Source organism: Salvia splendens, chromosome 3 (assembly GCF_004379255.2).
Source record: "Salvia splendens isolate huo1 chromosome 3, SspV2, whole genome shotgun sequence".
In the NCBI taxonomy this organism is placed as follows: domain Eukaryota; kingdom Viridiplantae; phylum Streptophyta; class Magnoliopsida; order Lamiales; family Lamiaceae; genus Salvia; species Salvia splendens.
Window position 1 is genome coordinate 36,376,954 of NC_056034.1, and position 70,374 is coordinate 36,447,327.

General features: G+C 39.3%; 7 protein-coding genes and 1 long non-coding RNA gene across 10 annotated transcripts; 1 reads left to right on the forward strand and 7 right to left on the reverse strand.

Annotated features, from left to right (window-relative positions):
• Positions 1-5,317: 5,317 nt before the first annotated feature.
• Positions 5,318-11,322, reverse strand: LOC121796941 (zinc finger MYM-type protein 1-like). Its single transcript, XM_042195699.1, has 2 exons — positions 9,442-11,322; positions 5,318-5,839 (listed from the first exon to the last, which is right to left on the reverse strand). Exons 1-2 carry the CDS (start codon positions 11,320-11,322, stop codon positions 5,318-5,320), a joined length of 2,403 nt encoding a protein of 800 aa, XP_042051633.1.
• A 4,416-nt stretch (positions 11,323-15,738) lies between these two features.
• LOC121795847 (phosphatidate cytidylyltransferase 4, chloroplastic-like) lies at positions 15,739-21,785 on the reverse strand. 3 transcript variants are annotated; one of them, XM_042194482.1, is made up of 7 exons: positions 21,313-21,785; positions 20,120-20,323; positions 19,341-19,461; positions 18,454-18,578; positions 17,256-17,389; positions 16,959-17,074; positions 15,739-16,176 (listed from the first exon to the last, which is right to left on the reverse strand). In XM_042194482.1, exons 1-7 carry the CDS (start codon positions 21,604-21,606, stop codon positions 16,085-16,087), a joined length of 1,086 nt encoding a protein of 361 aa, XP_042050416.1. In that variant the 5' UTR covers positions 21,607-21,785; the 3' UTR covers positions 15,739-16,084. The 3 variants fall into 3 exon arrangements, with proteins under 3 accessions (XP_042050416.1, XP_042050414.1, XP_042050415.1); XM_042194480.1 differs by having other exon boundaries at positions 19,341-19,531; positions 20,022-20,323; positions 21,313-21,780; XM_042194481.1 differs by lacking the exon at positions 15,739-16,176 and adding an exon at positions 16,184-16,534 and having other exon boundaries at positions 19,341-19,531; positions 20,022-20,323; positions 21,313-21,784.
• Positions 21,786-25,503: 3,718 nt separating this feature from the next.
• LOC121797401 lies at positions 25,504-27,181 on the forward strand. Its single transcript, XR_006049838.1, has 2 exons — positions 25,504-26,837; positions 26,921-27,181. It is a non-coding gene; the product is annotated as an uncharacterized LOC121797401 (long non-coding RNA).
• A 7,302-nt stretch (positions 27,182-34,483) lies between these two features.
• Positions 34,484-38,121, reverse strand: LOC121795848 (vesicle-associated protein 1-1-like). Its single transcript, XM_042194483.1, has 8 exons — positions 37,929-38,121; positions 37,669-37,739; positions 37,511-37,592; positions 37,213-37,328; positions 36,946-37,113; positions 36,812-36,853; positions 36,252-36,329; positions 34,484-34,841 (listed from the first exon to the last, which is right to left on the reverse strand). The coding sequence occupies exons 1-8, from the start codon at positions 37,978-37,980 to the stop codon at positions 34,740-34,742; spliced, it is 711 nt and encodes a 236-aa protein (XP_042050417.1). The 5' UTR covers positions 37,981-38,121; the 3' UTR covers positions 34,484-34,739.
• A 362-nt stretch (positions 38,122-38,483) lies between these two features.
• On the reverse strand, positions 38,484-42,043 carry LOC121797417 (titin homolog). Its single transcript, XM_042196173.1, has 7 exons — positions 41,807-42,043; positions 41,243-41,358; positions 41,013-41,131; positions 40,769-40,931; positions 40,461-40,681; positions 40,054-40,375; positions 38,484-39,966 (listed from the first exon to the last, which is right to left on the reverse strand). The coding sequence occupies exons 1-7, from the start codon at positions 41,963-41,965 to the stop codon at positions 38,667-38,669; spliced, it is 2,400 nt and encodes a 799-aa protein (XP_042052107.1). The 5' UTR covers positions 41,966-42,043; the 3' UTR covers positions 38,484-38,666.
• Positions 42,044-51,277: 9,234 nt separating this feature from the next.
• Positions 51,278-52,491, reverse strand: LOC121796942 (zinc finger protein ZAT9-like). Its single transcript, XM_042195701.1, has 4 exons — positions 51,959-52,491; positions 51,822-51,868; positions 51,571-51,606; positions 51,278-51,288 (listed from the first exon to the last, which is right to left on the reverse strand). The coding sequence occupies exons 1-4, from the start codon at positions 52,489-52,491 to the stop codon at positions 51,278-51,280; spliced, it is 627 nt and encodes a 208-aa protein (XP_042051635.1).
• Positions 52,492-58,433: 5,942 nt separating this feature from the next.
• LOC121796943 (MADS-box transcription factor 23-like) lies at positions 58,434-59,024 on the reverse strand. Its single transcript, XM_042195702.1, has one exon. It carries the CDS (start codon positions 59,022-59,024, stop codon positions 58,434-58,436), a length of 591 nt encoding a protein of 196 aa, XP_042051636.1.
• Positions 59,025-60,481: 1,457 nt separating this feature from the next.
• Positions 60,482-61,757, reverse strand: LOC121796425 (zinc finger protein ZAT4-like). Its single transcript, XM_042195291.1, has one exon. It carries the CDS (start codon positions 61,755-61,757, stop codon positions 60,519-60,521), a length of 1,239 nt encoding a protein of 412 aa, XP_042051225.1. The 3' UTR covers positions 60,482-60,518.
• Between the last annotated feature and the right edge of the window lie 8,617 nt (positions 61,758-70,374).

Here is a 70,374-nt window from a genome sequence, read left to right on the forward strand (position 1 = left end):
GGTAACGTCTCTTGCACTATTGCTGACGCTATCCCTTCCACCATAATCTTGCCATCTTTCTGGGCTCTCCCGGCTATGAAGTCCTTTATGAATTTCCCAAGAGGGGGTAGTTTCACGGCTTGGAGAAATGGTATGGTGACATCCAACTTCCCAAAAATCGACAAATAGTCAACCGGGTTCTCTTTCTTCCTCTTTGTAACAAATCGGAATGGGAATGGTTTCTCCCCTTTTTTCTCATCTACTTGTCCCTTAGCAACCTTCTTGGAGTCTTTCCGGGGTAGTTCCTGAGTCTGGGCTTCCATTCTGGGCTCTTCCTCTCGATGAGGTTCCTTCCTGGTCAGTAGGGTTTCGGGTTCATCTCCTACAATTGGTGTAGCATCCAAGAAGAATGGATCCTGCATCTGAGGCATAGGCCTCCCTAGTTCTTCCGCTGAAACGGTATCGCCTCCTATCTTCGTTCCGTTAGATCCTCCACTAGGTCGTTTGGGTTGAGGTGCGTCATAAGTAGTTCCGGTCCGCAACGTAACCTTACTCACATTTGCCTTGTCGGGCATTTGGACTGTAGATGGGAGTTTACCTGCATTTCCCTTCAAATCCCCCACCGAACTGGCCAGTTGGGCTAACTGCCGATTCATCATATCCATGTTCGCCTTATGTTCTTTCTGGGCATTTTGCATCCCCTGCACGACCTCGTTATGGGATTGCAAGTCTCCTTTGATGCTCTGTTGTGACGCTAGCATTTCACCCATCATGTCCTCAACGGACCTCCTTGGCCTGTTCGGATTTTGGAAATGATTCGGCCCTTGGTGTTGATAGTTCTGGAAGTTTTGCTGGCCTTGATTAGGCGGGTATTGGTTATACTGGGTAGGAGGGACGTACTGATCTTGAGGATATTGATTCTGGTGCTGGGCTTGAAACTGATTTTGGTTCTGATGGTGTTGGGGTGCATGATTTGGCTGATTTTGGAAACTGTGGAAGTTTCTCTGGTGGGGTGGTACATAAACAGGATTCGGGTTCTGGCTTTGTGGGCTTTGATTTTGGGTTTGTTGGTTTCTTCCTGACCAGTTGGGCTGGTAGTCTGGGTTTGCTAGTCCACGGTTAGGGTTTTGGTTTGGATTGGGGTTATACTGGTTCTGTCCTTGGTTCTGATTTTGGCCCCCGTCTCCCCATCGAAAGTTTGGATGATCCCTCCATGGTGCATCCCGTTGTCTACCCTGAATCCAATGCCCACTGGAATTGAAGTACCCCGCAGCATTGACCTGTTCCATATTCACGTAGTCACTAGGCTGTTCATAGTTCGGTCCTTGATTTCCCTGTTCTGCACCTTTGTAATTCCCAGCTGGGGGAGGTGGTGGGGTGCTTTTCTCGATCGCACTCAGAAGTGACTTCTTCAGCTCATCCATCTTCAAGTCCATTTTCTGCTCCAGTTTATTTTCCTGATCAGTAGACGAGACAACAGCAGCCCGCTCTCGGTTGTATCCTTCCCTTGAATGGTCATACTCTTTCTTTGCATTCAGTAGCTTCCTTAGGACTCTCTTCGCTTCGCTGACCCGTAATTGTGTGAAGCTTCCTCCTGACGATGAATTTGCTAGATCCTTGGTTACCGCGTTCATACCTTCGTAGAAAGTATGATGCACTTCAATGTCCGCCATGCGATGGTTGGGACATGATTCCAAAAGACCCATGTATATTGCCCAATAATCGCTCAAGGGTTCATCATACCCTTGCTTCACATTAGTTATTTCCCTTTTCAGCGCGCTTGTCTTTGATGACGGGAAAAACACGCCTAGGAATGCTGACTTGAAATCGGCCCAAGTCTCAATGGAGTTGGGGGGCAGGCTGTAACACCCGGACTTTTTATGGTACCTGGAACAACACCAAGTTACTGCGAGACAAATAAAAGTTTGTCTAAACGAAAGGAGACGAACAAAAAAATTAATTAAGGTTTACGAACTTTAATTAGTGAACAAGAATGCAATATAATAATACACTTGGAATTCTCAAATGATGAATTAGAGTCCAAATGTTTTTTTTTATGGCTTGTGGCCATGACCAACTAAATAATTATACAAATTGGGTTTGCAACTTAATGAGCCCAAATCAAATAAATAAAGTGTTGGAGCCCAATTCTTTTCCAAAAATGTGGGAGCAAGCCCAAGAACCTCCCTTCTTCTTCTTCACCACATAACCGACGCCCCCCCTTCAAGGAGACCCTCCATCTTTCAACCCTTCCACTTTCCATCTCCCACATTCATTTATGCAAATCAAGGGTCACTCAATTAATAGGATTACCTTGTTAAATCATCTCTTCTCCTCCCCATTCACATCAACAAGTTCAAACAAACGTGGGAGAGAGAAAGAGGTTGTACAGGAGCAACTTTTGAATAAGTCAGCACAAGAAATTATGTTTATCAAAGTACATCATCATAAACAGCGAAGGAATGTAGAATAAGCAATCGCAAGTAGTTGCAGAAATTGCAAAGGTGGTATTCGAGCCTCTGGAATTGGAGCAGCGGCTTCGGCATAGCAGGCGACACGCCGAGGGAAAACAGCAACGAACAGCAGCGTCATCACGACGGCGGGACAGCAGCGGCTGTTCGTGATGGAGACAACAATGGCTGCGGTAGATTCAAAAACGGCTACAACTGCTGCTCGAACGGGTTGATTGGTGCAGCCGACGGTGAGCAATACCGAACAGCGAGGCAGTGACAGCAGCGGCGATGCGACGTCGACTGCACCGTGACAGCAGCTCGCGAACAGCAGCAACGGTGCCGGCGTCGAGTGCGAACAGCTCCGTGACCGGCGGACAGCAGCTCGCGTCGGTAAATCAGCGGCCAAGACGAGCAGCGACGGTGCTGTGATGGAGACGGTGAGGAGAACGGTCGGGGCAGCGGCGTGAACCAGCGAAGAGACGATCTCGGCGCTGTGTTTACCACGGAAACGGTGCTGCAAATTCAGTGAAGATTAGGAATTTCACTCCTATTTTGGGATTTCACGAGAGGTGAGAAGTAAAGAAGTTTGGGCCTTTTCTTTATTTAAATGAGTGGGCCATGTGAATTAATTTTAAGTGTTGGGCCTTTTGTTTTAGTAAAGGAAATGAATTGGAGTGCATTAAATCAATGGATGATTTTATGCACGCTTTTCAAGAATGGGATGGGACACAAGTTAAAGCTTCAAACGAACGAGGTGGGCTTTCGAACTAAAGTATTTTTAAGAGCTTTCGATTTGATATATTGGTTTGAGCATCATTTTATGTGACGAAATGCCTTTGATTGCGATTATTACATGATTATGTGATTTATGTGCTTAAAGTGAAAGTGATTGTCAAGTGTTGCGCTGTGTAGCTTTTTAAGTGGTAGTGAAATGCTCGACTTGTTGATGTGATGTGAATTGATGATCGACCTTAACAGAAAAGTGATTTATGTTTCAAATACGTTTTTGAGGAGAATAAAGTTTGTAAAAGGAATATCATGCCATGTTTTGTTTTGAGAAATGCCTATCTGTTTGTTTAGCAAGGGAGTTGTCCCTACTAGACCTATTGAAATCGAATTCGGTCTGACTAGGGAGTGAGTCCCTACTCAGGCTAGTGTACACCAATAGGGATCGTGAGCCGTCTTTTGGGTCGGCCGGTCCAGTGATCGAGTTTGCGGCCACATTCTCGTTCACAGGATGTTGATGTTGATGAGATTGATGTTGATGAGATTGATGATGATGTTGATGATTGCTTAGTGGGGAGTGAGTCCCTACTATGAGTTTAATCGAATTCGGGTCCTAGCAAGGGTGCGTCCCTACTCGGACTAGTGTACACGATGAGGACCGTGAGTCATCGAACGGGTTGGCCGGTTTTCGTGCTCGTGAAAAGTGGCCCCTTACACGGCACCATAAAGAACAGATATGGCAGTTTCTTAAATAAATCAAGAAGAAATGGTTGTGTTTTGAAATGATGAGGAAAAATGATTTGAGGATGAATTGAAAGGTTGTGATTGAGATATTTTAGTGTCTCGGGCCTTTTCAAGTTAAAACCCCGAGGTCACTCAATGGTGGCATGATATAACTGTTTTGGCATTTGTCCACTGAGTGCATCAAGTACTCAGCCCTGCATATGTTTTCCCTATGTGCAGGTTGAGCGTGGACGGGGGACGGAGGATGTTGAGCATTGGACAGAGACAGTATTCAATAAATGATCCGGTTGCTATTGTGTCTTCATACATAATAGTAGCTAACTCTCAAAATGCTTCCGCTACGTCAAGTTTTAAGAATTTCTTTTAATTCCTTTGAATTGTCAAACTATGCCATTCACGTTATGTACCTTCGGGATTTGAAACCTTGGTGATAAATGAAATTTCGTATCGTTGATCGATAAGTTGTATTGTCTTGATCGTTTTCCCCCTTCTTCCCCGCTTCTTAATTCCCCCATTAGTCGCGATTTTCCCGTGCTTCCTATCCTTAGGAAGTGCGGTCGTGACAGAATGGTATCAGAGCAACTTTTCCTTCCGCTCTGGACCGAGAGTCTTTTATTCAATCTAGTCTAGACTCGTTTCGCTAGACTAAAAGAGTATTCATTGAAGGCTCAACATTCCGTCTCGCCGCGCTCAGCGAAAGAGAAGGTAAAATGTTTTGAAATGAGAAATGTTTATGCAATTGATGTCGGACGTGATAATGAATGGAGTATGATTGATAATGGTATGAGATGAGCAAATTTCGGGACGAAATTTCTGTTAAGGTGGATAGAATGTAACACCCGGACTTTTTATGGTACCTGGAACAACACCAAGTTACTGCGAGACAAATAAAAGTTTGTCTAAACGAAAGGAGACGAACAAAAAAATTAATTAAGGTTTACGAACTTTAATTAGTGAACAAGAATGCAATATAATAATACACTTGGAATTCTCAAATGATGAATTAGAGTCCAAATGTTTTTTTTTATGGCTTGTGGCCATGACCAACTAAATAATTATACAAATTGGGTTTGCAACTTAATGAGCCCAAATCAAATAAATAAAGTGTTGGAGCCCAATTATTTTCCAAAAATGTGGGAGCAAGCCCAAGAACCTCCCTTCTTCTTCTTCACCACATAACCAACGCCCCCCCTTCAAGGAGACCCTCCATCTTTCAACCCTTCCACTTTCCATCTCCCACATTCATTTATGCAAATCAAGGGTCACTCAATTAATAGGATTACCTTGTTAAATCATCTCTTCTCCTCCCCATTCACATCAACAAGTTCAAACAAACGTGGGAGAGAGAAAGAGGTTGTACAGGAGCAACTTTTGAATAAGTCAGCACAAGAAATTATGTTTATCAAAGTACATCATCATAAACAGCGAAGGAATGTAGAATAAGCAATCGCAAGTAGTTGCAGAAATTGCAAAGGTGGTATTCGAGCCTCTGGAATTGGAGCAGCGGCTTCGGCATAGCAGGCGACACGCCGAGGGAAAACAGCAACGAACAGCAGCGTCATCACGACGGCGGGACAGCAGCGGCTGTTCGTGATGGAGACAACAATGGCTGCGGCAGATTCAAAAACGGCTACAACTGCTGCTCGAACGGGTTGATTGGTGCAGCCGACGGTGAGCAATACCGAACAGCGAGGCAGTGACAGCAGCGGCGATGCGACGTCGACTGCACCGTGACAGCAGCTCGCGAACAGCAGCAACGGTGCCGGCGTCGAGTGCGAACAGCTCCGTGACCGGCGGACAGCAGCTCGCGTCGGTAAATCAGCGGCCAAGACGAGCAGCGACGGTGCTGTGATGGAGACGGTGAGGAGAACGGTCGGGGCAGCGGCGTGAACCAGCGAAGAGACGATCTCGGCGCTGTGTTTACCACGGAAACGGTGCTGCAAATTCAGTGAAGATTAGGAATTTCACTCCTATTTTGGGATTTCACGAGAGGTGAGAAGTAAAGAAGTTTGGGCCTTTTCTTTATTTAAATGAGTGGGCCATGTGAATTAATTTTAAGTGTTGGGCCTTTTGTTTTAGTAAAGGAAATGAATTGGAGTGCATTAAATCAATGGATGATTTTATGCACGCTTTTCAAGAATGGGATGGGACACAAGTTAAAGCTTCAAACGAACGAGGTGGGCTTTCGAACTAAAGTATTTTTAAGAGCTTTCGATTTGATATATTGGTTTGAGCATCATTTTATGTGACGAAATGCCTTTGATTGCGATTATTACATGATTATGTGATTTATGTGCTTAAAGTGAAAGTGATTGTCAAGTGTTGCGCTGTGTAGCTTTTTAAGTGGTAGTGAAATGCTCGACTTGTTGATGTGATGTGAATTGATGATCGACCTTAACAGAAAAGTGATTTATGTTTCAAATACGTTTTTGAGGAGAATAAAGTTTGTAAAAGGAATATCATGCCATGTTTTGTTTTGAGAAATGCCTATCTGTTTGTTTAGCAAGGGAGTTGTCCCTACTAGACCTATTGAAATCGAATTCGGTCTGACTAGGGAGTGAGTCCCTACTCAGGCTAGTGTACACCAATAGGGATCGTGAGCCGTCTTTTGGGTCGGCCGGTCCAGTGATCGAGTTTGCGGCCACATTCTCGTTCACAGGATGTTGATGTTGATGAGATTGATGTTGATGAGATTGATGATGATGTTGATGATTGCTTAGTGGGGAGTGAGTCCCTACTATGAGTTTAATCGAATTCGGGTCCTAGCAAGGGTGCGTCCCTACTCGGACTAGTGTACACGATGAGGACCGTGAGTCATCGAACGGGTTGGCCGGTTTTCGTGCTCGTGAAAAGTGGCCCCTTACACGGCACCATAAAGAACAGATATGGCAGTTTCTTAAATAAATCAAGAAGAAATGGTTGTGTTTTGAAATGATGAGGAAAAATGATTTGAGGATGAATTGAAAGGTTGTGATTGAGATATTTTAGTGTCTCGGGCCTTTTCAAGTTAAAACCCCGAGGTCACTCAATGGTGGCATGATATAACTGTTTTGGCATTTGTCCACTGAGTGCATCAAGTACTCAGCCCTGCATATGTTTTCCCTATGTGCAGGTTGAGCGTGGACGGGGGACGGAGGATGTTGAGCATTGGACAGAGACAGTATTCAATAAATGATCCGGTTGCTATTGTGTCTTCATACATAATAGTAGCTAACTCTCAAAATGCTTCCGCTACGTCAAGTTTTAAGAATTTCTTTTAATTCCTTTGAATTGTCAAACTATGCCATTCACGTTATGTACCTTCGGGATTTGAAACCTTGGTGATAAATGAAATTTCGTATCGTTGATCGATAAGTTGTATTGTCTTGATCGTTTTCCCCCTTCTTCCCCGCTTCTTAATTCCCCCATTAGTCGCGATTTTCCCGTGCTTCCTATCCTTAGGAAGTGCGGTCGTGACACAGGCGCATGAACCAGGTGTTGGCTTCCCCCTTGAGCACAAATGGCAAGGCCTTCAACCTATAATCATCCTCATTCGCTCCTGCTGGTCTCCTCTGCGCCCTACAAATTTTACAAAACTCATGCAGAAACTCATACGACCCTTCATAGTTCTTCCCACAGTATGTAGGCAGAATCGCGATCACATGAGGCTTCACATCGCAGGCGGTTTGCCCTGGAGTGACGACTATGGCTTGCGATGGTTCTCCCTCGGTATGCGCGTTAAGGGTACCGATCTCTGGATCCTCATCTCCGTTGGCGGCCATCTGAACTGGAATGCCTTCCAACAGTGGTATCTCCTCTGGTATTGGTCCTTCTATGTTGTATTGCTCTTCGTCGCTACTCGAACCTAAGTCAGATAAAGCCGTCGACAACCCGGATCGAGTGGTTACGAGTATCGATCCTCGCTGAAGTATCTTCGGCCTCCACTGGTCAGGAGCCGAACTGCTTCTCATAAACTGAAAAGAAAAGAAAAAAAAAAGAAAGGTTATGCACAATATATACACCGAAGTATCACTCACAGTAATTGCAAATAACGCTATCCATCCCCGGCAACGGCGCCATTTGAAAGGACCTGGGTGCGTAGGTGTCGTTCAAGCAAGGATATATCCCACTGATCAGGATAGAGATCCTAACTAACCTAGACCTTGGTTTCAAAGATTCCTCAACCCACTTCTACTGATCAGTATAGTGGTGGTAAGGGTCGAATCCCACAGAGATGGTGCGTTCTTAAACTACCGCGGTGACAATTGGAAGATTTGGTTAGCTACCACGCTTGGGTTGAGTTTCTACCTAGGCTGGAACTTAAAGGAGGTGTTCTACTGGTCAGACGGTAAGGAAAACATTTGGAATGTAACTGTGTACGTGGAATGGGGAGACAATTTTGTAACAGAAAATATTTGGAAGGTACGGGTTTCTATTTTGGGCTAAACAGAATATTCAGAGTGTAGTGGAAGTTTGATGACTAGGCTGACAGGGCTTAACTAAAAGTGAAGGACAAAAGCAAAAGCATCTCGAAAAGTAAGTGGTCCCCTCCAATTGAAATAGACATCATCTTCTTCAACAAACACTTCCACAATTCAGATAACAATTCCAGATTCAACACGGAAAACTCAGATTAACAACTCACAAACACAGATCCAAAACTAAGAAATCAAATCTGAAATCAAACACTGAAACTGGACTTCTGCATACTGGTCAACATGAAAGAACGATTCAGAAATTAAAACTAAGCTTTGCATGCAACGATCTACTTTCCGATCAAACAGTACTTGTTTATCTATCCTAAAGAAAATTGTTACGTAAACGGAGTTGAGAGATTCAGCACTTTAAACACCGAGAAACTTTAGATCTAAGCTAACTAGGCAATGGAATAAAGAAACACCACAATAAACGAAACGGAAATCAACTTCATAGCATAAACACGTTCGGATCTTCAACAAAGTACTTCAAAAGCAGAAAATATCCAAAGGCAAACAAGATCCAACGTAAAGAAAGCGAGAAATTTAAAACTACGAAAGCAATGTAAAAGTGTTTTGCCACTCCGGGCGATGAGACTCTAAACTACGATCTTGCTGGCTGGAATGAACGATGACTGGAATTCTGGGAACATCTGAATGTCAAGTGATCATGGCTACGGCGAGGCAAGAAGCGGGACACGGCTGAAAGACTGAAACTACCGAGAAAACTTTCTACCTAAAGATGGTGGTGAATGAGTGAATGTCTCTCTCTCTCCAATTTGGCTTCCTTTTATAGGGAGGCTACCCTTGATTTTAGGGTAAATCCTCGTTGCAATTTGACTTCCTTGCCCTTAATTGTGGGTAATCCGTCCCAGCTATCCGTCGTCTCCATCTCAAGCCGTTTTAGCACGAATACTGATCAGTATGAGATCATGCTGGCGCCTCCTTCACCTGAACATTCCGAAACTTCCCTACTGGCTAGAATGCTTAACCTGCACACTTTAAACAACTGTTTTGCAAATATAATCAATTAAGCACATCATACTGACCCGTAACCAAGGCCTAGAATACGACTTATCATGCACATCGAAAATAAAGTTCTCAAGTTGACTTTTAAGCTCGGACAAAGCAACTTCAGAAGGAAAATACCGTGTAAGACGAAGCAGCTTCTCCAAATCAAATGCAGAAAATAAATCCCTAGGATCAAAACATGACATGCATAAAACTAAGTCTGTGTTGACTTCATCAAAACGTTGATTCAACTCTTGAGCTTGCAAGTCAATAACAGAACAAAAGAGCTTAACTCGATAATAGTGGAGATTCTTCATTTTCTCAGCTCTACGTCTTCCTTTTTTTCGAGCTACAAACTCATCTTCCATGTCAAGCACTTCCAGTTCATATTTGCTACAAAACTTAGAAACATCAGCAAGCAATACATCCCAATCTTTTTCCCTCATTATTTGCAGACGTGATTTTGCTACATTGACAAGATTCATCGCATTAACAATGTCTTGATCTTTCTTTTGTAGCACTTGGGAGAGTTCATGTGTGATTCTCAAGATTTGCTTCATAAGATGTAACACAAAGACAAACTCAAAACTATTTATAATTTCTAGCACATCATCAGCTTCAGCCCTTATTGAATCATCATGACCATTCTCCCCAACATACTCAAGAACATCAACAATAGAAGAATATAAATGTATCAAGTTTACAAGAGTACCGTAATGTGAACTCCAACGAGTATCTCCAGGTCGCTTCAATGACATTTCTTGATTTAGTCCTCTTCCTGTGCTTATTTCATCACTTGCAATCTCTTTAATAATATTCTCTCTCTGTTTCTCCCGAAGTATATCTCTGCGCTTACAAGAACCTCCAACAGTATTACACAAACGAGAGATAGAATTATAAAAAGATCCGACAATTTTATGTTTTTTAGCAACAGCAACAATCGTGAGCTGAAGCTGATGAGCAAAGCAATGTACATAATAAGCACTGGAATTTCTCTTGAGTATCAAACTCTTCAACCCATTGAATTCTCCTCTCATGTTGCTTGCGCCATCATATCCTTGACCTCTCAAACTAGATATACTTAAATCATAAGTAGATGACAAATAATCAAGTACTTTCTCAAGTGAGGTTGCAGTTGTATCACTAACATGAACAACACCAAGAAAACGTTCTATAACACATCCATTCTTGTCCACATATCGCACCACAACACCCATTTGCTCTTTGACAGATACATCTCGACACTCATCAACTAATATGGAGAAAAATTCACTTCTCATATCATGTACAATAGCTTTCGTTGTCTCAACAGCAAATGCATTTATAATATCTCTCTGAATATCTGGTGATGTAAGTTTGAGATTGTCTGGAGCATTTTTTAGCACAACACTGGCTATCTCTTCATTGCAAGAAGAAATAACTTTCAAGAACTCAAGAAAATTACCTTGATTTAATGATTCTTTTGACTCATCATGACCGCGGAAAGGCAATCCTTGCATTATAAGATAACGAAGAGAAATAATCGTTGCATTTAATCGCAGGCGGTAGTCAAGCTTAGACTGTGTTGACTGTTTTGCCAAAGAGACCTCAATGTGTTGGGCTTGATTCATCAAATCCTCACATGCTAATCTGCACCTGTTATGAGCACTTTTATGGTTTCCAACATGATCTCTTAATCTTTCTTTCTTGCGCCAGACCGTAAATCCCCCTGATACAAAAGCATCTTGTCCATTTCCTTGGAGTCTTGAAAAAAGATAGCAATATAAACAAAAAGCTGCTTCCTTTGTAACACTATATTCCAACCAATCCTTAAATTCATCAAACCAATGTGAGACAAATTTACGTTTTCGATTTCCATCTACTGTAGGACGAAAATCATGATTACATGGTTGACACGGACCTTTAAGCAAGTAAGCTCTGCGAACTTGTTCTATTAAATTTGGTGGATAACTCATTATATCAGGTCGTTCTCCTGGATCACTTGGAAGATTCTCTAAATCAACCTTACTTTTATCTTCATTCGATAATTCTTGAGGTTGAAGAAGTGAAGGTTCAACTGATGAAGAATCAACAGAAGAAAGTTTCTTGAAATAACGATCCATATACCTATAAAAATAGTCAACACTGATTAAGTTCAAAATATTTGATATTTTCTGTATGCAAAACTATTAACACACACATCAAATAAAGAATTGGAGTTATAAAATTCCCACTACAGAACCACCGTAGTCTGTAGCCATTGAATTACATAAGCTATCTTCTTTCTCCCCCTTTGAATTATTATTGCAGCCAAACAAAAAAACAACCTATGTAGAAAAATTAATTGAATTATATTTGAGTTTTGAATATACCTAGTTCTAGTTTACCAGATTTCAGACTTGGAACGGCAGAATGAATACGCTAAATTCAGACTTGGATTGGAACGGCAGAATGAATACACTAAATTAAGAGGCACGATTCATATATATTTTGCTGAAACCTATCTCTAATATTATATTTATTATAAATTATAATTATTGTGAAATTACTAAAATACCCCTAAGTTTTTTAAGAATTAGTGGGGGGACCATGGGCCCCCTGGCCCCACCCTCCCTCCGCCCCTGATCGTCGACTGTACTTTAGTTTGATATTGTTCGTTTTAAGCCAAGTCCACCTAAATTTATTTTTGGATCACTCTCAAAAGGTCTTAAACTAATTGAGATTGTACAACACTTATATATTGCTTCCAACTTCCCTCATTCTATGGTGCAACATGCATTTTATAATTACATCGATGTTTTTTGATAATCTTATCTGATTATGATATACACATACACATTGCCCAAATATTGATTGTTGTATCTAAAATTTTGACGGCCAATATTAAAAATACACAAGATCTGTATATTGTTCAAAATGAATCAATTTATTTAAATGCAGATAAATAACCAGCTTATATAGATCCATGTTGAACTTTATACTGATCCTTCATTTTCAACAATATACTGATCTGCAAATTGTTATTTTTTCAATGAATACAAATTCATTTTGAACATTATACAAACCCACATTGAACTATGTACACGTTCACGTTGAACAATATACAGATTCTAGTTTGCAGTATATGCAAATTATTTTTCTCAACGAATACACATTTTAAAAAACAAGATACCACGTGTCCATTTCGTGGCATTAGATCTTCCAATCGCACGATCCAGATTAGTTATTAGTTAGCATATAAAATATGGTCATATTTTGATTACAATCTCTAGTATATATTTCACTTATCATACTATAAACCTATATTAGATCCCTAGACTAATTATGTTTTAGACCCCATAATTTGTAAAATAAAATTTAAAACTGATGTTTTGTGCATAACCACTAATACAAATTGCAATTGCAGGCATCAAGCATTATTCTCTCAATTGGCAAGATACTATAACAACTTGTTCTTCTAATTAGCGATGTCTCGAGTTTACTCCCCCACCATTTTGTCTTCAACGTCCTTCGAAAGGACGAGACAAGACGAGACGAGACAGCCGAGTTGGGCGGTAAAAAGGACTTTGGTACATACACAAAACAAGATCAGGATGCCTTTTGTTGCCATAGGAAAGCAATGATTCTAAAGGAACACGATAAAAACTGAGAAAGGTCACCAACCATAAATAACTTAGATGCATAAAATCGCTCACACTTTCTCTTGCAGGTTCTACAGGAAAAAAAAAAAGTGGAAGATATAATAATTGAAAAAGAGGAGAAAAACACACTTTAATGATAAGTATAATGATTTGCAACTTTTCATTTAGGAGTTTGAAGTGGGCACTTTTGTCACTCACAAGCCTCTCCTAGGAGTGAGGGATTTGGGCTTTTTGATATTTATGAAAGAACATTCAGACATCATCACATATTACATTACATTTTCTTTGCCAGCTTTTATGTCCTTCATGCATAAAATAGATAGATCCTATTTATATGCACTTTTTCCATTTTTCTTCCGTCCCACAAAAATATATGCATTCCATTTTTAAAAAGTTATATTAATTTAATAATATAGGTTCCACTATCCACTAACCCTACTTTAACTATCATTCACCACCTCTCTTTTATTTTACTATATCATTCTCCTCCCCTCTTACTTTACCAATTTTTTCTTAATTCCCGTGCCGTCCCAAATGCACGTATATTTTTTTGGGACGGAGAGAATATTACTTAAAAGCCAAAATTTTGTGCTCGCAAAAGTAAATGAGATAACAAAAAAAAGCCCTTTGATTTCATATACTAGCAATATGTGTGAATTATAATTCGTTTGTGACGTGTTGCTTATGAGATCATTTGATTTCTTGGTCATTTCAAATTTTCAATAATTGAGTACTATAATGTTAATCTGCTTTGGTGATTCTTTTATACTGCCATACTATATTTCATGCCGATAATATCCTTGATCTGTTTAATCCAGAATATTAAAAAAATATGACTAGTCAATTCATGCGCCACTAGATATATTTTAATATGATTTGCACACGTTTATGCGAGCAATTCTTTTTAAAATTCCAAACAAGATAAAAGAAACTAGTGATCCATATAATTATTTACATGGTACAAATGTTTAATTTTATGAGAGATGATAAGTCCGGATAATAGTTTGTCAGTTCAAGTTTTGATGAGACATCATTGATGAGTCAACATCGATTTTTATTTTGGCTACAAAATGCGTCCCATCTTAATGTTTTGTCTACTTTATGACTTCATATAATAGTGAAATAAGAGTAGTATATTCTTGAAAGACAAGATCAAATTGAGACAAAAACTTAACCAAACCATGCATGTAATATTGAGTTCATATCTTCTTGTGGTACAGTATAATTTACTTAAGAAAAAAACTTAACAAAATAATAACGATAGAGTAAACAAGATTGTTGAAATCCTATAAAGGGTAAAATGCAACCATGGTTATAAAGTGTTGGTGAAATTCAAATTTGGACATACAAAAAATCAAATATAATAACAAAACCCGATTATTAAAAGTAAAAAAAAAACAAGATCAAGCAGAAGAGAATCCGAGGCAAAGGGGGAAAAGAAAGAAAAGTAAGAAAAGGGTAAAGTGAAAAAGAAAGGAGGATGTGTGTATGTGTGTGTAATATGTGTGCGTGTGCCAAGAAAAAGATAGTGTTTTTTTTTCAAGAAAAAGTTAGGGTTGTCATCAAGCAAAGCTTATCTCTCTCATCAATCTAAAATTAAAGGCAATTTCATGATATGCTTTGGGCACCACATCTCCTCTTTAACTCTTCTCCATCATTTTTACTCTCTCTCTCATCAATCTTTTCCACCATAGTCTGCTTTAAAACAACGCATTCCTTCCTTCCCACACATATATTTTGTTTGGTTATATACCAAAACCAAAAGTAAGCACTCATGTTTGTACAAAAGCAAGTTGAACTTGTGGTAGGCCCCTTGATAACTATCCTACATTTCCATCATCTGTCTTTTTCTCCTTTTTTTCCTCTACCTCTATTTTTCTACACCTTCTTTGCATGGACAACATCCCATTTCTCCTTCCATTTATTTGTATGCTGCTCTTATTTTCCTATATATATATACCTCAATAACTTTTTTTTTGCTCTCTCCCTCATTTTCAGTATGTGTATCATCAAGGTCAAGCCCAAAAATATGCTTTATATTATGTGACAAACATATTATACATAGTGGTTGTTTTCTGCTTTGCCAGTTTCTATCTCCCAACTGAGTAAGGTTGGGTCTTGATTTATCTGTAGGCCCAGAAAATTGGCAAATGTTTCAGCCCAATAATAAGTTTATTGTCTATTGTGATGATGGCATTTTAATCCAACTTGTCTAATTATATAATAATCAACTTACTAGTTGAGGTAACTACGTCATAGGAAATATTATACTTCTACTTTAGCCTTAACATCACTTATTTCCATTTGTTCTTATCCTACTACATTTTTAAATATAAAATCTGTTGGTTTAAAAGTCTAATGACAATCTTGAAAATCACTTGATTGAAAAATGAGCTGCTCAACAGATTAAAATTTAGAGCAAACAATTTGTGGGTAAAATTTAAAGGTTTAGAGTGGTTGAAGAGACAAATTCACATGAAAGTAAGAAAGAGGCAATCTTGGCAAAGTTCATAGTTTGGATATATTTGGGTTAATCTCATTTTTATGGCCTTTTGTTCACTAGATATAGATAACAAGTTGACAAATGTCGCATTTTTTTATTTACTCAAATAGTTGAGAAAAGTTTTCAGACATCAAATATGGCCACTCTCACTGTAGATAGGCATAAGTTGACAAGTTTTTGGCTATACATTAATATCAACTGTAGCAGATAGCAACTAGTAGTAATAATAATTCAAGGACTGAAAATGATTTTAGCAAAACTCAAATTCAGCCCTTAATCTATTAAATACAGCTCAAGATTTTCAGTATACAATGACTAGTTTATTCGAAACTCCAAATGGAATAGTACACTATCTAATTACTGACCAATTATCCTTTTGGAGCAATGCCTTAACTTAACAAGCAAAAGAAACTCTAGTTTTGGGGCATCTATGATTACATTTTATGATGAAATTGAATAATTTGGAAGGAAATTAGAGTTGCATACTGGTCAATTTATCCCATTTCCTGCTTTGATAGCTCCAGAGCTACCGCTATTATGAAGTTGCGCACATTTGACATCTAAAGCTAACCAGGCTGCCAATTGTTCAGTCGATCAAATTCCATAGAGAGGTAGGAATGTTTTCACAAAAGAGTGAGCAAGGGCTCCTGTGAAAATGTAGCTGTCGACTCTATCTAGTATCCCTCCTGCTTACACAAAACAGACTGTTAGATGAAAGTGTACGCACACAGCAACAGGAATGGTGTGCTCTGCTGACAAAATGAAAAGGTGTTCAATGATGTCGATATTGATTTATGACCAAATGCGTGAAAAAGATGCTGAACTGCTGAAGACGTATTTTCTTTAAGAACATTACTAAACCAAACCAGAGCATTTAATTCTCCAAACTAATGGCTTCAATCAGATTGTAGATACATAATGAAGATGGCTGACTAGAACATGCTGAGTAGCTTCAACTTGCAACCAAACCATCTCATAGAAATCATACTAGCAAGCTGAACTGTATCTCAGGCATAACTGGTCGTAATGTATTTACAGAACAACCTAAAGTCATCCAGAGTACAAGAAAATCAAGAAAGGAAACATAAAATCCATAGGAGTTAATGGCATTTATTGCAGCCTAAACTAGAGTATATGTAGTGAATTTTAAATTTTGGTGATCATGCGATTTTCTGGCAACTTTTAAGGCCCTTCTTGGTATGATGGAATGGAATGTGATTCCTACTTCCATTCTATTTATTTGCTTGGTATAATAGAATGAAGGAGATAATGGAATGAAAATGCAAAAAAATTGTCATTTCATTCCTACCTTCATTCCATTCCACCCTCATTATTCCATTCCATCATACCAAGAAGGGCCTAAGTGGTCAAAAGAAGGTCCGCTATGAGCAATATCACAATTTTTTTAAAAGTTGGGCTAGACAGACACTCGCAACAATGAAAAACACACAAAACGTTTGGGCCTTACCATGTCCCGGTATGAGAGATCCTGAATCCTTGACACCTGCATCTCGCTTGATCATGGACTCAGTAAGATCACCAAAGAGGGATCCAAAGAAGTTCAGAAACCCAAAAGCTACAGCACTGAAAATAAAGAAAAGTACCAGTTTATTCCAAGGAAATTTCCAGTGATGATATTCTTTATAAGTTTAGACTCATAAATTTGCTGGATCATACAATGGAGCGGGACTCAAGGGTACTTGAATGGAGGAACAGATATGAAAATCTTGAACTTGACTATAAAAACATAAAACAAACCAAGCACCTCAGGGTGGAAGTAGGCCAACAGAAGACCTTGGCCAATAAAACAGAAGTCGTTATACAACCACCTAATCCAACTAGAGCTCCCTCCCACGTCTTTTTTGGACTGACTGCAGTAAGTGGTGTCCGGCCAAAGGCCTGTACAAAAAATCCTCAAGACCTTAGGCCATGTTTGGTTGGCGGGAAAGTAAAGTTGGTAAGGAAAATGATTCCTGGGAAAATGAATCCCGGGAATATGATTTCTAATCACTTTACTTTCCCGTGTTTGGAAAATATCAAGATTTGAAAGTATATATTTGATTTAAACACTAAACTAAAAATATATTATCATTTTTTATTTATAAAAAATAATAATACATATTATTTAATAAATTATTAATTACAAATGATAATAATTATATTATTTTATTTATTGTTAGGATGGATAGTTTAAATATGGATTATACATCATAATATATAATAATATAATAATAAATAAGATTATTATTATTATTATTATTATTATTATTATTATTATTATATTTACTTAATTTTTAATTGAATAAATTTTATAATTTAAAATTTCACTACAATTTTATTGTTAATTACTAATTTATAAATTAATAATTATTATATTATTATTATAATTATATTTAATTATTAATAAATTATTATTATCATACTAATAAAAATAAAATAAATATTGATAATATAGTTATAATTATGATAATTTGAATTATAGTTATTTATTATCCTGAAATTAAGTATGGTTTATACTTTTAAATTATTTTTAAAACATTGTAATAAATAATAACAATAATGATGATGATGATGATGATGATAATAATAATAATAATAATAATAATGATAATGACAATAATAATAATAATAATAATAATAATAATAATAATAATAATAATAAATTGTATTATATTGCATTAAATATGTAAGAATCTTAAAACTGGGAAAAAGAATACCTAAGAAAAGTTATGATTCAGAATCCTGGAAAGTTGTACTAACTTTCCTTGTTTCAGGATTTTGATTACTTTCCCAGTTTGATTAAAAACGGAAACAAACACAGGAATTTAAAATTTAAGAAATCAGATTACTTTCCCAGACAGAATCCTGGCAACCAAACATGGCCTTAAGACCATATATCTTGCCAAGAAAAACTTTTATGAGAAGATTAGCTGAGAAAACTAGTTTAGAGAAAAAGAGGGTACCTTGCCACCAATAAAAGCAAATGTATCTGCAGCAATAATACTGCTGATTGAGATCAAGGTGGCCATAAGACCTACTGTCCACATAGTGTTTCCACCAAGAAGAAGAGGCCAAGATGTTGCAAATCCTGCCAAGAGCATATGCAGTTCAAAATATTTGTTCTAGCCACTATGTTGACCCAGTACAATCTTGTAGAGTTCTAATAGCATCACAATCATATTTTTCCACATAACATCAGAAATTGTATACACAAAAATGACAATATAAGACTAGAGATCCAAAAAAAAGGAGTAATGTATATTGTAGTACACTATAGGGGAGTGCGGCAATATATTTTAGTAAATCAAATTCTGTCGTCACCTTGATATTCACTTAAGTTTTATAGCCCAAAAACAATACATTAAAGTCTCTAATAGATCCCACTTGACCTCACAACATCCAGAATGAAAAAAAAAGAATCTAAATGCATAAATTGAACAATCTAAGCAGGCTTAGAAAACTGAATTTTTGGTATGTTACTATTGGCAGAAGACGATATAAGTCATATAATACCAACCAAGCCATTATGTTTAATCTCATTTAAGCATTCCCTATCTAGTACCTTACCAAGTCGAAATTCCACTCCCTCCACTGACTCTAGGTTTCTACTACGATAACACTTAATAAAAAATACAGAAGTAACGATAAATGATAAAGTGCAGAACATAATGATTGAGAAAATAACATATATGGCCAACTTCATGCATAGATGCACCAAATTTCTAGCAGAGTACATGGCAACACTTAAATATTAATCATGTTCCTACTCCAAACCCATATATTGATAATTTGCACATGATCAGTGCTCTTATGCTTGTCCAATCAAAAAACAAATAGAAAACTCCCTTACTTGTATTCAGTGTAGGAGCTGCTAAACCACACCGCAGCTTAACCCAGAAACTAGGAAGGTAGCCGCAATAGAAAAGTCCAAACATGGTACTACTAAGTTGAGAAAAACGAGGATTTCCCCTCTGCAGAAGGAGTGCCGTAGCAACAAAGAAGGCCGCAGATGTCACAGATACGTCAATTTGCCCAAAGTATCTATAAGAACACATATTAATAATGTTCAACTAGTAAATCTATCCAAAAATATTGCACCCAATATTCTTCATATACTAGCAAATTTGAGAGGCAAACATTTTTTACATGCAATTACCAGAAGTATCAAATAATCTTTATAAGTATTTTAAACTAAATTCTTCTGATTAAATCATTAATTTCCTTGCCCTCAAGAAGGTAAAATCATTTCAAGACACTTCTCCTTCATGTTAAAGTTGCAATTTTCCGTTGGACGTTTTATAGCTGCAATACCAAATACGTATCCATTAACAGAAGCAGTAGTGACTTATCTACGAATAAAGCTGTCTTTGCAGAAAGTCGTGTTTTTCCGCGACAAATAAAACAGTTACTAACAGGCTAACAGCACATAATCAAAACAAAGTGATTTATTTTCATTTACAAGAAATTGAAAGCATGGATGCATGTGCATAGCCCAAAAAACATAGCAATGAAGTTAGCCAAAAACTCTTACAGTGTGAGCAGAGGCATAACACAACAGATAACAGAACAAGCTCGTGAAACAAATCGAGGAGGAGGAGTCATTCCAGAAGCAATGCCGCGACTTCTTACCAGCTCAAAGTACTCCCTGGAACCAGCAAACACGGCGGCGGAAAGGGCCACTGTGAAAACCCACTGTCCAGCCAATACTACTCCACCAACTAAGACTCCAATGCCCATTCCAAATATAATCCTTTTCCTTAACTGACTTGTTTTTCTCTTGTGTTCCTCATCTATATCTCCCTCCCCCAGTGACTGATTGCCTCTTTGAACTTCCTACAACATTGCAGAGGTCCAGTTGAGATGATACAAACTAGTATCAAAGAGATCATGGTGGTCAAAATTAAATACAAATGTATACTCCTCATTAGGTGTGGTGAATGAAAAAGATATTTTCCATATCTTACTCCTATAGTTAAATATGATCCACGCCCCTTATAAACTGAAAACATTTTCTTTCTTGAGTTCCTCCCAAGTGATGCACTAACAGCAGCAATCAAAGTTTTTCGTAAAGAAAATGTTTGTCCAAGTTACCCGACAACTATCTAGCAAGGTTTTAAAGATAAATCTCTAACTTCAATTATAAACCTAGAACTCAGCCAGTAATTAAGGGAAAAATCAATTTGGGGGAAACTAGTTTTAGGGGCAAAATGCTCACTGAAAATAAGTTTATGGGACAAAGTGCTCACGGGAAAATAGTTGTGAGGACAATTTGGAATCTCCCCCTACTACAATCAGATGGCACAACATAGGTTTCTACTTTTAGTCTATTATGCAATGCATAGATCATTTAAGCTCCTGAACATAGTCACGCACCAATGATCCCTTATACCAACATATGGAATTTTTAAGGTTTAAGCCATGAAATTCAGAGCATTAGAACAGCCACGATATAACAAGAATCAAGTGGAATGGTTAGCATTTTCCCGTGCTCTTCTTTTTCCAAAGTTGAACATTTTCCCTCTCTCCTCCAAAGAGTTTGTATGATCATGCCAAATACGATGTTTTCGTATGTCCATTAATTTCCCTTCCCGTTGAAGAATGATCTGACCAGTCCAGAGGGCACACGAAGCCCAGTTATCCATGATTTCTAAACCGTTACTTCCAAAATATGTAAATTATTTAAAGAACCCTTCCGTTTCAACGAGTTTGGAATTCCTCTTGTCATTGTCGTTTCCAAAACAAGGTCTTTTTGTTAAATATCCCCAATTGCATCCATCTACTATAATTCACCATAATTGTACTTTAAGCTAATAACAGCTTACCTCATTAGCAAATTCACCGCCGCTAATTTGGTCCGGCTGCTCTGCGCTAGCCACTCCCAGAATCACCCGCCGGCGTTGATTGACTAAGAGGCCCCTATGAATTCTGGAAAGCCCTTGCACGCCACTACCGTTTACATCTAAGTTGAACCTAATCTTCTGGAAATTCGATTGGGCGGCAAATCTGGGAGGAGTTGGGCGATAACGAAAGTCAGAGTGAGAGCGGGCGGTGCAGAGGAAGCTGACGGAGAGCGGAATTAATGCAATTCTATCCAACTCTACAATTTGCGAAGCCATTGAGACGCGGCAACTGGCTCAGACGGAGAGAGGTTACATAGGCGCAGGTTGAGAAGGACGGCGACGGAGATTCCGGTGGAGCTGCAGCTTGGGAATGTTAATGAGTAGTAGTTGGGTAGTAGTAGTCAGTGTACTCGATCTCAATCTCAAATGAACCCATTCCACCCAAATCCTTGTCATGACCGCCCCTAGTGCTAGTGAGCGCAACTATATCGTGACTAAATAGTCTCAAAATCAAAGGGATTAACATAAGGAATAAGTCAAACTCAAAATATTAATTGCGAAGGCGAAAATAGTACATGGTCAAAATAAAATCGGAGTATAATAACAGGGTTCATAAACTCCTAGTACAAAGTCCTATTACAGCAGAAGAGATCAAGACAAAGTAGCATGTGTGAAGACACACTACTTTGGGCTACCTATTGCTACTTATTAAAAACCATAATTCAACGCCTTCGCCTCCTCGTTCACGTTCAACCTGCACGTTAGAAAAGAAACATGCAGAGCTGAGTATTTAATATACTCAGGGGACATAGTGACAAAATATAAGTTTCATTAAATTTGTCAGCCACAGTTGAGTGAACACGGGGTTTTATTTAAAAGGCCCAAGTCACTAAATTTCTTTTAATTTCATAAAATTGATTGTGCAATCACATAAACATAGATAACTGTCACGACCGCACTTCCTAAGGATAGAAAGCACGGTGGATCGCGACTAGTGGGGGAATTAAGAAGCGGGGAAGAAAGAGGAAAACAATCAAGGGGTACGATATGCAGATCAAAAGATGAACTTTATTACCAAATTATAGTCTGAAATAACGAAGCAACAAAGTTCAGAAAAGTAGTCCAACAGAATAAAGATAACATCAGAGTTCTAAAACTTGACGTAGCTGAAGCATTTGAGAGTTAGCTACTACTATGTATGAAGACACAATAGCAACCGGAACGTTTATTGAATATGGTCTCGGTCCAATACTCAACATCCACCGTCTCCCGTCCACGCTCAACCTGCACATAGGGAAACATATGCAGGGGCTGAGTACTTGATTCACTCAGTGAACTCATGCCCAAAATACATTTTTTTTCATTAAGGTTATGTCAAGCCATCATTGAGTGAAACTCGGGTTTTACTGTAAAATGCCGAGAAACACTAAAATCATTTCCATAAAAAAGGTGTCTGCGCAGACAAACATCATCATCATCATCCTCCATCATGTACCATATCTGAACCATCATGTGAAACGAGAATGTGGCCACAAACTCGATCACTGGACCGGCCGACCACAAAGGACGGCTCACGATCCCCATCAGTGCACTAGTCTGAGTAGGGACTCACTCCCTAGTCAGACCCGAATTCGTTAACCATCAAAGTCTAGTAGGACATTATCCTAGTAGACAATCAGATAGGCAATTCAAAACATAAAATACGGCATGACATAACACTCAAACCTCCCTTATCTCTCCACAAACATATCATTGCAAATAAAAGAGTATAAGTAATAGAGTCCACCTCAAAAGCTTAGTGATTTCCTTAAACAACTTCTCGATCCGACTTTAACGAGCGTGCGAACCACCTTTTGAGAAAATTAAAGTACACATCAATCTAAGGAAAGAAAACATTTAGAATGCATGCATTCTAATTAAAGTCTTTTATCTCGTTTCTCGGTTTTCGTGCATATTCGATTATTCGGCGGCCGCACAAGGCGTCGCGGCGCCGCCGGTCGACCGCTTACACCTATACTTCCTCCGTTGGCTCCTCGTATTTTTCTCCAAAATTTCGAAATAAATTACCAAAATTTATTCTTGCAGCCCCACGTATTTTAACTTAACTGCAGTCCAAGGATTTAATTTACTTGGCACAACACTAAATTAAAATCCCAGCCCATCGTATTTCTCCCAGTCAAAATTGTGAGGCCCAATTAATTATCACTATCCTTTTTTTTTCAATAGGCCCAATCAAAAAAAAAAAACAAAAGAAGAGGCCCAAAATTCACTCTCCATCTACACGCCTATCTCTTCTTCTCTCCCCATTCCTCTCTTCTCTCTCTTTTCTCTCTCTATTTTCTTACCCAAATCCCGTCGCCTTCCGTCGCCGCTGCTGCCGTCGTGCTCGACGCAGGTCACTGGTGCGGAATCGCAGCAGTTCGCCGGCGGACTCCACCGCTGTTCTGATGCGCCGCCTCTGCACGCCCCTCCGTCGCACGCTGCTGTACCGTCGAAGGTCGCACAGGGCTGTCGCCGTTCGCAGCCCGCCACTGCCATTGTACGTCTGCTGTTCGGACAGCTCCGAAACGACACCGCGGCCCCTCGATTTCAAACGGAACAGCCCTGAAACCATCCCGAACAGCCCCGCTGCTGTCCCAGCAGCCCCGAAACAGCCCCGGAAGATAAGTTTCCTTTACTAAGTTCTTTCGCATATCGATTTAACCGTGGGAGTGTTCAATTGTATTAATTGCTTGAGTTATGCGATTGGTTCGGATGGTGGGATGCTAATGCATAAACTGATGATTGAAACTTGAAATTGGGAAAGGATTTATACCTCAACCGATTGAAATTGTGATGCAACGCTGTGGAGCCGAGAAGGAATTAATCTCCTTGGCTTGGCAGATTCGATTTCTGTGAAAGAATTTGTGTATGTTGAATTGGGAGGAGTTGTGGGAACTGATATACAAACTTGAATGAAATTTACCTTGTGATTGAACAAAAGGAAGTGGCTCCTACTTCTGACTCTCTCTCGTCTCTTTCTCACTATTTGTTTTTGCTTGGAAAAGTGTATGTTGTGATGCGTTAGGGAAGGAGACAACTGAAGAATGTTGATGTATTTAATTTGTGACCTTTGATTGTAGAATTGAATATGGAAGATGGAAGGTGGAAGATCATTTGAAAGATGGAGAGTCTCCATGGTTGGCGTAGGGAAGGAGAGGAAGAAGAAGATTGGGCTTGCAAAAGAAATTCTATAAAGAAATTGGGCTAAAAAATTATTTGTGGAGTTGGGCTAAAAATATAAGGGAATTTGATGGCCCAACACTCTTTTAATTTAATAGGGACATTTGGACTTTGATTTATTTTTATTTGGGTCGGCCCAAGTTCTTATATTTATTTTTGTTCGTTTTCTTTCGTTTAGACAAATTATTATTTGCCTCATAGTAACTTGGTGTTGTTCCAAGTACCATAAATACTATACTTCATAAAAGAAAAACAAGAAGCAAAGCATGACCACATAAATTTTATTTTCACAACTTCACGACATATATTAATTTAGTACTTAAAAAGTACGGGTGTTACAATACCATATCTGAACGTATCTGAAGCGGAAATGTGGCCACATTCCACGACGATCACTGGATCGGCCAACTCGAAAGCTAGCTCACGATTCCCATATGTGTACACTAGTCCAAGTAGGGTTTGCGGCCCTACTGGGACCCGAATTCTATTTAACATGATTGGCATAGCCAAGCAGATAGGTAATCGTAAAAGCAAACATGGCATGACAAACATGTTTAGAAATGATTCACATATTCATATTAAAATCACGTTTTGAAAAGAATGCCCACCTCAAAGCTATTTCCTTAGCTGAAGAGTTTTCTTGATGTGGTCTTAAACGACGTGCGAAACCGCCTCTTTAGGAACATAAAAATAATACTTAATTAGGCTTAAGAAGCCAAATAACTTAACGTGAATGCATCTTAAATGCGTGAACATTTTATTTCTTTTTTTTTTCCTTATTTCATAGGAAAGTCTTTGAGTATTAATTAAATCGTGTGATTTAATTTTATGTGGAGGTCTACCAATTATTCGTTTAACAAAGAGAGCGTAATCTTCTACGCAACTTATTCTAGCACCAAAATAAATCTGAGGTCTATTCATCATTGCGTAATTAATTAGTGTACCATTTCCTACATCAATTATTCGAGCACTAAACTAAAGTCCGGAAATTAAATTCATCATCGCGGGATTAATTAGCGGACCATCAATTATTTGACCGGGCAAAACATTAGGAGGGCCCGTGAATTAATTTGACACAGCAGGCCCAACTTAAAGCAATTAATCCATTCCTTCATTTAATATTTTCAGGCCCAAGCTTCCATTCTAAGTAAAACATTAGCCCAACAAATTATGTCCTTGACCCCAAAGGAGTGGCCCAATTAAAAGAAATTAAGTGGCCCAATTTTACTCATAAACTCCATCGGTCTTCTCCCTCATTTCAACATTCCCAAATTGGGGAAAAATCAAATCCCTAAAAGAAAACCGCCGCTCCCCTCCTCTCCTCCGTCCGGTGCATCACTCCGGGCATGCACGGCGGCGGTCTCTCTGCACTTGGCGTCGCACCGAGGCCACCGTCTCGCAGCTAGAGCAGCAGCTGCCCCGAAGGCAGCTCACAGCTTCTGCCGACGCCATACGCTCCTCCGTCGGCTAGGCTCGGAGCCTCCCGACGCCCCTTCCCTAAGCTAAGTTCCTCATCCTAGAATTTCAGTTCTTGACTCAGCATTTTATTTAGAATTTTGTGTTTTAGGCTTGGTCGAAACTGAGTTAGGAGGGACAAGCACTAACCTAAATCCTTTTATCATTTAGAAATTGAGAGATGTTGCTGTAAGGGTCTAAAGCTTGAGATGGATTAACATTTTGTTCTTCTGTTCCATTTTATATAAGTGCATGCTTGAGCTTGAGTGCTACTGCTCTTCTATCACGTTGTGTTTTTTTTGAAGTGTTGGTGCTTTAACATGCTTGAGGTTTGGTTGCTACATGATGACATGACAATTTAATTGCGTTTGAAAAGTAGGTGGAGGTTACCTTCTTGCAAAGTAGTTGTTGTTTCTTTGAGTTCCCTGTTCCTAGACTCAAGTTCGATCACCTACTTCGGAGTTCCTATGGGGAGTAGGGGCTGCCTGCAATAATCCTGCAGAAACTTTACCGAGCTCCCTCACTCTGAAACTTGCTATTGTGGCTGAATTTTCTAAGTGTGTGGAAGGGAAATTTGATGTGTGTGAAGGGGTTTATATAGGCAAAACTTGGTGTACTTTGGGGAATTAAATGGAACTGTTGTATTACTTTGTTCTCTTTTTGCAGCAAATCCTCTTTTTTTAATCATGCAGCAAACTTTAACTGCAATTTGGCTTGTTTCATGGAATAATTAATGGCCTTGTCTTTCTTATGCAGCTTTCGGTTGTGGGAGTGGTAGTGCAGGAGCATACCTGCCATTTTAGGCAAAACTCCAAGTTTCCTTCAAAAGTGTAGTTGTCCCTTACTCTTACTTAACTTGTTTGCTAGCCTCTGGTACCTCATTTGATTTATTAGCTTTGTTTGTATCTTGTAGGTGGTAGTCATTGGAGGGAGGGTTGTTGGGTGCTATTGGGCTGACTCTTGGGCCAATCTTCGGGCCGATAGCTCTCCGCCAACAGGTCGAACTAACAGGCCTCGAAGAGGGGGTGGCTTGGGATTGTAAGAAAAAGACTCAAAGCATTTCCATTTTGACATTCATATGTATTATTTTTTGTAAGCTAAGCCATAGCTTGGAATGTAACTACATTGTATCTCATTTACTTGAAAGAATAAACGAACGCGCATTCATCCTTAATTCAAACTTTGCTCATTTTTCATTTAGATCGTAAATAATCATTACTCAAGCAAACCAAACACAAAAGTTATAAATTTCTCGGATATTAAGGTAACTAGAAAGCGGCATGCACTCCTTAGTTTGATAAAAATCTTAAAAGCTAAGATAATTAAATAGTGGGTATTACAATCCTAAAACCATCAAATCTGATAATATCAAACGTATAATTTCAATAAATTTTAAGATATTTTTTTTAGAATATCCTAATTAAATTAAGTTTTTTTTAGTTGAAAATAAAATTACAAATATCCTAATTAAATTAAGTTTTTTTAGTTGAAAATAAAATTACAAATATCCTAATTAAATTAAGTTTTTTTTAGTTGAAAATAAAATTACTTGCATTAGGAATGATCCTTCCAAAGGGCCCTCTTTTTTTATTACTCACATCAGTATTTTTTCTCACTTATTCTTAAGAGCATTCACTATGTCCTTTTTTTATTATTTTCACATCAATATTTTATCCCACTTATTCTTAAGGGTCTATCTCCCTACTACGCCTGTCAAAATGGATAGCGGGTATTGGATACCCGATATCCAAACCCGAAAAAGTCGATTAATTGGATATCCAAAATCCAAATATTCGGGTTTCGGATCAGGTATTGAGAATTTTGGATTTTCGAATATCAGATTACCCGATCGGGTATACCTGAATTATCCGATTTTTTTATAAATTAATAAATAGTGTATTAATTCTAATTAGGCCGATTTTTTACAAACCCATTTCCGCTTTATATTCTTAATTGAATTCTAATTTTTAAAAATTTAAGTAATTAAATATTAGGGTTTTTAGTTTTTACTGAGTTACTGCAGCAAACACCAGACATGCCTCCCCCCTCTCCTATTCTCGCCTGCACCTCCCTCCGCCGCCGCCCACCGCCGACGCCGTCTCCTCTCCCAGCACCGGCCGTAACGAGCTTTCCTCTACTGCCCAGTCGCAGCCCGTCTCCTCTCCCAGCGCCGCCGCCCTCTATCTCTGTCAGCTCGTCCAGCAGTGAAGGTAAATATGAGATCATTTTTTTATTGCAGGAATACTTAACAGACTATTATCGTAATTTAGATTATAAGCATTCTTTATACATGTAGCAAATATACTAAAACTTTGTAGTTAATATTTTAAAAAATAAAATTAAATTAAAATTGAAATTGGGACTAGATACCCAATTATTTGGGACTGGATACCCGAAATCAAAATCGGATCGGGTATCAGGTACTAGAATTTGGAAATTTTCGGATCGGGTATCCGCGGATACCCGATTTGACAGGCCTACTCCCTGCATTGGAAGGGCCTATCAAGTGTCTATCTCACTTTCCATTTCATTTCCATATCATCAAAATTTGTGTATTTAAATTTTAATTTTTTCACTCAACTAAAATGCGATAAAATGGTGAATAAGAATAAATTCAAGACAAATAAATTATAGAAAACTTACTTAATTAAGAATAAAAAAAACATACATTTAAAAAAATACAAAAAATAACCAACAAAAAATAGAGTAAGAAGGGGTGAATGTAAACAATGGGGTATGGAGATATTTACAGAGGGTTAAAAATAAATTTTAAAATAATAATAAATAAAAGTTCGATTATATCTCCACAATGGAGGGCCGATCAAAGGCCCTATGGGATCAGCCAAAGCCGATACAACGGCTCTTTGGAGTGATGGTGGAAAGGCCGATGATCGGTCCCTCTTCCACAATAAGGGGTGGATGGGGGAGCCGATCATAGGCTCAATTGATCGGCCCCCATAGTGAATCCTCTAATACTCTTACCTTCGCTTCAGACTGGAGGGCCGAAAAAATCGGTAGAATTTGGTAACAAATGTTGTGGGATTGAGATGGAGCGGTGCAATGGCAGAAAATGGATTGAGAGAGCGCAGTGCAATATTAGAAAGATGGGAAAGGTACAAAGATTAAACCAAAAAAAAAGTGTATCTTGTTAACTAGTACTCCTTCTGTTCGTGAATAAAAGTCTCATTTTTCCATTTCAGCCCGTCCACAAATAAGAGTCCTGGTTCATATTTACTATATATGTCCAACGTTCCACTAACTCATTTCACTCACATTTAATTGAAAACTAACACTCCCTCCGTCCCCAAAGAGTATGAACTATTTCCTTTTTCGTCCGTCCCTAAAGAGTATGAACTTTCTAATTTTTGAAAAATTCAAACAACATACTACCCCTACACATCATTTTATTTACTACTTATACCATTACCATTAACACTTATACCATTATAATAATGTGGACCACACTCTCCACTAACATTATTTTCACTACTTTTTTTTCTCTCTCTCTTATTTTTCCCCTTATTTATTAAAACTCGTGTCGAACCCAAATTTCATACTCTTTGGGGACGGAGGGAGTATAACCAACGGGTTGTAGCGTTAGCGTAGTTGGTAGCGCAGAGCTGTTGCGACATTGAGTTCACAGGTCCGTTCAAACCCCGCCACCCGCTGGGAGACTTTCGGCCTTAATCTGCAAGCCCGATCGAGCAGGATTAGTCGAATTCCGTCAAAGGCAGGTTCGGTATAACTGTGGTTAAACCAAAAATGAGTCTACTAACTTTTTTCACCCACTTAATTAAGCATGCACAAACCGAACCGGCCGGGCGGTTAACCGATGATTCGGAACCGTCGGTTCATGAACCGGAACCGGCTGGCGGTTCGGCGGTTCAAGCGGGCCGGTTCAGGTTCGGGAATATGACGAACCGTAACCGGCTGTTTGCCGGTTTGAACCGGCGGTTCAGCGGTCCCAACGGGCAGATTCCAGCTAGGGCGTAGGGTTGCAGGAGAGGTGTCCAGAAAAACCGGCGGTTTCTGACGAAAACAACCGGTTTTCTACGGTTCCAGTGCTTTTTCAGGTGGCAGAGCGTAGGTGGCAGTGTATAGGCCTGAAAACCGGTCAGAAACCGCCAGTTTTCGGTCAGAAACCGCCGATTTCCGTCATAAACCGTGGACTGAACCGCAGGTTTTGCTCTGAACCGCCGGTTCAGGCGGTAAACCGGCCGAATTTCAAATTTGATTTTTTTTTATTTCTTTCAATTTTACTCCTATAAATACCTCACTTCCCCCATCATTTTTACTCACATCATTCTTGTGTTAATAAGGATTTCCTTCTAAATCTTCATTTCTCTATTCTCTCCTCAGTCTCTCTAATTGCTCAAATTGTTTACTAGTTACTACTTACTACTATATTTATTTTTGTGTTCGTAATTTACCATTTATTCAATACTTCATATTCCTTCCATACTACTTTCATTTATCACTATGTCTTCTTCTCGTGGTGGACCGGGACGTGGTGATCGGGGCAAAGGAATTGCCCAAGATCAAAGTAGTCGTCTCTCTAAATCAAGGCGACCTAGTCGTCGAGAAGTTATGGAAGATGTTTCCCGAGTGGCGGCTGAACGCATGCAAGTAAGTTCTAAATTTTTTTTTTACAATTCATAATTTTATAAGATTGATTTTTTAAATTTTTTGTGTTTCTACTTATAACTTCAACTTGTATAATATTTATAGATAGAAGAAGATCATAGGATGGTCATGCTACTCGCTGAAATGCATCAAGGTGGGGGCGGGGGCGGTGGTTCCCAACAACAAGATGACGAGTACGACGTGTCTATATCGTAGGACTCAGACAACAATGATGATAGATCTCATTCTCGTATTCCGTCTAGCACCGGCGGAAATGAGGAGATGCATCCTCCCCCTCCACCCACCTGTTAGGATCGTCGACTGCAACATTAGTTTGATATTGTCCGCTTTGGGTCAAGCCCGCACGGATTTGTTTTTGGGTCACTCCCAAAATGCCTCAAACTAATTTGGGTTGGACAGGAATTATATACACCTTCCAACTTTCCTCATTCATCCGATGTGGGATGGGTTTGTAACCCAACAAACCTCCCCTCAAACCGAGACCACATCGGGAACGCAGTCGACAAGAACATGGGTTGTTCCAGCCTTCTGGGAGTGACCCAAAAACAAATCCGTGCGGGCTTGACTCAAAGCGGACAATATCAAACTAATGAAGCATTTTCCTTTTAATGTTTATGATGATAAAAAATTTGAGGTTACTATGCAAAGTGGTTTAAACGTAGCTATCAAAAGAGTAGGTCGAATGACCGTTCAACGATCTACCGTTAGACAATGTTTAGAGAAAAAAGTTGAATTATCACGTTATTTACTTAACTTGGGCCACAAAATGAACATTTGCTCAGATGTATGGACTGATTGTTTTAACCGGCATTCATACATGGGCATTACGGTTCACTTTGTGGACAATAGTTGGACTTTGAACAAGCGTTTAATTGGTTTTAGAGAATTTGAGACACCACACACTGCACCCGAAATTGCTTCTTTAATTATTCAAGTTTTGAATGAGTTTCAATTATGCAATAAGATCTTTTCTGTTGGTTTTGATAATGCAACTGCTAACACTGCAAGTATTAGTGATTTGATTGCGGCTTGTGCTCCGGTTATTGGAGGTGAGTATTTTCATCAAAGATGCATATGTCATATTTTAAATTTATGTGTACAAGATGCGCTTGAATTATGGCAAAAGCATGTTAGTCCTATTAGAACTGCAGTTAGATTAATCCATCAAAAGCCAGCTATTGACAAAGCTTAGAAGAAATATTGCCATCAAAAGAATGTAAAATATACGAATTTTACTATGGAGGTGTCTCATAGATGGAATTCGACATATGATTGTCTGAATTCTACTTTGACGCATAAAGATTCTTTATGTGATTTTTTAAGAACCTATCCCGTTCATGATTTATATATTTCGCATAGTTGTTGGGAACATAGCGTGGCTTTATTTAAATTGTTCAAATATTTCAAAAATGCAACTGTTGAATTATCGGGTGTTTATTATTGCATTGTTCGTGTTTTAGAGCATTGCATATATATATATATCACTTGGTTTTAAAACTGCAACGAAAAATGCTTACTCTTCACATGAATTGATGTGTGTTTTATATTATATGATTGAGAAATGGCTTAAGTATTTCAGTGAGATTCCAACGATGTTTTTGATTGCAAAGGTCTTGGATCCAAAATGGAAATTAGCCGGTACCTCCAAGATTTTAGATTTTTATTATAACAATTTGAGTTCTATTGATCTTGGTCCACTTAAAGCATTGCAATCGGATACCAGTGACGAATTCAGAGTAGACCTCTCAGAAACATTTCAAATAAACCTCCCGAACCGGTCAATTATCCAAGAAACCTTCGAGTTTAACTTGCGTGCTCTCTACACCGAATATGAAACCAAGTATAACAGTACCCACCAAGTCAGAAGACCTCCCCCTCCTCAACAACATAACTTTGGCTTCGCATTTCAAGCCGATTATGTGACCCCGACGCGCAATCCCAATTAGCCGACCTATACAGCTACAACACCGGCGGAAGGTCCTCAGGTATGGTAAGTGAGTTAGATTTATATTTCGATTCACTCTTTTCCTTTGGTGATGAAGGTCCTACTCCTCCCGCCCAAATCGACGTCCTCGATTGGTGGGGAACACAGGAGAAAGATTTTCTCATACTTGCATCAATGGCCAAGGAGATTTTTTCTGTTCCGGCTTCCACTGTCGCCGTCGAGTCCGCTTTTAGTGTTGGCTCGCATGTGTTGGATGAATCAAGAAGTAAGCTCTCAGCGAAAAATATGGAAGCCGTGATGTTACTTGATAATTGGGCCAAAGCTGACATCAGAGAACAAGAAAATGATTGGGATGATCGTCAAGAGGGATCACAAGAGGAATTCACCGGGGATGAATCGTAGGCCAACCGTCAACCGCCGCCCAAGCAAATAGGTAAGTAAGGTAAGAGAACTACGTGCGCTATCATTCCCTAATGCAAATGAGCATTGGGGATAATTTAAGTTGAGCTCAAGTCCATTTTCCTTTATTTCTTTTTTTTTCCATTTGTTTCTACTTTAAAAATATGCTAATACAATTAAATAATTGTATTTGTATATACTCTAGTCGATGAAATAGATTTCTCTATAAGGCTACATCCGGGAAACTTTTGACAATTCTACTATAGCTGTTGATTGTTAGACAAAACTCAACATTTAAAGTTGAATTGCTAAAGGTGTCCTCAATTTAGTTATGTAGAAAGATCTCATTCGCCGACTAAGAGTATATATACTTATAAAATTATTGTTAAGAACTTCTAAGTCATTTTTGTAATTTGTAATTAGCTTCGTTGTTGACCAATAGTCTCGTTGTATTTAAATTTTTGTTTAATATTTCAAGACCTCAAGGTTTTTGTGATTTGTAATTGTTGTAACTTGTAATCTCAATAAAATTGCAACTTTCATCGTGTTTTTTTTAATTTTATTTACGCACATTTCATAGATAAACAAATAAAAAAAAATGCAAAAAAAAATTTGACGAACCGCCGAACCGGCGGTTCAGGCCACAAACCGACGGTTTTGAACCGCCTTGTAAACCGGTGGTTTTTTTAACCGAAACCGGAACTGCCGGGACCCTTGGCGGGCCGGTTCCGGTTCATGGGGATGATGAACCGTGAACCGGCGGTTCATGAACCGGAACCGGCGGTTTCGACCCGTGTGCATGCCTACACTTAATTAACATTTCTTAAAACTCACGCTAGAAAGAAATAAGACTCATATTCACTTACGGAGAGAATAATGTGTAATTGCTGACAAGAGCATTTTGAATAGTCATTCCTTATTTATACCTCCTTAATTATTCAACTATTCGAGAGATTTCAGAAAATAAATAAATAAATAAAAATGACTTCAATTTGCAGACCTTTTAAATTTTGGGATTAAATTCGTTGATCTTTCGGAATATGGATCGTGGCATACAGATTTTTGGGAATAAGAAATTTTTGAATTTTTACCCATTCTCTTATTTTTATTATTTCTCTCACAATATTTACAAATTAACTAAATTATCTTTGGTACAATTAAAAATCTAGTAATATCAATATATAACAAGGAGTACAAATCATAGAACGAAACAAAATCCAAAACCAATTAGTAAAACAACGAATTCGATTTCACCAATTATCGATTTTTAGGGTGTGTATGGTTCATTTGTTAGCATTTCTTGATCAAATGTGGTTAGCATAAATTGATAAACTTTACCTTAGGTTAGCATAACTCCACCTACTGTTTGGTTCGATAGTTTTAATTTCTTGAGTTTTAGTATTTGTTGTTTGGTTCATTAGAAATGACAAAAACTCAGGCCATATAGAAACTAAAACTGACGGACAAAATAACAGATATCAACAGAAATACTGCTTAATAGAAACTTGCATAAAGAAAATATGTGCTTAAGTTACATGATTCAATTGAGAATGTTAAGCAACTACCCAGACAAAGAATGCAACTTTTTAGCAAATTACAAAAAACCACCAAACCAATTTAGGCATCTTTTCTACAGTCAAACAGACAGCTAATTTGAGCACAATGCAACGCATCACTTCAAATCCTAAAGATTTGAACAAGCAAGCAGCTGCTTTGCCACAACGACCAGATAATCTTCCTTCAATCATGTTCTCTTCCAGAGGTACCCCAATAGGATGCCTATCAAGCAAACAACGATAACGTACGTGATCGGGACGCCCCCACCGCTTTTCCGCCTTAACGCCTCCTGTCAAACATAACCAAATGTATTACATACCCAGCAGTTTGGCACAATCAAACCATCAAATCAGCTAAGGCCATCCCAAAAGAAACACAATCGTCAATTATATAAAGCCCAGCCGAAATAGCTATGACAAATAAAGTAAGACTTAAGTATGAGTGCCAAACAAAACAAACTATAATTGGATATAAGCCAGCTGGTAGGGAGTATAAGTTATGTTTAAAGAGTCACACTCCAGTACATCCAAAGCATCTGCCCTAATTGTGACTAGTAGGCCTTAATTGGGAGTTGTTGATGAACATTAAGGGAGCACTTACTCTGAGTGATGGGATAAATTGATAAAACATAAGATTGACTTTTTGAATGATAAGATGATCAAACAAGTGCAAAATTAATCAATTCATCAAAGTAAGAATGGATTATCAATGTTATCAATCTAGTATGGCGGCTTATGGCGGTTTGCCTAAAAACCGCCACATGGATATGGCGTATTAGTATGGCGGATATGGCGGTCAATAATTAAATAAATAAAATAATACGTATATATTTATATATAATTCAAAAATTAAAAAAATATTAAAAATATTACATCTAAAACACTTTAAACAATTAATAAAGCATAAAATACAGCTCTAACCTCCATGTTTCTTGCATAATGCCTCATTCCTAAATGCAGTACACACGCAATGTTGTCAAATGTCGGATATGGTGGTGCTATGGCAGCGACATGGTGCTATGGCGTTTCCACCACCGAACGCCATGCCATAGCGCCATGGCGCCGCTATATCTGCTATTTGATAACATTCTGGATTACTTTTATCAATCCGTCTTATTCGTCAAAGTAACTGACCCCTAATTATATTTAATTCATCTGCTATTTTTTTAAAAACATAACAAATTCAACCAACAGCGATAAAAAACTCTCTAAGGACATGAAAAATAATGCCAAAACTGCACCTTGCTGGTTCCGTTTGAGAAATATAGTAATACCAAGTATATTTTAAAGAGAAAAAATGAGATTTTACAAAACAGATGATATCATGGCATGTGGCACGATACTGCTCAACTAATAGTGCTTTGTGGTAAACAGTGTGATTGTGTGAATACTGAGTGCTGACAGTTACCCTAAATGTTTATGTACTAGCCAAATTGACAAAACAAGTTTAGACACTGAAATGCAAAGTTAGGCAGACTATTATTAGACCCTGTTGTGTAAACAAAATAGGTTGAAATACAAATAAGCAGGCTTCAAGACAAATATATCTTTAGATGTCTTTGATTCTGATTTGTCCAAAAATCTTGTTTATGCATGCTAGAAACACAAAAGATACGTTTGTTTGGTTTCGTGATGCAATTACCCCCTAGAAGAAAAAGCTCCACAAAAACCAATGATACAAGACTAAAACAATAAATTACCAGTTCTTGCTGAAGCTTGTTGTTTTGCTGAATAGCAGAACGTTTCTCCTCAGTCAGCCTTGAAATAAGCGACTTAGCCTACAATAACAAATAACATTAAGCAAAATTGGAGAAAAAGGTTTAATATTTGCTAAAGAACAAAGCCATTTAACACAAGATGGACATAATTAATCCAAGTTTAAGATCCATCATTTACAGAGTAAAATTGGTAGTGTAATTGCTGATATGTTCAGATATAACACCAAACTATAGTAAGGCAGGAAACAAATTCACACTATCTGCACTCTCTACTATTTCCATGCTTAGTTTTGAAAGTAAGATTCCGATAAATATGAATTTAAATATACCTAGTCTGTACTCATCAGAATTGCCAACTTCCTATGATTAACTTCATACCCAAGGTTTTAAAGGAAGAATCCACATCCCTACATAGGAACTATATGTTCAACGACTCAATGGACAAACAGTAAAAACTTGGCTACACCAGTATCATTCAACATAGAATCAAGATATGGACAAAAGAACCAAAAATAACATTTTGTTGTAAATTTGGGTATAACCTCTAATGAGCTCTCCTGTTGCTCAAACAACCCTTTAGACATCTGCAGGTAATAAAGAAGAATAATGTTCAGGGACTTCATAAATAATATGGAAAATGTTGCTAGTTGCTACTAAGTGAGCATCCCTTGCTTACATTGTTGAACTCAAAAGTTTGATCGACGGTCCCATTGTCTGACACTGAGGCCCTTGGTGACGAGCCTTCCTCTGACCCCTCTCGCACAGGTGAAGGTGGTTGCTGGGGTGGAACATAAGTAACCCTCAACTTACATTCATCAACCTGATTCCCTGAATCTTTGCTGAACTGGAAAACATAGTAGAAGTAAAAATAAAGTAGTACCAATTTCTGGCTAAACTCTCAACCCTTAACTAAAACTAGAGTAAAAAGTGAAGACTCTTATACCATTTCAGCAGTAATATCCTTCGCAGAGGATCCAGGGCTCACGACTACGCTTTGGAGGAGAAATTTATCCCTGCATTGCATGTCCGGAGGAGCTTCCTTTTGGGCTTGCATCGTAACTTTATGATGAAACAATTTATGAATTCAGTAACTTATAATCATACCTATTTAGTATTATTTCTGAATAATTGTTCCAATCATTAAAAACTACTCCAATTGACTAAGTATGACTCAATTAAGAGACATACGAGACACAGATGCAATCGCATATGCATACAAATACAAATAGATAGAAAGGGACCTATAACATCACAAGTAGAGTGCGGAGCCACGACTCCAGTGTTCGGCCTCACACAATACTTCTTTGGATTTGTAGTCTTCACCTGAAAAATCATGTGTGAACGTAAGTAGTCAATATTTCCACGTGCACCCCAAACTAAAAAAAGTGCAAAATTTGACCTTGAAAGCCACGAAGTTATCGGTTTTATTGAACAATCGCATGGAACATGAGATCTGTTTCTTTAACTCGACTGTCAAAACCAAAGGACAAGAAAAAGAAAAAGAAATAGAATGAACAAAAGATACAGATCTAATATCCCCAAAAGTAAATCAACATCTTCCCAATTTCCCCACAGTAATTGAATATTCTAGAAGAATAATCGAGGGTAGAAGTAGAACTCCCCATTTACAAACAAAACAGAGAGAGAGCTCTGAATTACATGGGAACTGAAGTTCGAGCGGTTCGATTTGGAGAAGGTCGGCGTTACTCATTTCTGAGAGGATCGCGATCTGCCCACCGGATAATTGAGGATGCGCGGCGGTGGTGATTGGGAGAGAAAAGGGGAAGGGAGGAGATCTGGGGTTTTCGAATTTCAGGAAAATGGCTGTATATGGTTTTCAGTGTAGACGGGAAAATAATTAAATAATGGGAATGAGGAAAGTGCTGTTTACTGTTTACTAGTGATATAGTCAAACTCCAACAAAATGTAAACCAAAGAAATTTGAGCACTTTACACTAGAAGTTTTGTTTTAAAAATTTATACTATTAAACTAATTTTTTATATTTAAATTTTTATAATTTTCGGTTTTAACTAGTATATAGTTTTTCAAATTTGAAATCAAATAGTAATATACTTATCATTTTATTTTGATTTTCACATATTTTTAGTCTAGACACGGAAAATAATTAAATGAAAAAGAAAACTAGGATTAGTAATAGTTTTGGTATAAAAAGATTTCAAGTTCACATATCTTGCATATTTCAAGAAATCAAGTTGGATAAAAGATCAAACAACAAGCTGTTATTACATTAGTACATATATATTTCCACAAACCATTATGAATATGATCAAACAACAAGCCCATCAACTCAAAGAATCAACAAAAAAGATCACACCAATTTTTTTTGTTTGCCTCTCAACAAATAATACACACATATAACCTAACCCATACACAATCTAAATCCTCACTGCTTTCTTGATGGTTTTGATGGACGAGTTCATGAAGCTTTTTCTGGCTCCGACGCTCTCATCTCCATCATTATCATCAAGTACCAAGGGTTTTCTTCTTATGCAGTCCACTCTCTTTTTCATGCCTTCCAATAAAAGAGAGGGAGAGGATGGTATACGGCGAAACGCCCGGGCACTCTCTGACCTCACTAGTCCCCTTTCTTTCCCCATTTTCTCACTCCTAACTTTCTCATCGGGGCTGCTTACTCCTTTACCAAGCGAAGCTGATTCCTTCGTTGTTATCTTCTGTGGCACAGCTCTGTAAGGAGGGTTCTTGAAAGAGGTGTTGATATTTGCCATGTTTTTGTCATTCTCTTTATCCCCTTCTGAGTTCTTGTCACTTATGCCTGAGGCGACTGGCTGACCATCCATCTTTTTTCCAACCAGTTTCACAGCCTCTGTGCACTGTGTTTTCTGAGCCCTTGAATCTTTAATATCTGTGTGGGGAAATATCATGTTCATCTTCTCGATTAGTTCGTCTGTCCTGGATGTTTCTTTTCCACCAGAGGTCTGCTTGTTTACCTCTGTGTCTTCTTGCGTGTTTTCAAGCAGAAACTGCATCCATTTCTCTATATTCCCTTTCCCACGTTGTCTTCTGCTTTCTTTGTCCTCCTCTTCTTCTGTTTCGTGGGGAAATGGGAACTGAATGTTGTACACTTTCCCTCCATCTTTGATCTCCAGTTTTTCAAGCCTTTCTTCAACTATGTACTCATTCTCTACAGCAACATCGTTCCCAGTTTTATTTAGATCAGGCTTCAAGACTCTAATTTTAGTAGTGGACTCATTCTTCTTCTCACCTTCAACGTCTTCCTCTTCTCGTTCCTCATTTGGAAGTGGACTAGCTGTCGAAGATCTCTGCTGCTCCTCCTCCAAGAACTTCCGTAGTTCCTTGTGTGAATGAGCAGCGGATTTGATGTCAGGCAAACAAAGAAGAGTGTTCACTGCAGTTTCTGCGCATACAATTTCATTCTTTTTCATTTCTTGTTGAATGTTTAGCTCATTTTCTGGTAAACATAGAGTGATCTTGTGGCCGCCATCCTCTTCAATGAGTGTATCATTCATTCTTGATCTCTTCCTCGCCTGTTCCCATTCCGGCCTTATCTGTTTCTCCAGCTCATCTCTCTGTTTATGCTTCAAATGAAGTTCTCTCTCAGCAGAATCACATATTGCTTTCTGAGCTTCAAGTCTAGCCATGAGAGCACTAGCAGCCACTTGATTCAACCTCACTTGTTCCTTGTAGACGACACTTCTGCAAAATATGCGAACAAATCCCCAGTTACAGATGTTCTGTTAGTGCTTTCTCATTGTCACAAATTTTGGTTTTGAACAATCTTACTGGTGCATGGCATCTCTGATCATCTTCTCCAGCATTACCCTGTAGGAAGACTGCGACTCTGCTAGCCTTCGACACTTTTCTGCCCGCCTCCTTTTCTTGACCAGCACCAGCTCCAGTTCTTGAATAGATAGTTTATCCTCCTCAGTCTTGTGCTGCAACTCGCATGCTTCGTTATCCAATCTATGTATTTCTGCCTGCATCTTTGACGCCTCCTCTCGCTGTTTTAGAGAATCTCTGGCCATGACAATGGCTTGATACGGGTTGGTCTCCATCAACGTGCTATTACTCTCCTTCGAAAGCAGTTGGCCTTTTTTCACAGATGCTACAATCAAAAAGCAACACTAAGACTACACACAAATTTACACCAAGAGAGAAGAGGTAGTGTTTATTGCTAATTTGCTACTAACCTACTATGGGAGTGTTGGATTTAGGCCTTCTGTTGTGATCCAGTGATTTCAATGGGGCATCAAGAGACTCTCGTCGCGTCTGAACAACTGCAGCCAGAGCAAGACCTAATCTACCTTCTGATTCCAAGAAATGCTGGGGGAACATGTGGGAATCAACTGTCTGTGAAGAATTGAGTTCTTCACTTTCTCCTTCATAAAACAACCATGCAAACGCCCTCCGCCTGAAACGCAGAAACAGCAACGAGAGCCTAGCATGTATCATCACCGGATTTTGACAACACTATTAGTACTAATGCAATATTACCAACCTGAAATCTGAGTTAGATGAGGCGAAGATGGACAAGAACTGGTTAATGGATATGCCTACTTGCAAATCCCACCAGGGAATCAGAAATTCTAGCTTGTTATGCTTCCTTCTACACACTTGCCATTGCAAGATTCTGAGGTTGCTTGGAACGGTCAATCCTCCTCCTACATTTCAACAGCATCACAGTTTTAAAATCCTTACTTGCACTGCACCTAATCCTACAATCAAAGATGTATAGAAATTACTTGAGCAAGGAAACCAGTGATCAATATCCCATGCAAGAGGGGAAGCAGCATCAGCATGAAAATACAGAACATTGCCATACGGATCCACACGAATAATCTCAGGGTCGAAGCCAGCATTCCTGAAGATTTTAGGATAGTAGTGATAAATAACAAGAAAAAGAGCCAAGTTTGTAGTTAGAGAGAATTTGAAAATGATGGCATGATATGGGTTAAGTGCATTGCATCATTACCCAAGATGGTTGAGCTGTTTCCATAGGAGATTCAAGAAGATCTTGGGCTTTGTTGTAGGTTTAGCTTTGGGATCAGTCAGTGGGAACAGTTCATCCAATTCTTTTGCTCTTGCTTCCTGCATCCCCAAATCAAATTATAGATATGCCCTTGTAAAAGTGATGCATTTAACTAGTGATAGATTTCTTACAAACAACACAAATTGCCGCATAAAATCAGAATTTTTAGGGGGTAGAATAAATTGCATTTACAGAGTTCAAAGCTCCAACGATTAAATGTCAATGATAGTTATCAATCAAAAAAGCCCTAACCAATTTTCAACTCCAAATCCACCACGCACAATCTTTCAATTCAGGAAGATTCGATTCCTATAACGAAACCAATCAAGATCCAAAGTGAAAAAACACAAATGAAACAAAAACATGATCGAATATGGACAATGTATCGCCAAGAATAATAAAATTTGTTTCCCCTTCAATCTTAAGAAACACAATGTCCTTCAATATATTCACAAATCCACCAAATTTGGAGTTGAATTAATTGACAGATCTACTTGAAATGGTTACCTCTTGCTGAACCAAAGCATAAGGGGTGAAGGTATAGGGCGGGCCATGGCTGAATGGCCCGAAACTCCGATCTCGACAGAGCTTGGCGAAGGCTGTCGGGTAGCCTAGGCCTCCGTCAACTGCCATTTCTTCCTCGGTGAACACGAAATCGTTGGCCATTAAAACATTCAGAGCAAAAACAGAGTGTTTTATGACGAGGAGGAGAATTGATGATGAAGAAGATAAGAAAACATAACGGTCGTTTCCGAATTTTTTTAAAATAAGATCACTTCTTCAACTTTTTTCAAATAGCTGGTAGCTAAACGGCTATATGCGATGGCCCACAGCTCATAAAAATAGAAAAATACTTTGACATCATTTAATGTGTTTTTTTGTTAAACACTTTCAAATGAGGGTAGAGAATAATTGTGTGATTTGAACATGGAATAAAAGAGTTGTTAATTTTTACTGGATGGGCATTTTTGTGTTTGAAGACATGCAATGGGGGGGTATTTATTTTCCAATAAATTTTAAAAACACATTTGATTTTCTTCTTTTCACAACCTCAAACACAGTATTAAGGATTAAGTTCCTTAACTCGGAGATTTTGCACGTTTGAAAGGAAAGAGAATAAGAGAAAATAAAATAGAAGGATAATTGATATTTCTTGAATGAATAATATGAATAACAATGTCCACTATTTATAATAGTGGATACTAACTTAATGAGCAAGACAAAAGATATGGAAAAGATATGCAAATCTATAATTAACTAACTAAATAATAATAATAATAATAATAATCATCGTATCAACTCCCCCACGGTTGAAATCCACCTTGTCCTCAAGGTGGGAACCATGAAGCAACGATGAGCGTCGAGGAATCCTCCTGGATCAAACATACACCGAATAGGTGGGCGTCTCTCTGCATCATCTCCATCAAAAATCACAAAGGGATGACCCTTATGGACATGATAATTCGGTTCTAAAATCTTGTGAATGCGTCCATGAATGCTCAAGCATAGAGTGTCATTTTGCGGAGGAATCAACCGGGCATCGTCGTCGAGCGATGTTGATCGATGATTCACACTTGCGACAATCTTGACATGAGATGAATCACTCAATAATTTCAGCGATGCGTTGTCCACAATGGAACTACCCAAACCAATCTGGACTTGGGGAATCTTGAATCGAGAAGCATTCAATTGTCGCGCGCACTGAATCTCGATGCAACTGTGAACCGGTTTCTCTTTACGTGTGGAATCCGGACTGGACTTCTCTATCTTCTCAACCTTTTCAACTCCACCAAAACGAGAAGAAGAATGTAGAATCTTCTCCGAAGAATCATCAAATCCTTCCTCGACTCGATCACAGTCAAGAATCACAATCTCTTTCTTATTGCACTCTAAAACATTCCCAACTGAAGTCTTGGACAGAGCATACGGCGGCTCGAGGGCGGTATCGGGAAGCAGCGCAAAGGGTGGTGGTGTTGTACTTGATTGTTGCGGCGGAGCCAATGAGTCGTAGGGGACTAAATCCGACGGCCCCGGTGAAGCCTTGCTATTTCCTGATGGAGGAAGGTGCTTAACGAGGTCCCCAAACCCAAAAATTTGAGAGCCGTAGGACTGCGCAGGTTCAGGCAGCTCGGGAGGAAGCATGTTGTCGATGCGTCGGTCGGCTGCAACAAGGTGAGACTCCATCCTGTAGCAAGCTTTCAACAATTGTTGAAGTTGTGCGAGAGTCAGATGTGCCGTGGTGGTGGCTGGACAAGGTGGTTGCGGCGCGGGTTGATTCCATCCTGAGTTATGGTTGGGGGGCAACGGATGATCGTATGCCGAGACCTCGTGGAAGGGGCGTTGTCCCGTTGTCTCCCAGTAGGCAGGTGGATCCCAACTAGTGGGTTGTCTGAGTGCGGTGTGGTGTGGCTGCTGAGGCGGTTGATAAGGCTGAAAGTATCCCTGCCGCGTGCACAACCTTGGCGGTGGTGGCGAGTACAAATCTGTCACGTAGGACGATGGTTGCTGACACGCAGTTTCCTAGCACAGCCATGGCGGGTCCCAAGAAGTGGGTTGACGGGCTTGGTAGGGATGGTGTTGTGGGTGGAGTCTCCCATCGTGTGGATATGGATATGATGGTTGTTGATCTAACGCTCTGATCGGATGGAGCAGGGGTTGAGGTACGGGCTGCCATGTGTGGTAATCCGCCTGCCGGAGTTGATATCCGGTGTAGCCGTACGACATGTAGACAGCGATTCGGAGGAAGAGCTCACGATGAAAGCACCAATTGTTAAGGATGAAGTTCCTTAACTCGTAGATTTTACGTCGAACGTCGCGGGAGCTTTTGCCCGTCGATCAATCCGGCGTCAAAATTAGGGTTTTGTGCGTTTTGCACGTTTGAAAGGAAAGAGAATAAGAGAAAATAAAATAGAAGGATAATTGATATTTCTTGAATGAATAATATGAATAACAATGTCCACTATTTATAATAGTGGATACTAACTTAATGAGCAAGACAAAAGATATGAAAAAGATATGCAAATCTATAATTAACTAACTAACTAAATAATAATAATAATAATAATAATAATCATCATCATCGTATCACACAGGAAGTACCATTTAGAAATTTGGGTGAGAAAAGAATACTATGCATCATTAAAATTAACACAAGGCTTTAAATATTTAGAGCAAGAATCATAAAATTAAGTGAGAAACAACACTAGGCATGTCCGTCAATTGAGGCCGCTTTAATTTCAATACATCGATCAATTTCAAGGAGAGAAGTAGGTGAATCTCATAAATATGGAATAACTAATAGTAAACCCTATTCAAGCCTAGGCCAATTACTCACTCACAAGAACAAATAAATGTGTACTAGTACAAGTTACTTTCTCCCCTAGAAATCATGATCCTTGCTTTTATAAAATTTTTAAAATTTTAAAATATATACAATTATATTTAGGGGTAGCTGTTTCTTCATTAGTGCATTAAAGGGTACTAGAACCCTTTAATTAAACATCACAAGCACGCATTTATTATTTTTCCATATGAAAGTTTTGGGAATCATCAAATTCATCGCAAAAACTTCCCTTGGGTCGGTTATACAAACCCAGCTTGGGCTTTGAAGTCTTTAAATCTTCCTTTAAAGTGGGCCAGGCCCAACTTGTAGATTTATTTTCGGTAAAAATGAAAACAAAAAAGTGATCCTTTCATTTGGGTTTGGGAGTGAAGAACAATTTAATTCTACAAAAATGATACCGCAGCAATACTAGAAATGGAATGGAATCAAATCAAACAGCAATACCCGTCTCCTGGGGATGTATAAAACTAAATAGAACCTGAATTAAGTCCTTACTGATTACTGAAGAACCAGATCTCAATGGTGATCATTTTTAATCATGTATATCATGTTAATAATGTTAAGTGGTAATGGTAAATAATGTCTAGAGCACTAGAGTACATTATTTCACGCGGAGATGTCACGAGCCATTTTCGATTCTTTGGAGAATCATCAATGTGATTTCTATGGTTAGTTTAGGTACTTTTTGGTAAATTTGCGTGCACACATTTACATTCTAAAAATCACCGACTGACGCAGTTTAAGGGTATGTATTTGGTTTTGGTTTACCTTCACAGGTTTTCTGCTTGTTGCAATATAATTATGGTTATTTTATTCTTTGTATACTATTGTTGATTGCTTTTGTGTAATTTCATCACTTATCAGTAAAATTTCGTCTCTGAACAGAGTTAGTGACAGATTAGTGTCGGACAGAGCCGTAACTAAAAAGCTTGTCACTAAAAAATTCCGTCACTAAAGTTACTAATCGATGGAAAACAGAGGGCGGCTGTCATGGTAAGTTCATATTCATGAGAAACTAATCTGTCACCAATTAGTGACTTAACGCTTTTCCGACACGAATTCCCGTTACTAATGAGCATATTTTTTTTTGTAGCGATGGTTATTGTTCATCATAAACAATTAAATCGATTATTTTTCATGTTTGATAAGATATGATTGGTAAGAAAGATAACTGAACTATCTCATGTAACAAAAATAGCTCAAGTGGTGAGAGTTATTAAGGGCCTTGGAATATCTCACAATTTCAATCCATAAGCAAACAGTAATTCAATATAACAAAAATAGCTCAAGTGGAGTAGTATTTTTTTATCTATTATAAATTCGTAAAAGTACATGCCCAATAGAACTGTCATATCATACTCTTACGTTCAGCAACAAGCACATAAAGATGAGTTGGTATCTGAGAGGGACTTCACAACCATGAATAATGAATTAGTACTCTGTAATTCACCAAATTAATAAGTTTCAATACAATCTAATGTATTTTTCTTACTCTATTTAACCAGAAAGGAGGCGCAAAGATAGAGGAAAATGGAAGTTTGAGGTGGTGCCATGGTGGGGAGCAGAAACCGGAAAAACTTGACATAAAAATTTTAATTTAAAGACGTGAAATAATTGTGGACTTCAATTTGGTCTTGCTATTTAAATCAGCTGAGCTGGTTTTAATTGATGGCCCGTTTATGTTTATTGGTGATCTAATCCTGATTTGACCCAATACTTAAATGGACGCTCCGATGGCTGCCACGTATGCCACCTCACGCGGATCACGACAATGAGCCGTTGGATCTAGGGTGTGTTTATTTGCTGAGTTATAAACTCCCTGCGCCTCCTTGACTCCTTAGTCTGTTCACTTGCCTCTCTCTCTCTCTCTCTATATATGCTTTCTCTCCGGCTTCTCTCTAGAACTTTCTCTCTCTCTCTCTCTCTCTCTTTGAAATGACTTCCGATCTTTCTTCTCCGGTGACTCCTTCTCTGTTTTAGTGAGAATCGAGTGTGCATCTCTCAACTCCTGTGTTGATTCGGAGATCTATTTGGTTTCGAATGGTTGAGTTCGATACTGGCTATTTGGTGGAAGATCATCGGTTGATTTCTTAGATCCGTGGGATTTGTGTGTTCTTGAAGCCTTGTGGCTGTGGTGTGAGTCATATGATGTGTGAGGCGGCTACTGTGTTGTAGTAATCGGAAACCCTAGGTTTTGGGGTTCGATTGTTTCACTGTGCTCCCTTGTGATTTGTTGGAGAAGATTGAGGAGGTCCTTGGCCCTGTGCAGTCGTGTGTGCGACCTGAGCCATATTCTAAATCTTATGTCCTATTTTGTTCTTGTCTTTCATTTGCGGTTAAGATCTGAAATGATCTTGTATATTGTATTACTAACTTGTGTATTAAGTGTGCAGGAGATTCACAGTGTATAGCTCAAGATATTCGATCGGTTCCAGATCCTATATAGGCTAGGGTTTACTGTAATCTTGTACTCGTTGCATACGATTCTAGTTGTAACAAATATCTTGTAATTGGCTTGTTCTTTACTGAGATTAGCCATCTCGGTGTTGATCCAATAATAAAAAGAGATCCCGTTAATTAGTGAACCTGAGTGATCTGATCCCTACAAAAGAAATAAGAGAAATTCGGAATTGCACTAAATTTGATGGATATGACTTGACCGACCTCTTGAATAAATTGACTTGGAAACCACAGCACACGATAATGAATAATAATTGCTCATCAATTTTACTGATAAATTACACTAATTTTTTTTCTCTAAAAAAAACAAAGAACCTACAATTGGTCCAAAAGAAACATTGAAAAGCCATACAATTCTATCTTACTTTAATGTTACAAGAAAAAGGCCCTAAAAATCTCCATAGTGATGGTGATGCACTATCAATGGACTTAAATTAGAATGCCCAATTACTGCGATTGGTTGGTTATTTTCACATCTTAACATAAATGCACTTGCACAAATGCAAATAGGGCTAACAGTTCTTAATATAGAGAATGTGAAAATATAAATTTTAGAAGGTAGACTGAAGAAAATGTGCATGTTTAATGACTAATACCGTATGCGTTAGTAATTCACTAAGTATGAAAGAAGAATTTTGCAATTGACCAAAAATAACATGTATATTGAAAATTGTCGACACATTGTTATTAAGAGTGAACTACATAAAATGTCTCTGACGTTTCCATTTGTTTCCCTCCAGACCTCTGACAAAAAAAAATATCGCCATAAGTCTCTGGCCTTTAACATAATCACATATCGTATATTTGTAGCCATTTTTCGGACCAAAATGACCAAATGCCTTGAAGGGCATTTCAGTCATATTACCAACTAGGGGTGGCAAATCGTGCGTGTCGGGTCGTTATCGCGTCGACACGATAACTACCCGAACACGATAACAACAAACACGAACACGACCTGTTAAGAAAACCTCGAACACGAACACGAACACGACCCGCTACCCTCAGACACGAACACGACACGAACCCATTAACGACACGAACCACTTCAGGTCAACACGACACGATAACAACACGTATTGGAAAATGATTAAATATTTAAATAATTTAAATGAGATATGACCATATGAGACTATGAGAGTCAATTTAATAAATATTGAAAAATAAAAATAATAAGAATTAATAATACTAAAATATTATTTGTTAACGGATAACACGAACACGACACGAACACGTATTGTTAACGGATAACACGAACCCGACACGAACACGACACGAAATATTCGTGTTCTTAACGGGTCGACCCGATAAGGACACGAACCCAATAAGCTCTGACCCAAACCCATTAATTTCGTGCCGGTTCGTGTCGTGTTATCGTGTCGTGTCAAAAATTGTCAGCCCTATTACCAACACTTGCAGGCCTACTTTGCACTTTTGCAGACATTAGCTCTACATTTTTGTCAAATCAGTACATGCAGCAGTATAGCTTGCAGATTCACAAATAAATGAAATAAATAACTATTGCAACATATATAGTTATAAAAACCTGCTGCATAATTTGCGCTGCTTCATTCACCAGATCTGAAATCTCGATATGTTGGCGGGTGCGGCCGGCGACGGTTTCCACCGCGGAATATTCGAGGAATGCATCTCCGACAGAGACATGAACATCGAGCGGCGGTCGTACCATAAGAATTGCAAGTGCGCCCTTCACAAAGAGTGCGGCCACTGCAGCCACGCCTCTCGCCACAACTCGATCTCCTATCCGATCAGAAGGACGTGGAGCGAGGGCTGCTTGGCGTTGATGAATCTCTCTTCTCCGATCACCGGCGCCGCCTCTCCGTGCCGCAATTCGCCCTCCTTCATTGCCGCTGCGGCGTAGGGAGATATGACGAGGACGTAGACGCATTTGGTCCTTTACAAGGAGGAGGAAGAAGAGGAAGAGGTCGATTAGGTTTTTTTTTCTCTCTTTTTGTTCTTATTAACATTGATTCGTGGCATATTTTGGGGAAATTCTTTCAATTGTCAGAGACAAGAAATTATATATTTTCATATTTTTAGAAAAAAAACCTTCTGTATAATTTATTGAACTCGCAAATTATGGTCTTCTAATTTTGAATTAGGAAAATTTTAGTGTCTGAAATTCAGTAAATCATTACTAATAAATTTAATATTAAACGTTCGTTGAATAATAAGGAATAAAATTCACGGGCTCGTCATATTCTATTTGTTCACTACCCATAATTTTGAATCTTATGATAGTTGATAAAAAAAACAACATTAAATACTAAACATTAACAATATCAAAGAATTAATTTAATAGAATAATATAACTACTCCATTAATAATGAACGGATTAAGAATAAAGTATATTACCTTAGAAAAACACTATTTCACTATTTTAAATTTTACGTGTAGATTATTTTTCAGTTGGGTAAACACTAATTAATTAAACAGTTACAACTTACGAATCCAAATCATATGGAGTATTGTTTTATTTTAATTTTCGTTGCTATTATTAAGTGATATGTCAAGAATCATGACTAATAAGAAAGTGGTGAAATTTTAAGAAATAATATTTGAATAATTATGCACTCCATAAAGGAGGTTGCCTTTATTTCGACAAGTGTAACATATATTTTGAATTATACCGATATTATTAACTAATTAATAAAAATTAGCAACACATACTGTGAAATTGTTTAAATGTATTTGTAAATCACGAATGGAGTATGGTATACGTGGCGTGCATATGTGGTGTCTCTGTAAACAGACCGCCGCTGACGCACAACCATCATAACTGACGGCTGACGCACAGACGTCAAATCGCGTCAGGTTGCAGGCCGCCACTGCAGAACTCCATGTGATATGCCCATAATGCCCTTTTAGAGCTGAAGGGTCTTTTAGTCCGAAAAACATGATATGTGATTATGTTAAAGGCCAGAGACTTGTGGCGATATTTTTTTTAGTCAGGGGTCTGGAGTGAAACAAATGGAAACGTCAGAGACATTTTATGTAGTTCACTCTATTATTAATTATTATCATCGAGAAAGAGTTACACAAAAAATTATTAATAGGCCAAAATTGTTATGACTCATTCTTTGACTTGTCATGCTTCATAACTTAGGTTTTTAATATTCCATCCCTTTCAATAAATATGAAACATTTGGATTTTGGTACGTAATTTTATGTAGTGTTGTTTTGTGAGTTAATAAAAAGAGAGTAAAGTAAAAGAGAGTTAAAAGTAGAGATGATATTATTTTCATTTTAGGAAACGATTCATTTTTAATGGGATTAAGGCTTTTCTCATTTGAAAATTTCAACTTGGAACACCTTCATTCTCTCCTTGACGCACTCACGTCACGGTTTGGAAAATTTTATGGAAATTTCATATGCAAACAAGTTAGATGCATAATAATAGGTGTTGTCACATAATTATTCCAACCCTTGATATACTCGTTGACTAGGGATGGCCAAACTTATCTCTTACGCCCACAAAGAAACAGAGAAATTGCTGGTTAAATTAGTTTCAACGTTTTAAGACGCCCTATCAATTAAAACTTATCCAGTATTCAATTTTCCTTCAATTTTATGTATAAAAAGAACAACAATATAATAACAATAAATCATCAATTTTTGATATTTGAACCTATTTTCTGATGTAATATATATATAGTATATAAATATAAAAATGTACGTAACTACACACTTGGTAGGAAGCAAAAGAGAAGTGGTATATTCTCCAATTTATGCTTATTGGCTACTTTGCGTACACTTTCTTTTGCCATCTCTTTTAGCAGGACTATTCGACGAACATATTTCATACTCCATAACATTATAAATATAACATTTTTATATTTGAATTCAAACTTGTCTTTGGTTGCATAATTTATGATTTGAATCCAAAATTTGCCCAATTTTGATGACTCTTGACTTAGCTCACACCGCCAGTGTTAGTAATAATGTTTCATCTTAATTTAGCTCATATCACTTTGTCATCTTTTGTCGATTATAATGCATACTCATACTGTAGTATAATATATTTTCAAAGTAGACCATGTTGACTGATTCTTCTGCCAAGCAGAGTTACTTAGGAATCGGTCAAACTTTTTTCTATAAAACTAGTACTACTACTTTTTTCTAGCAAAATGATGTCAACATGAGATGAGGAAAACACTTCATGAAGACCCTGTTTTTCAGAGAAAAGAAAAAATTAACAATAGTTATACAACTACATTAAAAGTTGTAAAAATTTAAAATCAAAACACAGTGTTAGTTTAGACTCCAAAACATGAAAACTGCTGGTGGTAGGTAACTGGCCTCGAATAGTATTACAAAAGTTCCTTTCTTTGATAAAAAATAAAACACATATTTCCCCATATATTTTCACATGTTTAGTTAGCAAACAGCTTATTAATTGACTGCCCAAAACTCCAAATTTCAATTGTCATTTGATGCAAAACAAAATTACCAGCATTGATTACTGCAACCAACAGTTTTTCAGAGACTGCAGAAGACATTATCATGCAGTGTAACTGATAGAATGAAAATAAATAAATAAAAGAGTTTAGGAATCGATGAACTCTTCCTCAATTGTCCACTGACAGTTGGAATAACTACGCTTTTTCTGTGATCGAATTTCCAATTTCTTTATCAAACATAGATAAATAAAAGTGATGTACAACCATAATGATAAATCCCCATTTGCAAAATTATGTTAACCTTCAACAGTGTAAGCAACATTAGCCAAATAAATGTGTATTTTTTTTCTGTATTAATGTAAAATTCAGCTAGTGGTTACACTCACAGTAACATACATCCATTGAATAACCAAAACTTTTTTTCATTTCAGTTTTTACCTCAACATTGAAATAGCGATTTGTGTCCCTTCATCCTCGTCAACCGGCGCCGGCAGATTCAGATCTATGCTAAAAACCTGAGAAATTGTAGACGAATTCTGGATGAAATGCGATCTCTTGTGGCCGCCGAGCGCTTGCCCCGACGAGAAAATCCGGTGGCAGAAGGGGCAGTGGTGTATCTTAATCCCGCCGACTTTGATCTTTTTGTGGCTGGCTCTGTGGCCGCCCAGCGCCTGATACGACCGGAACAGCTTCTTGCATTCCTCGCACCGATATTTATTCTTCACAATTACTTTCTCTTCGTCTTCCTTATCATATCTCCTGTGCCACGTGTCCCTCGACATCATCATCAGGCAGTGCGCCACGTGTTCCTCCGGCGTCGTGTCCGAGATCGATGACTCCGTCTCCTCAGACGAAGACGGTAGCGAATCCTCTGCGTAAAACTTCATCACGTGAGATCTCATGTGGCCGCCTAGAGCTCTCCCGTTCGCGAATTTTCTGAAACAGAGCTTGCATCTCTGTTTCTTCTCCATACCAAAACAAAACAAAACACAACTTAGTAACTTGCTTCTATCACGCACTAACCGTGTCTCTCTCTGTCTTTTTTTGAACCACGTACTGTACAATACATACAGTGTGGAGAAGCTAAAGAGGAGTAGGTGACAAGCATTCCTCCACCCAGGGAATATATACACATGAAACGAAATTAAAAAGAATATTAAAATTACACAAATTAGATTCTGGATTGTTTTTGAGTTTATATTTTTATGTAAAAATCTAACAAAACTTGTAAGAGCATCCACCTCCGCGCTCTTGCCAGCGAGCACGGATGTGGGCCCAACCCCACTTTTTCTGTCTGTTCTTAGGCAAAAACACAACACCCACATCCGTGCTCTTCCGTAAGGACGAGCACAAGGGTCTCACCATTCTATTATTCAATTTAAATAAAAACATTTCCACAAAATTAAAATTCATTAAAAATACCCGGAATAATATTACAAATTACAATAAAACTAAAAATTACATAATTAAATTCCTAAAAAATAAAAATACATAATTAAAATCCTAAAAAATAAAAATTACATAATTAAAATCCTAAAAAATGAAAATTACATAATTAAACTACTAAAAAATAAAAATTACACAATTTAAGCGTAAAAATTACATCCGGGGAAGACTAGTCATCATCCGGCAATACCCCCAACATTCTTTGGAGACCCCGTATCATCGCCACATTCGATCGAAGTTGCTCGGGGGTCATATTTGACCTATCAGCGAAATTGAGTTGGGCCAAACCCCCCCCCCCAACGAGTTGGTGGGGGGTTGAGGTGGAACATAGGGAGCGGGAGCGGGTTCGGGATTGGGGGCGGATGGAGTCGCGGCGCGACGGCGGTTGGCCGCCGCCTTCTTCCTTCCTTGCGGTCGGCGTTGGGAACCGCTCGGGGCTACTCAAGTTAGCTCCGGCAAGTTGGCTAGCCACTTCTTCGGAGTCGGCGTCGGATAGGGATACCGACCTTGACCGTTTGGAGGAGCCGCTAGAGGAGGATGTTATGCCCCCTATACTTCGGATGCGACCGCGTCTCCTGCCAAATGTTGAAGTACTTGAACGGCTTGTAGTTCATGGATTGGTAGGTCGACAAGGCGGAACTGATGATGTCGACCTCGCTCCGGCCGCTCCCCACCAACCGCTCTTCCTGGAGGTAATACCTCTGGAACTTTTGGATTCCTTCGTTGGCTCTGTATATGGCGTTGCGCTCGATTGTTCCAGCCGGCCCGTTTTCATTGTACCGGCGACAGATGCGCCACCAATAATGATCGCCGGATTGGTTCGTGCCAACCTTCGGATCTTCGGAGATTGACAAGAACGCTTTGAACAATTGCTCCATCTCCGCCGGAGTGTATGGTGTGCGGACACCGCGAGTAGGAGGAGTCGGAGTTTGGGAGGGGCCGCTCGACCTCGCTCTAGGCTCAGGTGTCCACCCGTATTGCCATTCGGGGGCATCTTGGTCGTCGATCGGGTAAGGCCGGTAGCCACTCGGAACTTCCGAACCTTGGGTTTGAGGAGGGGCCGAATATTCCGTTTCCGGACTAGAAAACGGTCGTGAACCGAACCACTCAGGGTTCCAACCGTGGGAGCCGGGGGGTGATCGCCGTGGCCGGACATTGTTATGTTGTAGGATTGGAAGAAAGATTGAGAATTGAGAATGGAAATGAGAGAATGTAGATGAGAATTGTGTAGTGTGGTGTGAATTTTTGGGTGTGAAAGTGGGGGTATTTATAGATGAAAATGCGTATTTTTTGGGGAAAAAATTGAAAAATAAATTAAAAGTGGGTAGAAAATGGATATAATTTTTTGGGAAGTGGGAAAAAATATTTTTTTAATCGGATTTTTTAATTAAAATCCGTTTTTTTTTAAAAAAATCAAGCCGTTGGCCAATCACCGCCTGCCACATATGCTGCTCGTTGGCACGGACGTGCTCGATGCATCGAGCAACGCCGTGCCAGCGGTGCAGTGCCGCTGGCACGGACGGACGGACGTCCGAACTGCACCTCGCCGATGTGGATGCTCTGACGTGCTACCATTGTATTCAATTCGTCTATTTTCTTTCCTTAAAAGCCCTTGATTTTCCGATGCGTTGTAATATTACGAGGGTATTCTCGGAACTAAGAGAGGTTATTATAATTTGTTTTTATATGCAAGTCAAGCAAACTGATAAATTTTTGTGACCAGACTCCCAGAATAAATAAAGCTTTTCCTTGACTCAAACTCACAAATTCTAATACTACAACCCAATATTTTTAAAGTGAAAACTTGACTTTGTTAAATGTAAATGTGATTAGCCGTGTGAGAATAAGAGGAGATCTGTGGGATGAGCAAGTGCATTTAGTTTTAGGCATGCCCACTTGACCAAAGTGTAATCGAATAATTCGTACAAGTAAATTATTTGGGAAATTTGTTGCAATGAATAGTTGGTTTTATTAAGAGGCGAATTGGCATTATTTTTGGATCGTTGGGGTTGAAATCAGTGGTGGGGAAAATAATCAATTGAGAAGGGAGGGAGTAATTACCGTTTAAGGAGGGAAAATGGTGGGGACCAGACCTCATCTCTTTTGTCATAAACGCGTTTTAACGGAAGTTTATGTTTTCATTAATTGAACTTACTTATAAAGGGATATCACTTAATTATAGATTTAAGATTTCATCTATTGGAGTTTTCACTCTTTGCTTTCTATGCATTTATCATGTACGGATGTCAATTGTGCCATTCACCTCGATTTTTGAGTGTTTACTATTTGGGTTGAGAATTTTTCAGGTTTTATATTTTTAATTGTAATACTTCAGATTTCGGGCTAACTCCTCAGATTAATCGGACTCGATAATTTTTAGAATATTTTTAATTAATAGTATATTTCTATTTATGATTTTATATCTATAGGAAATGGATATAAATACAAATTATGTTTATTTTTTAAGTTGAACGAATGCGCAACTCATATAGTGACAGAGAATATAATTTTTATTAGTACTAAATAATGGAGTAATTAATTTTAACTTTTACATTTTTTTAAAATAAGTGTAAAATTAAATAATGAGTATAAGTTTCAAAATAATAAATCAAAGTACTTCCTCCATCCCACCGAAGATGACTCACTTTCCTTTTTCATCCATCCCAACCTAGATGAACCTTTTTTCTTATTTAGGAAATATTTAAAATACTCAATTATCTTTTCCTTTGCTTACTTTATTCATCTCTCCGACTTTTAACACCCAACAACATTTTCTCTCCCTACTTTAGCATATCTCATACTTTTAAACATCAACAACCTTTTACCTATCTTACTTTATTCATCTCCTCTACTTTTAAACACCTAACAACTTTCTATCTCCCTTTTTAAACACTTTAAAATTAGCATGCATAAAATCTCGTGCCGTCCCAAGAAGGGGTCATCTTTCTTGGGACGGAGGAGTACTATATTTTACGTGCATTTTAAAAATACTAGATATCTTATTAACTTTTAAAAGTTTGAAAAACTAATAATAATAAATTGAAAATAAAATTTAAGAATCAACTCATTATGGCGAATCGTATGGAGTTTCAGATAAATTTCGAACCAACACTATCGAGTTGAGGACTATTCATTATATAATTTATAATAATATAAATTCACTGTATAATTTCATAAAATATACACAACGGTCATGATATTGTCTTTTCTTCAAGAGTAAACTTATTACATTTTTAATTGGTTGGGTGGGAGTTTATATTTACTACTGTGAATTCTTTCGGTCACACCATAACCATGTGCTTAATTAGGTTCTTGATTACGCTTCCGTAGTTTTAATCGATATGACTTTTAGTATTCTTAATGTTAAAAAATATAATGCGGAAAATAAAAGACTATTGCAGAAAGTAAAAGACGGGTAGAACTTTAAAGAATACATTGTGAATGACTTGAATTCTATTCTCTCCATGGTTACACAACTATATATAGACTCTAATTCTAACTAAACATGGAAAATATATTCTAATTATACTAATATCCTTTTTATTTGATTTTCCATAATCTTCATTGATTTCCTTCTTTATTCTTGCCATATCTTCATCTCTTGCCTTCTTGTTCTCCAATTAATTAATTTCCTTATTCCAACACTCCCCCTCAAGTTGAGTGTCGACTTTTTCGGCACTTAACTTGCACGATCTTTAGTTTGATATATAGTTTATACAAGTATTTAAGAGTTCTTTAATTTCCATTGACAGTTTATGCTCGTATCATAGAGCTTCTTCAATTCATCATTGATTGTTTAGGCTCGTATCAAAGAGTTATTGAAAGTTTAGACTCGTTTCAAGGAGCTCTTCATTCATCATTGAAAGTTTAGACTCGTTTCAAGGAGTTCTTCAATTTTCTGGTGACGGTTTTAACTCGTGTCAAGGAGCTCTTCAATTTTTTGTTGGCAGTTTTAACTCGTGTCAAGGAGCTTGTCTAAACAGTTTTTACTCATATTTAGGAGCTATCTTAGATAGTTTTTGCTCGTATCTAGGAGCCATCTTAGATAGTTTTAACTCATATCAAGGAGTCATCTTAGATAGTTTTAGCTCGTATCTAGGAGTCATCAGACAGTTTTAGCTCGTATCTAGGAGCTAATTCTAACAGTTTTGACTCTTGTCGAGGAGCTAATTCTAACAGTTTTGACTCTTGTCGAGGAGCTAATTCTGACAGTTTTGACTCTTGTCGAGGAGCTAGTTCTGACAGTTTTGACTCATGTCGAGGAGCTAAATCAGACAGTTTTGACTCTTGTCGAGGAGCTAATCTAGACAGTTTTTGCTCTTGTCTAGGAGCCAAAACTTTGACTCAATTTAATTTGCAGTCCAAAGCTTAATTTTGGTTTTTTTTTCGGATAACATGTCCTCCGGCAGCCAAGGTGATTGCCATCAATTGTGCATCCCCGTCACTGGATCTTCCACCTGCCATTTCTAGGTTTTTCTTCTTAACTCAATTGGGAGTCCCTCCTTCTCCGATCATTCTATTGGATTTCTTCTCGTCATTCTTCACGGCAACTCCCAAGCCTCTATGTCAATCATAGATAGCGCATCATGTCAATCATAGATAGCGCATCATGTCTTCTTTCTCGGTGGCCTCTTCTCGTCTGCTTTCTCGGTGGCCTTTGTAGCCTTGCTACTGGCTCCACTATCAACGGCTCTTCTCAGCCTTTCTTCTCGTCCATAATCAGGCTTTACATTCTCGCCAGTCATTGGACTTGCATTACCAGCGAGCATACCATCACATCCTCTTTTGGCAACAGGTTCTCGACGTCTTCCCAACGACATCCCATTCCTACCAGCTCTTCATAGCGGTTATGTGGCGACGCTATCTCTCTCCCCCTCCGCCTTTGTCCTCGGAAATTCTCTCCTTGATTCGGAGATTGAATCGTTTGGCAAGTGGCTGATATCTCCCCCTCGGCCAAACGCTTCATCCATTTTAAAGTAATTTCTCTATCTTGGCTGCCCTAGGCAGTAGCTTCTTCTCTCTCGACGGGGCCAGCCATCTTCTGTCCATCTCCGGCATGGCTACCTTTGCAGCAGTGATCGATTATCATACGGTTGTGTCTGGGATTCAGCTCTTTTCCAGCAGTATTCTCTCCACTAGTGGTTCTGCTTGGAAGACGAGTCATTCGGTTGATCAATATCTCGCCCTCTCAGCCGGATAACTAGTCATTCTTCGGTTGTGGCCTTCTCTCCCCCTAGGCCGGATAATTTATCAACTTCTTTGTCTCCTTTTCCGGAGGCACTGCTGCAGGAAATGGAGACCTTCTCTCAGGCCATTCCGGCAATATCAAATCGGTCTTCTTTGGCCTTCACGTCCATCATCGATTTGGAAAGGAGTTGTTCGGTTGCATTCTTCCTCTCCCCCTCGGCCGGACAAACCGTGAATTCAGATTTTATCTACGGATCTAGGGCTCGCTGCCACCTCCAAATCAGTGAGTAATCGCTGAACTCCATGGAGCCTTTGCTCCGTTCCTCCGTGATTGGCTTCTTGCGCCGATCAACGCTTCTCTATCAGCCATTGCGGCCTTACTACTGGCTCCACCTCCTTCGCCACAATGTTTCCTTTCTCTCCTCCTCTGCTGGTTGTGGTTCTCGGCCTTGCCGCGCACCGTGGCAGCCAATTCCCTCAACTGGGCCTCATCCATGAAGTTGAGGTGATCGTCCCACGTCGGAAACATGCCCTCCACATTATTCTTCCGCAGCTTCTCGAGCTCCTCCTCGGCTTGCCTCTGCCGCTGGTCGAAGAAATTCGACAGCAAGTACTCCCTTACTCCGCCACTGGGGTCATTTTTCTTGGCCTTGTAGGCTTCGATGAGGCTGCGGACCTGGTCAGGATCCTCCTCCAGCCAAACTGAGGTGGAATTGGTGGTGGGGTCGTGGAAGATCATGCATGCGGGGACGTCGCAGAGCGTGGTGAGTTGGTGGAGTTTCTTGATTAGCCCTTTCTTTCGCTTCTTCATAGTAAGGATTCTTGATTTCTCCTCCTCAATCATCTCCATCTTCAGTTTGCCGCGACCCATCTCTTAGAATTTGATCGATTGTGAGAGAGGAGATTTTTTTGGGGGGTTTTTTTGGGTTTTTTTTATATGTATATAGAGACAGTGTCGATCCGTATGATCGAACCTGCTCTGATACCATATTAGAAATGGGCCACTCACCCCTTAAAAGGCCTCATAAGGGGGAGGGTTATCCACACTTATATAGATTAGATGGGATCTTCACCAAGTCGATGTGGGACAGAATTTAGAGAATTTAACACGCCCCCTCACGTGTGGCCGGAAAGGACATCGGTCTTCCATCACGTGGGTAGGCAATGCAAGAGAAACCATCATCGATGTGGGCCGGAAAGGACATCGGTCTTCCACTCGTGAGGTAGATAAGAGATAAAGAGAAAACCATCATCGACTTGGGCCCGCTCTGATACCATGTTAAAAAATATAATGCGGAAAATAAAATACTATTGCAGAAAGTAAAAGACGGGTAGAACTTTAAAGACTACATTGTGAATGACTTGAATTCTATTCTCTCCATGGCTACATAACTATATATAGACTATAATTCTAGCTAAACATGGAAAATATATTCTAATTATACTAATATCCTTTTTATTTGATTTTCTATAATCTTCATTGATTTCCTTCTTTATTCTTGCCATATCTTCATCCCTTGCCTTCTTGTTCTCCAATTAATTAATTTCCTTATTCCAACACTTAAGACAACGTGTATGCGGTGTAATAGGGTTCTACTGTGTAGCTTCAACCAAAAACAAGGAGGAAACAAATTGATGTACTTAAATATTTGTAGGGATATCATTCGTTTTAATTTATGCTAAAAATAATAAATTGCAATTTAATGCATTTTAAATTGTGGATCAGCCGCGTGACAAACTGGATGCAATATTCTTCAAGGGTTCCTCTTCAGAAAATATTTCTCAAGATTTCGATTTATCCGTTGCTTTACAAATGAACTTTGGCTCTTTACTTTTTATTGGAATAAGTTACTTTAAAAAAATCTGTAGCATGTTTTATTTAAATACTAGCTATTATGTCAATCAAAATTGAAAGCTTATTAATTATTGCTCCTCCGAAATCATGTGAATACTCCAAATCTTATATTCTTGCTGCATTGGTAGTTTCCAATTTTACTTTACAAATGATCAGATAACTAACTTCTTTTTTCTATTTTTCTTAAAATTAGAACAAAAATTTTGGGTACTTAAACTAATTATGATTGATATACTATTCTGAGTTTTGTAGTAGTAATTGATGTCACCAAATATATATTCTTTAGATTGGCACACTTTAATAGGAGTACATAAAAACCGAAGCATGCAAATTGAGGATTCAATGGAATAGAAAGTTGAAACATAGTTACATACATGAAGAAGCGACCGAAGTTCTTCAGATTCTCAAGAATGAACATAATAAATAGGTTAGATTTGAACCTCGCCAAACAATAAAATGTACAGAGTGAATGCAAAAATATACAAAAAATCATGTTAGGTTAATTTATAACTAAGCATCTGGAGCTGGAGGAGTCGGAGGAGGAAGTTGCGTCGCAGTAGAGCCAATCCCTACCTGCAACCATTGAGACGAAGCCACATTTTTATCGTTTAAATCGCACAATTTGGCCAACTTTAACTTGCTATCCGCTTCATCGTCAACGTAACTGACTTCCTTCTGACTTCCGATCCATGGCTGGAGGCGCATGTCTGTCGACACGTCAAAGCTGAGCTGCTCCCGCCTCACTTGGGCCCACGCTGGCACGTTTAGGTCTAGCTTATCAGCACGGATGCCAACGGCGGCCTGATCTTGGAACTGAAACTTTGGTAATGATGATGTCTCTGCTGACGTGTTTGAGATGATCCAGTGGCATCGCTTGTGTCCTCCTAGTGCCTGTCCAGAGTTGAACACACGGTGACAGATGGAGCATTCGTGGACCTTGGACTTCCTCCTGGCCGCCCCCACCAGCGGCTGCTGCTGCTGCTCCATTTGGAACGACGGTTTTGAAGATGGGAAGAAATCCTGATCGTTGTTTGCCACCTCGTCTGGTTCGTCTTGTTTCGCAGCAAAACACCCTTTCACCTTTTTGTGGCTTGCTCTGTGCCCTCCCAATGCTTGGTGGGAATTGAATACTTTTTTGCACGCCTTGCATTCGAACACGCCCCTGGGGCTCGATACCCCTTTAGCCAGTGCCGCCGCCCGGCTGTTCCGCCGCTCCTCCTCCTTGCTAGCGGAGGCACATGACTCCTCCGGCTCAAGATCCACCACTGTGTTCGCCAGCTGCATGAGGCAGGTGGCGAGGAGGATATCATCCTCCTCGCTGGTCGTCGTGTGGGACCTCAGCGATCTCTTCCGCTTCGACCACGTGCCGCCGCCGCGCCTGCTCCCACCGTCCTCGTCTCCGTCCTCGGACGACACGAGCGACTCAGAGGCATCGTCGGAGGTGCATTTGCCGTTGCCGTGCTCAAGGAAGGATTTCCAAGACAGAAATTCTTTCCCGCAATTCTCGCATGTCTTGCAGCTCTTGAGGCGATTAGGGTTGGTTCGCAATTGGTACATTCGCTTGGTAGTGTTGGTCCCAAATTTGTCCTCCCAATCGCTAGCGGTGTCGTCGTCGTCGTCAAGGTTGCCGCTCTCGTCGCCGATGCCGTGGGCGCGCATGTGGCCGCCGAGGGCGCGGCCACACATGAAGCCCTTCTTGCATACCTTGCAGTAGTGCTTGAAATTGGGGTGGTCGTTGAGGCAGGCCATGAACGCACAGAATAAGACAGTGATCAAACAAAGGGAAAACATGGAGGAATCTGAATCAATGGCGCGACTTAGTTGTTGTAGATGGAAATTGTTGTGGGATTAAATGGTGAATAAAAGTATGGTAATTAACTCCTAGTTTTCAGTTGGACTAACTGTTTTCTTTTTTAAGGAGGTGTGGAGAAAAATAGGATAGTGGTGTGACAAGTGGAAGGTGAGAGACTTTTTCTAGCGCCGCCAATGGATAAACATTTACATAAACCAAGGGCGGAGAGTGATTTAGTTGTGTTGACTGGAGGAGTATTTTTCTCTCATCCGTCCAGTTTAAGTATATACATTATGCTCTCACTTCAAATTTTCTTTCACTCTTTCAACTATAACAACCCAATTAATTCAATGAAGCATACACCTTCCCTGTTTTTCGTTTCTTTTAACGCCTTCTCTATCACTGTTTTTAGTGGATAATACACATGAGTATATTTTGTAGAGGAGTCATGCAGAATTATAAAAACATTTATTTGCTCTTAATTTTCAATTAAGAAATTTCTATTGAAGACCACATAGGCCATGGCATGGAATTCAATATTGAACTCACTATAATATACTTTGATTCACTACTTTTGGATCATGTGCTATAACATAATATGTTATGACTCATTGATAAGGATAATTTTATGCATAGGTTTAGGGGGTGAATTCATACAATTATAAGGTCTAACACATGTTTTAAGCCGGTGTGTAGAAGAATTCACCAGGTCGAGGAACAAAGAAGGTGGATTCCAAGGACCATGCAATTATGGTGAATAAGTGAGCAAATTCGGAGGAAACAACTAGACGGAGGGATCATGAAGCTGAAGGGCAGAATGGAGATTTCTGCGAAGGTTTCTAGAAGATCCTACCGCACCTATATAAGGAAGGAAACATGCAATCTGGAGGGATCCTCTTGGTGGGGACCTCAGTAACAGATTTAGTTTGCAGCTCACTTCACTTCTACACACTTTTGGGTTTTGATGGGGAAATTGTAGGGTAGTTCTGGATTACTGGTTGCTAGTTAGTCGTGGGAGTAACACCGTCCTCGTGGAGGGCAAAGAAACAATTTAAATCGCTTTCATTTTAGTTTTCTGTCGTGAATTTCACCGAGCTTCGCAGTTCGGAGCTCGGCCCTGTTTTCTGTCGAATTGCTTTAGTTTATGAAATTTCTGTTTTCCGCCATTAACGAGTTCTGTTGATTTCGATAATGGGTGTTCATTATTTTGCGTTTGTTGTAGTTGCTGAGTTGGATGTTTGAGTTTTGTGCTGGTTGATGAATTTGGTGAAATTGCTGGAATATGATGTTGATCGAAGTAGATCTGGGTGAATCGGGAACTATGGAGTTGATTTTGGTTGCTGTTGGGTTCAGACTGCTTGGATCCGGAGTGGATTGAGTTTCCGACGTTGGATCTGAAGAGTGATTGAGATTTATGCCTAGCTTTCGTGTTTTTATTTCATTCCGCCTAGTATACGTAGATCTATTTTATTTCCGGTTGTTTGCAAGTTTCCGACGTCCGAATTTTTATATTTTGTTTGAATCTCGGTATATGCTCTGTTTCCTCCCTCTTCGTGTTTGATTTAGTTGATGTGATGCATGTCGTTGTCAGTTAGATGCTTTGTTAGTTAGTTGCAGCTTTAATTCCGTATTTGATATTTCTGGAAGTTAGTCCTCAATTTTTAGTTGTGTTCTGTTTAGCTATAGTTGGTAATCGTTTGCTCTATCTAGGAAGTAAGTTTAAAATTCCGTAGTTCTAAGGATGTTAAAGCACTGCATGTTGTTTACAGTTTACTAGGTCTAGTGTCTAATTTTGTGCCTAGGTCTAGAAGTAGAATACCTCAACCAAAGTTTGCGTGGCAGCAGCCGTTTTCTAACCAAAATTCTCTAGATGCTTTCTTGCGCGTCCATCTTCGTGGGATCGACCCCTTGCTTCTCTATACTAGTCTATAGTATAACGGGTTGAGGGATCTTTGAAACGCGAGAGTTTGTGTGTCCATAGTCAAAGTCTTCCGTGTCGCCTTGAGTTCCTAGACCTAGTGTTTAGTGGATTCAGTGGACTTGGTAGCTCGATCTAGGAATTTATTATACACACACTCACACGACATACCACGTTTCAAATGGCGCCGTTGCCGGGGATGGAAGGCATAACTTGTAATTGTGTTTAGAGAATTTTGGCGTACATAGTTCTTAATTTTTCTTTCTTTATTTTCAGTTTATGAGCAGAGGCTCGCGGTTTGGATACCGTGGAGGCTCATCTGAGTGGAGGAACGATCAGTTTACTTGGCAAGTCAAGGACTCAGCATCTACTGTCACCACCAGATCGGGATTATCTACGGGAAATCCATTTCCGTTTGGTTCAGAAAGTGAAGAGGATCGGAACTCGTCAGGAAGGGAGGATCCTAAATCGTCTTCAGAAACAAGTACAGAGGAGGAAGAAACAGGGGTCATGGCGAACATAATCGATCCAGATCCGGAAATCGGCTCGCTCACTGCTCATCTAGACGGAGAGCCGGCTCAAGCTATAGTTATGTATCCGCGATAGAGGTCCATTGAGATTAAGACAAACGTGCTCGGCATCCTACCAACGTTCTCTGGGCGTTGGAATGAGTGCCCGTACGAGTTCTTAAATGAATTCAGCAAATTGTGTAGCATTCAGAAGAGGCCAAATGACGCAACAGAGGAGGACTATCGCTTGCGCGCAGTTCCTTTTGCCTTGAAGGGGGAAGCCAACACTTGGTTATTTAGGTTACCTTCGGATTCTATCCGTACATGGAGGGACTTTAAATTGGAATTCCTAGATTACTTCTTTCCGTCGAACAAGACGAACGCTCTCAAGAAGGAGATCGTGGAGTGCAAGCAGGAGTATGATGAGTCTCTGAGTCAATATTGGTCACGATTTAAAGGGTTGCTAGATGCCTGCCAGAACCATAAGATGATTGAGGCAGAGATTTACTATCTGTTTTATGAAGGAGCAAACCCTGAGTCAAATGATTTGATGAACTCCTCGAATGGGGGAAATTTTACAAAGAAGAAAGGAAGTGAAGCAAGAGAAATTCTGGGAAAGCTGATTGAGGCGAAGAAGGAGAGTACCCGGCTCAAGTTAATGCAATGGGGAGTTGGAATCCCGATGGAAGTTGAAATCCAGGGAGACAGGGAGATGCACCCTGGAGGAACCATCCCAATTTTAGATGGTCGGACAACGACCAGAGCCAGCCAGCACCACAACATAACATTCAGTTTGTACCTCAACCGGAGAGGCAGAGTAACTGGTCTGGGAGAAATCAAGAGGGGCAGGGCAACTGGAATAGTCGGAACCAAGGATCATCCGAATTGGGGGAACAGGAACCAAAACCATCAAGGGAATTCTTATGTACCACCACACCAGAGGAACTTCCAAACCACCTATCAAGGGCCAGGAAACCAGTTCAACAATAGTTCGGGAGGTCAAGGGAACATTCCCCAGAATCAAGTAAGTGGTTCGAATGCAAGCCCAGGGTCCAGTCAGTCAAATTCTAAAACACCGAGGGATCTGGATGAGATGGTGCATGATCTCGTAAGTTCTCAGCAGCATATGCAGAACAACTTGCAGTCGAACAATGACGTAGTCCACAAACTTCAGGGCGCTCAGCAGGAGCAAAAGGCGGCAATGGATATGCTGGCAAAACAGATGTCACAAATAGCTACTTCCTTGAGCGAGATGCGAGGGAATGAAGGCAAGATTCCTGCCTCAGTAAGGATGCCTGATAGAGCTAACATCAGTCTGAACACTTTAAGATCCGGAAAGGGGTATGAAGGTCCAGAGATAAGGACGAATGAGGAGACAAACCCCACAGGAATCAAGGGAAAAAGGGGTATAACCTCTAGACCCGAGAACTTAAAGGGAAACAGTCCCGAGAGAACAGATGACCTTAGGGCAGGAGATTTGGAGAAACCATTGCCTAAAGAAGCTGAACCATTTTTCATAGATCCAGAGCCAGAGTTTGAAAGGGAGAAGGTAAGAAAAGGAACTAATGAGCCCTCAGCTGGATGTTCTACTGGAGCAGGGAAGTTACTGAAGCCATTCCCAAGTCGAGGGGAAGCTAAGAAAAAGAAGGAAGAACCGGTAGACTTCATGGACATTTTTGGGAAGCTGGAGATTAATTTGCCGTTCTTACAAGCCTTGAAGTTGCCGGTGTTCAGCAAGTTCATTAAGGAATTTATAGCTGGAAAGGCTAGACCCAGTGGGAAGATTCTAATTGGAGAGAATGTGTCAGCAGTGATTCAGAAGCGGAGAATGCCCTCCAAATGCACTGACCCAGGTATGTTTACCTTACCTATTTCAATCGGTGATGTAAAAATTGAGCATGCCATGTGTGATTTAGGGGCTTCGATAAATGTTTTACCGATTTCCATTTACAAGAAACTGGTAGAAGTAAGTATAGTAGATACGAAAGTGGTGATTCAGCTAGCGGATAGGTCGTGCATTTGCCCTGAATGAGTGCTTGAGAATGTGATAGTCAGAGTGCATGATTTCTTGTACCCAGCTGATTTTCATGTGATAAAGATGAGTGACAATGAATCTGCTGAGTCTAGTGGCGTACTTCTAGGAAGACCTTTTCTTCGTTCAACCTAGACCATAATTAATGTTTTTGATGGGACTATATACCTTGATTACAATGGAGAAAAATACACCTTTAGCATCGATGAAGCAATGAAGAAACCTCTTGATGTAGAAAATTTGCATGCTATTGATGTTATTAACCCCTTAATCCAGGAATATCTTGAGACATAATTAATGCAGGAACAGATTGAAAATTCAGAGATGAGTTATTCTATCGACAGAGAAGTGGCTGGATGGTGTGAAGTAATGAACACAAATGAATTATCAGATGAAGAACTAGCTGAGGCAATCTTGGAATTCTGTAAAAATCCAGGAGTAGCTATGTCAAGGAAGATACCCCATGTGGCGAGCATGGAGGCTTGTTCTAGGTCGAGGAAAGACATAATATTTGATGGAACAGAGAAAAATCCCTTGCCCCAGGAGGCAAGTACTTTGAAGAAAGAACTGAAAGTGCTCCCACCAGGCCTCAAGTATGCTTATCTAGAGGAGAATGAGACTTTTCCCGTCATCATCAACAGCAACTTGACCAAGGAACAGGAGAAGGAGTTGCTGAACGTGATCAGAAAGAACAAGAAAGCCATAGGATGGACTCTCTCCGATCTGGTAGGAATAAGTCCGGATCTTTGCATGCACCATATTCGGTTGTAAGATAGAGCGAAGGCTTGCAGGGACCCACAACATAAGCTTAATCCGAACATGAGAGAGGAAGTTTTGAAAGAAGTCTTGAAGTTACTCTCCCTGAGAATTATCTACTCTATTCCGGACAGTGAGTGGGTCAGCCCAGTTCACATGGTACCCAAAAAATCAGGAATTCAGGTAGTCAAGAATGATAAGAATGAATTGGTTCCCACTCGACTTGTTACTGGGTGGAGGATGTGTATTGATTATAGGAAGCTGAACGAAGAGACCAGGAAAGATCATTTCCCGCTCCCGTTCATTGATCAAATGCCGGAGAGGCTGGCAGGAAAACAATATTTCTGTTTCCTAGACGGATACAGTGGATACTTCCAGATCTATGTAGATCCAGAAGATCAGGAGAAGACTACATTTACGTGTCATTTTGGCACGTATGCTTACAGAAGGATGCCGTTTGGTTTATGCAATGCGCCATGCACTTTCCAACGGTGCATGATGAGTATCTTCTCGGATTTATTGGAGGATTGCATCGAGATTTTCATGGATGATTTCACTGTGTATGGGAATTCTTTTGACTCCTGTCTAGCAAGTTTGGACATTGTGTTGAGGAGGTGCTTGGAAAAGCATTTGGTTTTAAACTTCGAAAAATGTCACTTTATGGTTCCGTCATAGGGCATGTAGTTTCAGAGAGGGGTATACAGGTAGACCAAGTGAAGGTTGATATGATCTCAAAATTGCCTTACCCTACGAATCAGAAAGAAGTTAGAGGATTCCTATGGCATGCGGGGTTCTATAAAAGATTCATTAAGGATTTTGCGAGGATCGCTCAACCACTCACCCATCTGTTGCATAATGAAGTTGGTTTCATTTTCGATGAGGGGTGCAAGGAAGCTTTTCAGTTACTGAAGGATAAACTAGTCTCTGCCCCTATTATCAGAGCGCCTGACTGGAGTTTACCGTTTGAGATAATGTGCGATGCGAGTGACTATGCAGTAGGGGCGGTGCTAGGTCAAAGAATTGATGGGAAAAACTATGTGATTTTTTATGCATCGAAAACGCTCAATCAAGCCCAGAAGAACTATGACACCACTGAAAAAGAAATGCTGGCGGTGGTATACTCGTTTGAGAAGTTTCGCCCGTATTTGCTGGGGTCAAGGGTGATAGTCTTCACCGATCACACAGCTATTAAGTACCTGCTGGCGTAGAAGGAGTCCAAACCCAGATTAATCCGTTGGGTGTTACTTTTGCAGGAATTTGATTGGGAGGTTCGAGACAAAAAGGGGACAGAAAACAAGGTGGCTGATCACTTGAGCAGGATTTTCCAAGGAGAAACGGATGAAGCTATACCTGATGCATTCCCAGAGGAGCATATGTACTATTTAGGGAAATTTCCAAGACCTATCAGTTGGGAAGAGATAATGGCGTTAACAGGTCAAGGAGATTCTGAGAAAAGGAAATGTCAGCTGAACGCTGAGCCATGGTTCGCAGACCTGGCAAATTATTTGGTCACTGGAGAGGTACCAAGTTCTCAATCAATCACCAGGGCCCAGAACATGAAACTGAAAAATGAAGCCAAGTATTATTTTTGGGACGACCCGTATTTATAGAAAATGAGAGCTGACCAGGTGATTAGGAGGTGTATTCCAGAATGGGAACAAAGGGATGTGTTGAATCATTGCCATGCCTTAGCTTGTGGAGGTCACTTTGGGCCCAGGAAGACGGCGAGGAAGGTGTTAGGTAGTGGGTTTTACTAGCCTACATTGCATAAGGATGCTTTTGAGTTTTGTCAGAACTGTGAGAGATGCCAGCAGACAGGGGGAATTTCTAAGAGGGATGAAATGCCACATGTCCCAGTAATCGTTTGTGAAATCTTCGACGTTTGGGGGATGGACTTCATGGGTCAATTTCCATCTTCGTATGGGAACACATATATCATTGTGGCAATAGATTATGTGTCGAAATGGATAGAAGCCAAGGCTACCACATCCTGTGAAGCTAAAGAAGTGGCAAAATTGCTTAAGTCTAACATTTTTAGCAGGTATGGTGTGCCTAGGGCTGTTATTTCGGATCAGAGGACGCACTTCCAAAATCGGATGATAGAAGCTCTAATTAAAAAATATGGAGTGCATCACAGCCTGTCTACACCTTATCATCCTCAGTCAAATGGGCAGGCAGAAATATCAAATAGAGAGATCAAGGCAATACTAGAGAAGACGGTGAATCCGCCAAGGAAAGACTGGAGTAAGAGGCTTGACAACGCACTATGGGCCTACAGGACAGCCTATAAAACGCCTATTGGAATGTCACCCTAGAGGCTAGTGTTCTGTAAGATGTGTCATTTGCCTATGGGTGTGGAACACAAGGCCTATTGGGCGGTCAAGGAAATTAACATAAACCCTCAGGTGTGTGAAGAGGAGAGGAAACTGCAGCTTCAAGAAATGGAGGAATTAAGGCTTGAGTCTTATGAGTTCGCAATGTGGTATAAGGAGAAGACTAAGCTTTGGCATGACAAAAATCTCCGGGTCAAGGAACTACAAGTAGGACAGAAGGTTCTCTTGTTCCAGTCCAGACTCAAGCTGCTACCGGAAAAGCTAAAATCCAAATGGGTTGGGCCTTACACTATCATAAGTCTTCGCGCAAATGGAGCAATGGAGATCCAGGGAAGTGCCGCAAACTCTACTCCCTTTCTTGTGAATGGTCATAGGGTGAAGGTTTTTAGGGAAATTCTGAGTTGTGTGTAGTGGAGGAAGTACCGCTACGCGCACTCTCTATTATCGCTTAAATGGTCTGTGGGGGAAAACTCTCGACGAATTCTTGGGTCAGGTAAATTGGAATGTTTCTTTTCATATCTATTCATTGAACCAGGAGATCTAGAGAGTGATTAATTGAAAGTGTAAATATTTAGCTGGTTTTTATAAAAGGAAAAAAAATACCAAACAAAGAGAAAAATTAATTTTTCCAAAAAAAAAATATTTTCGAAACATCAGACTTTTCAGGGAAAATGTTTTGTCACTTTTTGAATCCTTGACCTGGACGTCTGGCGTTTCATTTTCTTTTGTTTTTGCCTAAGTGTGGTATCGCGGGAGTAGCATTTACATGGGGCAGAGAAACTTAGTTTGGGAGGGAAGTGGAATAGTTTTGAAATTCAAATACTACTTTATGGGAAGGCGAACGGTTGCTTATGTCACGCCTGCAACCACCTGCACATCCGTGCGCGCCCTTACCCATTTTTACAATTTTCGCTCCTTATACTCTATTTTCTCAATGTAAACTTTCTCTCGCTCTAAAAATCCCTAATTCTCTCTCGCGATACCCAGCTTTTCACTAACCCTAACCGTAATTTCTTTCAAAGTCTT

Excerpts from the sequence above, each read along its gene's own strand:
- LOC121796941 (XM_042195699.1), bottom strand. The coding sequence starts at position 11,322 with ATGAGTTATCCACCAAATTTAATAGAACAAGTTCGCAGAGCTTACTTG. Across the intron at positions 5,840-9,441 it reads TTGAGAACTTTATTTTCGAT|CACCGTTTCCGTGGTAAACA; the intron begins GTGCATGATAAG and ends CTGAATTTGCAG.
- LOC121795847 (XM_042194480.1), bottom strand. The coding sequence starts at position 21,606 with ATGGCTTCGCAAATTGTAGAGTTGGATAGAATTGCATTAATTCCGCTC. Across the intron at positions 17,075-17,255 it reads TGGCCTACTTCCACCCTGAG|TGCTGTAGCTTTTGGGTTTC; the intron begins GTGCTTGGTTTG and ends CTTTATTTTCAG. Across the intron at positions 16,177-16,958 it reads ATCTCTCATACCGGGACATG|GAGGGATACTAGATAGAGTC; the intron begins GTAAGGCCCAAA and ends TTGTGTAAGCAG.
- LOC121795848 (XM_042194483.1), bottom strand. The coding sequence starts at position 37,980 with ATGAGTAACGCCGACCTTCTCCAAATCGAACCGCTCGAACTTCAGTTC. Across the intron at positions 37,114-37,212 it reads AGGATATTACTGCTGAAATG|TTCAGCAAAGATTCAGGGAA; the intron begins GTATAAGAGTCT and ends TATGTTTTCCAG. Across the intron at positions 36,330-36,811 it reads AACAGGAGAGCTCATTAGAG|GCTAAGTCGCTTATTTCAAG; the intron begins GTTATACCCAAA and ends TTGTTATTGTAG.
- LOC121797417 (XM_042196173.1), bottom strand. The coding sequence starts at position 41,965 with ATGGCCAACGATTTCGTGTTCACCGAGGAAGAAATGGCAGTTGACGGA. Across the intron at positions 41,132-41,242 it reads AAACAGCTCAACCATCTTGG|GAATGCTGGCTTCGACCCTG; the intron begins GTAATGATGCAA and ends TAAAATCTTCAG. Across the intron at positions 39,967-40,053 it reads ATCAGAGATGCCATGCACCA|AAGTGTCGTCTACAAGGAAC; the intron begins GTAAGATTGTTC and ends CATATTTTGCAG.
- LOC121796942 (XM_042195701.1), bottom strand. The coding sequence starts at position 52,491 with ATGGAGAAGAAACAGAGATGCAAGCTCTGTTTCAGAAAATTCGCGAAC. Across the intron at positions 51,869-51,958 it reads ATCGCTATTTCAATGTTGAG|AAAAAAAATACACATTTATT; the intron begins GTAAAAACTGAA and ends ACATTAATACAG. Across the intron at positions 51,607-51,821 it reads TGTTGCTTACACTGTTGAAG|TCTCTGAAAAACTGTTGGTT; the intron begins GTTAACATAATT and ends TGTCTTCTGCAG.
- LOC121796943 (XM_042195702.1), bottom strand. The coding sequence starts at position 59,024 with ATGGGTCGCGGCAAACTGAAGATGGAGATGATTGAGGAGGAGAAATCA.
- LOC121796425 (XM_042195291.1), bottom strand. The coding sequence starts at position 61,757 with ATGGCCTGCCTCAACGACCACCCCAATTTCAAGCACTACTGCAAGGTA.